This window comes from Paroedura picta, chromosome 1 (assembly GCF_049243985.1).
Source record: "Paroedura picta isolate Pp20150507F chromosome 1, Ppicta_v3.0, whole genome shotgun sequence".
Lineage (NCBI taxonomy): Eukaryota > Metazoa > Chordata > Lepidosauria > Squamata > Gekkonidae > Paroedura > Paroedura picta.
This window is the reverse complement of record NC_135369.1, coordinates 177,594,768-177,666,856: the sequence shown is the minus strand read 5'-3', so window position 1 is coordinate 177,666,856 and position 72,089 is coordinate 177,594,768. Positions and strand designations below refer to the sequence as shown.

The window sequence follows — 72,089 nt, the reverse complement described above, 5'->3', positions numbered from 1 at the left end:
GGAAGAATGTGATCGTGTTTACATCCTATTTTAACAAGCACTCACGATCAGCTCATACCAGATTTTTCTTGTCCTTCTGTCAAACGGACATGCAATTAATTAGCCTTAGTGCTGTAACCCAGTCAGACTTTTGAACCTTCAAGTAGAGAGGTCAGGCACTTAACATCATTTTTTAAAAAATCTTGTTTTGTTATAGGTGGGGTTAAAATGGCTAAGGGCTAAATAGTTCTGGTCAACTTAGTGTTCACCTCTAGTTGGTGTGGGAATTCTGCAAGGGGTTGGGGGGATATGGTGAGGCTTGTTCTCATGTTTCTCACAGTTTTTCTCTCCATAAATGAGTAAATCACACGGTCCAAAGGAGCAAATTAATTTCTGAGAGATATGTGGAAGAGACTCTGAGAAACTCTGCTGTTCTTCACCCAATTACTGGAAAAGTCGATTGTCCATCAATGCTTTTGTATATATTTACTTTGACGAGATTGTCCTTGAATATACAAGGTTTTTGGGTTTTTTTTGTATTGTGGTTGGATTTGGTCAAAGACCACAATCAGTGTTTGACCTGACCACTAACCTTACGGAGAGAGAGCTGTTTGGAAAGTCTACAAATGAATTTCTTTCTCCTTGTGCTTTCAAGATTAATGGTGCAATCTGATGTATACATCCAACCCCATTGACATTCATGAGTTTTACAGTACAATCCCACGCAGAGTTATTCTTGCCGAATCCCATGCAAATGAAAGTCCTTAGACTGGGGTAGCTTTGCAGCAGATTGTGTTGCACGTATGCTTCTTCCGTGGGCAACTTCATGACATTAGAAAATTGTTCAAGTCAGTCCAGGAGGAGAATCTGCTTGTGCTGATGAGAGCATGCCTTCCTGTTTAATTATGGAAATGATACTTTTCATATTGGTAAATATGGAATACATCCATCATACCAATAAACAGAAAGGTTCAGGGTTTCACTATGAAAACCAAACCTTCCCCAGGGCACATGTCTTGACTCTGTCTCCAGATTCAACTCAAGCATGCACCTTCATTTTTTTTTGAGCCCAGGAAAGCTGTTTCAGTGTGCTGTGGGGGTCTGATTCTGGTTGGGGCCACCATGCCACCAGGAGAGGAGGGTCTCCTGTCTCTCCCTGTGCCTTTTTCCTAACCTCAAATGGTGCAAGGGTATATTTGCTGGCACACACCTGTTGCCATTTCAGGTCAGGATAATAGTGTAGAGGAGAAGGCATGAGACCTTCCCCCCATACTATGGTGGTATTGACCAGAATTGGCCCTGAAGTGACTTTCTTGTGCTCTACAAAAAGAGATGAACGTTTGGGGACAGTGTCCCATTTAGTTGTGTGCTGAATATAGGCAAGAAAGGCTTACTGGTATGTATGCCACTACTGCCCCCCAAGAAGCTTATGATCTAGTGGACAAAACTTGCTCAAGATCTCTTGCCCCAAGCTAGCCTCAACCAAGGGCCGGGCTTTCTTGACCCTCGCCCCAACCAGGTGGAATGCTCTGCCTAAAGAGATCAGTGTCCCGTGGGATCTTAGGCAGTTCTGCAGGGGCTGTGAAACAGAGCTGCTCTGCCAGGCCTATGGTTGCAGCCAAGAAAGAGCATCAAAATTCTGGCCTCCTTACCTGAAGTGTCCGATACACTGATTAATACCTATGACCGTTGACTAATGGGTGCACTTCATGGGCCCATCTCTCTCTAAAGAGAAGGAGACAATCTGTCTGAAATGTTGAGGCTGAATTTAAATGCTAATAATTTTAGGATTTTGCATGGTTTTACTGTTTTATGTGGTATTTATAATCTGTTGTATCCCCATATTTTTTCCCCATCTAATTAATCTACAACAGAGCAGAGCTTTTATGTTAGTGAGGTTAAATGTTTTGACTTCAGCATTGCTAACTGGGAGATATCATAACGTTCCTGATTCAAACAGAATCTTCCCCCTTTGGGCAAAACTGTATAGAATCCACTTTACATGTCATTGCATTGCTTGTTTTGTGAGGATATTCAGGTATATTTTTTATCTTCATTTTTAACCAGGAAAATTAGAGCTTCTGACCAGATTGAAGTATTGTTTTTTAATTAATAATCAGAATCCTGCCTTGATTGAGAAGGCAGAAATATTTTTTACAATTTGCCATAAGGTTGCTAGAGCTCAAACTGCAAATCTAATATTGGTCCGCCCTTGATCTTCATAAACTGCATATAATGGTTGTACTAACTGTATTTTCTCTCTTGTGATAAGCCAGCAAAGATGATATTGTTCTTGTGAGCTGCCCTGAACCCCCTGAGGAAGGGCAGCATACAAAAGGATGGATGAATAAATAAATAAATAAAGTAAGAAAAATAAGAAAAAAAAACCATCATATTATACAACATAACAAAGGACATGAATGAGTACAGGGACCAAGGTTGCCTAATTACTTGCTGGTTCAGTCTGGGTCCTGCTCACAGTAGTGATCATTGGCATTCTATTCTTGACATTCTTGACATTCTATTCTGCTGCATCTTAATAACTTGGATGTGTCCAATTGTGGATAAAGGACAACTGCTTCTGCATGATTATGTAGTGGTTTGCTGAGGGTGCCTTCCCCCCACCGTCTACCATATCTGACTCCAATCTGTAAAGGGCGTATTGTTGGAGATATTAAATGAGACTTTCTACTTAGGTGTTTCTATGTGCATTGTGGCAGAGTAACATGATGTCTGACAATGGTTGTGATCTTTATTTTATTTATTTATAATAACATTTCCATCCTGACACTCCCACATAGTGGCTTGTGGTGGGTAACAACAATCCTCATAAAACCCCAACAATCATAAAATCCCTGTTAAAAACCCGTTAAAACCCACTCTTGATGGCGACATAACCTCATCCTTCCCTGCTCACAGACTACAAGAATAACCTTCAGGAAAGCACACCTTGGTAGCTGAAGACCTGGGCAGTGTCTGCACTGTTTATTCCATTGTCAATCCTGTTGAATTCAGGTCGATTTGAACTTGGGTCTTCGTCTCCCCCCCCTCCCCATTGAAACAGGAAAGTGTTCTGCACATGGTTAGGGTAATTCAGAAGGGATGGGGGAGCCAAACCTCTTTCTTTCTTTTCTTGAAGTGGGGAGGACAGGAACCAAGCAGGGAGCCTCTTTCTTTTCTTGGAGGGGGGGGAGAGAGGATCAAAGAAGGCAGAAAAGGGAGAAAGAATCCAAGACCGACAGAACTTGAGAGAAATTAGGGGCTTCTCCTTTAAGGCAAGCTTGTCACATGGCCACCTTTGGCCAGTCAGGGCGTCTCTACCACGGAGGTTCAAAACAGCCTGCTTTCTCAATCCAGATTTGGAAAATATTGAGCATTAAAAGCACTCTAAGATATCGCACAATAAAGGTAGGGTCACTCCGGATCAACCCTTCTTGCTGCAGAAGGAAAATTTAAATCGCCCAAAATCAAAACAGAAATCGCATTCTGTGTAGACAGCAGGGACTGAACCGACCTAGGATTGGAATAAAAGCTCCGTGCAGCTTACACCCTGGTTAGCACAGGGAGGGGCCTTATTCACCCTGGCCTCAAGCAAAGACCTGGAGGAAGAGCATGGCCTCATGGAATTTCTCTTCCCTTCTCTAATTTCTGTGCCCTCCTCCAAAGTCTTTAGAAATTTTCCATTATTGAAAGAGAGCGATCTTGGGGGCTTGTGTTTTGTACTATTTCTCTCATATTACCGATATCAAAAAGGCCTCCACATTACCTTTATTCAGGATACATTCAAGGATATGTGTTCTCTTTTTTGGGGGGGAACCTGTGTTCCCTAAGTGAGTTCTTGCATCACAATGAAGAGCTGCTTCAGTTGGCTGCTTTCATATGCTATTTGCATTCCCCGTAAAAAATAAATGGAGTCCAACAGCAATAAACACCCACAATTCTCCCCTAGTGGATAGTGCAGGGCAGCTCCACTGGAGAGACAGACTGGCCTCACCAGCATTGCCTTCATAGGCCTCTTCCAACAGTGCCAGACACTTGCTGGAATTGCATGTCAGGTTCTGGTGCACAGTAGCACATGTGAGGGTGCTTTGGATATGAAAACATCTTATGCAGCAGCCATGGGGAAAATCTTTAAGATACATAACAAAAAACGCAACGGAAATCCATTACAGAAGTTATTGTCGATCAGTAAAATATAAAGGACATGAGCTGTAGAGGGCTGGACATGAGATGCACACTTTACTTGTGAGCTATAGTCTGTATGGTATGCCCACAGGCAGAAAGCATGATGCTCCAATATCGCATTGTGGCATCTCCATTATTTTGATGTTTTCACATCCATCTTATGCAACAATCTGATTCCTGTAACTTTTTTTCTTTGGGTGTTAACTATAAATTTAAAAAAAAAATTGTCAATTGTAAATAGGTCCCCGACTACAAGGACAGTGAGTAATTTAAAAACAAGTTTGTGGCATGCAAGCCAGGTTGGGTTTCAAAGGCTGTAGCCTAGGAAAGATTGTGATTTTTAAAGCTCCTAGTCTGTTCTTTTTCAAAATCTCTGCTACCATATTGGTGAGCACCATGGGTAGAATATGGGTATTCTTTTATTTATTGGTTTATTTCCTTTTGAATTAGTTGATCAGGGAAGTTATTAAAGCAAAAGTCTGCCCGTGAACCTTTCTGAGTCTTAGTGATTTATGATTTGACAAAACTTTTTCTGACACACACGTGGGAATGTACTCTTTATATAAACCTAAGCAAAAGGATGATCTGGGGCCAAGGGACCAAGCCCTATGAAGATAGGTTGAGGGACTTGGGAATGTTCAGCCTTGAGAAAAGGAGGTTGAGAGGAGACATGATAGTCCTCTTTAAGTATTTGAAAGGTTGTCACTTGGAGGAGGGCAGGATGCTGTTTTCGTTGGCTGCAGAGGAGAGGACACGCAGTAATGGGTTTAAACTACAAGTACAACAATATAGGCTAGATATCAGGGAAAAAATTTCACAGTCAGAGTAGTTCAGCAGTGGAATAGGCTTCCTAAGGAGGTGGTGAGCTCCCCCTCACTGGCAGTCTTCAAGCAAAGGTTGGATACACACTTTTCTTGGATGCTTTAGGATACTTGGGGCTGATCCTGCGTTGAGCAGGGGGTTGGACTAGATGGCCTGTGTGGCCCCTTCCAACTCTATGATTCTATGATTCTATAAAAGCTGAGAGTGGTGGCCTCAGATAGTACATATTTTACAAGGTAGTCTCCAAATCAGATACTCTAGAAAGACTAGTTGGAACAACACCTAAAAGATTTTGCCACCCAACATTCCACGCAATAATTTGACCACTGAGGAAGACCCCCCCCCTGGAACAAAATGCGTTTGGTCCAGTTTGTGAAGTGCAGTTAGAGGTGTTGTTTTTACTATGTTTTTAATATATGGAATCAGTGCACTTTGTTTAATAAATATTTGTAAAGATTTTTTAATATTGTTGTTGCAGCTCAACCTTTGGGCTCCTGACTTTCTGTTCCTTCGTTTTCCTTTTTGCTTTTGCAAGACCCGGACTCTAACCATTGCAGCCACCGTGACAGCCAATCGGTTTGAACTAATCAAGGGGTCTGAGCCAGTGGCTCACCTCCCTGGCCAACCCCATGGTTCTCACAGTGTATATATGTTGGGATCTTGGGGTGGGGTGGGGGGGTTAGAGAGTGAAGCCTTAGTGCTACTTGTATCATGTGTCTTCACAATTAAAGAGCTGCAACGATTCCAGTGCCATGTGGTTCTCGGACCCACGTATTTCACACTGGTGACAAGGATGGGAGTCAACCCCCCCCCCCCACACACAACTCCTTGCTGTTATAACAATGGCATTCTACTTGACCTGGGCCTGTTCTGCACACATAGGATACTGCACTTTCAATGTGCTTTGGCAACTGGATTTTCCTGTGCAGAACGGGAAAATCTACATCTATAGTGGATTGAAAGTGCATTATCTATTGTGTGCAGAATAGGCCCCGGATAGCCCAGCTAAGCCTGATCCTTTCAGATTTTTGAAGCTAAGCAGGGTCAGCACTGGCTAGCACTTGGAAGGGCGATCTCCAAGGAATATCATGGTCATGATGTAGGGGCAGGCAGTGGCAAACTGCCTCCAAATGTTTCTTGTCTGGCAGCCAGACCATCTTAAGATCTTCTGGCTATATTACACACATGCCATGCGATAGGTAAAGGTAAAGGTATCACCGGTGCAAGCACCGAGTCATGTCTGACCCTTGGGGTGATGCCCTCTAGTGTTTTCATGGCAGACTCAGTACGGGGTGGTTTGCCAGTGCCTTCCCCAGTCATTACCGTTTACCCCCCAGCAAGCTGGGTACTCATTTTACCGACCTTGGAAGGATGGAAGGCAGAGTCAACCTTGAGCCAGCTGCTGGGATCGAACTCCCAGCCTCATGGGCAAAGCTTTCAGACGGCTGCCTTACCACTCTGCGCCACAAGAGGCTCTTCACCATGCGATAAGTCAGGCTTTATTATTATTATTATTATTATTATTATTATTATTATTATTATTATTATTATTATTATTATATTTATATTTATATTTATATTTATATTTATATTTATATTTATATTTATATTTATATTTATTTCCCGCCACTCCCTAGATAGGCTCGTGTCGGGTAACAGCAGTCTTAAAAACCCCAATTAAAACCCCCTAAAAGAAATTAAAAATTTGCAACATGGCGGCAACAAATCCCAATCCCCCACCCACCCACCAAGGTGATAGTGATGTCTTCCCCCCCTCCCCTAAAATTTTTTTCATAAAACCCTGAAGATTATTGATAGCCCTGGAGGATTTCCTGAATATAAGTTTTAAAAATTTGTTAAACATTTATCAGGTGATATGACCATATAAGGTCATGTAAAACAAAACCCTTCCCAAAATGGCCAATGATGGGCCTGGAGGGGAGAAGGGGAGGGGCCCTCGGTGGGCGTGTCCACAGCTGTGTTTCCCAACCATATTTTCCATGATTGTGCCACTTCTGGGATTTCTTGAAGCGTGAATGTTTCCAAATGATAGAAAAGTTGAGAAAGGCTGTGATAAATCAATCAATCAATAGGGGCTCCCGTAGAGGGTGCCCCCAGCCCTCCTATGGATATAATGGAGGGATGGGGGCACCTTATTCGGGAGCCCCTAGACATTGACCCCTTGGAGCAATCATTTTGAAATTTGGAGGGGAGTCAGGGAAGAGTCCTCTGGAGCTACCCTGAAAGTTTGGAGGCTGTAACTCAAACCCCCAGGCCCCAGGCCCATGGAAAGGCAGGAACACTGATATTCCCACTATAGTGTATGGCACCATTGACTTCCATGAGCGCCGAAGCTGAAACTGCCGAATCGGGCCCTTCGTGCACAAGCCTACTTGTGATCCCATAAGGGGTGCCATTCAAAAGCACTATGCATCTATAATTCTATGCATAGGCATTGCAATGGAGATATGTGATTTAAAAAAATTAGTGGGCATTGCGGGACCTTTAAAATGCGTCAGAATATGGAGGAAGGGGATTAGTTGCCTGAATTGATTGACAGGCGGAACACATATAAGGCGCGTTGCTTTCTTCCGCCTCTTCCAGCAGCAGGTGAGGAAGGTAAGACGTGCAAAAAGAAGGCAAACAAAGGCGAGACAGCAAAAAGGCAAGGAGGGACGGGGGGGCATGATATAATGTCATGCTTTGCCATTCCGCGGGCGTGACACTATATTAACTAATGTGCGGAAATGCCCCCAAAATTCCACCTGCATTGCTGGTAGAGATGAATTATAGCTGTCACACAATTCTAGCCTGAATTTCTGGCTTCCTTTGAAGAGTATGAAATAAAGGACGGAACATGTGCTGGTAAACATGCAGCAAACAAAAGAAGCGTTAACTCTGAGCCAAACATCTGCCAAGTTTGGGCCGCTTTGCTGTTTATAACTTCAGCAATGTTTTCTCTTAATCATTAGCAGAGTTATTGATTTTAGATGTGTATCTCACAGCACTATAATTCTGTCGGGGAGTTAGACCACATAAGTTGTTCTCCCCCCCCCTCCCTCCCTCCCCCCGGTTCTTTCATTTTGTCTTATTCCAAAAAAAGTCCGTAAATTGATGACCAGGACAAGAAGTATAATTGACATCATCTGTGGGAAATATTTCATAAAACAACAGGCCCGGATGGAAGATTAAAGCCATGTGGTAGTAAAATACCATGCTGAAGAAAAGCCCAGGTTGCATGGTGGAGTTGGTTGGGCTTCCTTGTGGGGATGTGTGTTTTACAAAAACAGATGTGCTATATCCCTGCAGCCTGCTTGTTTTTCAATACTAATTAAAAAAAAAAACGAAGATGGCAAATAATTCCTTCCCCTTGCCCACACAAACACACACACAATTGCAGTGGAAGAGACCATAAATTGGTTGCAGGTGCCCAGCAAGACCTCAACTGTCACACTCTTTGAAATAAAAATAATGAAATATTTTTTTGGGTGAGGGTGGGTAGGAAACAGGCGGAACTTTTACTAAAAGGTAGTGGAGATTGTACAAACAGGTCTGTTCCTTATTTATGTAGGACTTTCAGGCCTATTACATGTCTACGAAGCACAGTTTGGGGTAGTGGTTAAGAGTGGTGGCCTCTAATCTGGAGAACTGGGTTTGATTCCTTACTCCTCCTCCACATGCAGGCAGCTGGGTGACCTTGAGCTTGTCACATTTCTCTCAGAGCTCTCTCAGCCTCACCTACCTCACGGGGTGTTTGTTGTGGGGAGAGGAAGGGAAGGCAATTGTAAGCCACTTTGAGACACATGAGGCCTGCTGGGTGACTTTGGGCCAGTCACAGTTCTCTCAGAGCTTTCTCAGTCCCACCTATCTCACAGGGTGTTTGTTGTGAGGAGAGGAAGGGAAGGTGATTGTAAGCCACTTTGAGACTCCTTCAGGTCGTGAAAATCAGGGGACAAAACCCAACTCTTCTTTTTTCATGTGAGTTTTTTCCCTCATCTCCACATGTGAGCTGGATCAATGTTTTTTGCTTGAGTTTCACAACACAGTTCATAAGAACGCTTGAGCCTTTGAACAACTCTGAAGCAGGAAATGATACATGGAAGCACTTTGGTTTTGAGACAGTCTTCTCTTCTCAGGTATGAGCTTTCGTGTGCATGATCACTTCCTCAGAGACAATGTCATGGAATGGAAGCAATCAGTTCATATTTATAGGTAGAGTGTGAGAGTAAATCAGCATTCAAACAATTCAAAACACTATCCATTCCCCCCAATAAAAATTTCCCCACTCCTCCACATGCAGTCAGTTGGATGACCTTGGGCTAGACACAGTCCTGTTAGAGCTGTTCTCACACAGCAGTTCTGTCAGAGCTCTCTCAGCTCCATCTACCTCACAAGGTGTCTGTTGTGAGGAGAGGAAGGTGTTGGTATGCCACTCTGGAACTCCTCCAGGTAGTGAGAAGTGGGGTATAAAAAAAACAAGACCTGAGCAAGGCTGTTAATAATAGGCTGTTTTGGAGGTCTTTAACTCTTTGGATTGCCATAGGTCTGAAGTGACCGCATTTCACATGCATATACATGGATTTCTTCTCTCGGGCATGCTGAATTGCAGTGGCCTCTATGTCAGTGGTCCCCAACCACCGGGCTGCAGCTCCCTCTCCCCACCCCACCCCCCCGCAGTGAGAAACTTCCCAGGCCGCAAGCAAATTGGCCACCAAAGCGGCTGATTAGCTTGCGTCCTGGCAAGCTTCTTTTTGGAGGGGGTGGGAGAGAAGCGTGGCCGCCGGCGCAAATGTGCATGCGCAGCAGGTCCGTGCATGCGTGTTTGCGCCATGCGCGGCCGCAAACATGCATGTGCGGACCTGCCACGCATGTGCACATGCGCAAAAATGCTGTGCATGCGCATTTGTGGCTGTGCATGGCGCAAGCGCGGGCCTGCTACGCATGCACTGCGCATGCGCAATGTCCGGATCGCCCTCCCCCCCACCGGTCCGCAGCCTGAAAAAGGTTGCGGATCGCTGCTCTACCTGGAAAAACCTTTAGATCAGTTGTTTCTTGGCGCCGTGACTTGCTGCTGGTACGTATATAGGTACAAGATTGTATAATGAAGGCTGTTAACTCAAGCATTTGCACGCGTAAAGTAGCACTAGAATCCTGAAACGGCTGTGCACATTTTTAGTACAGGTGTTGTTGATGGCTGAGTGACATATAAGGATGCCCTGCCAATCACAGTCCATAGTTCTTGGCATCCTAATTATGGCGGAATACGTTAGGGCAGGGGTAGTCAAACTGCGGCCCCCCCAGATGTCCATGGACTACAATTCCCAGGAGCCCCTGCCAGCAAATGCTGGCAGGGGCTTCTGGGAATTGTAGTCCATGGACATCTGGAGGGCCGCAGTTTGACTGCCCCTGCGTTAGGGCATCCTAAACAATTTTAGATTCCTTAAGGTAGAGAAAAGCAGGGTATAAAAACAACTCTTCCTCTCCTTAATACACATGGTCAAGACTGGTGCCTGGATAGGGGAAGATGGCAGCGACGCTGAGACGCGGAGATAAGTCTTTTTCCTCATTTTAAAGTATTGGGTTGTCTTATCTGACTGTTCTGATTGCCAAAAATAGCCTGACACATGGTCAAGAATCTGTTCCACATAATATATTTCTGGTAAGGCCTAGGAGGAGGAGCTGGTCTCATGGCTTAAGTGCCACTCAGTGCTCAACACCCACCCCTGAGTGCCTCCTCCAACTGGCAGGCCTGTCTGTCCAGCAGCCAGCCAATCACATTCTGTCCTCCACCCCTGACCACTCCTCCTCCTTCCACTTCAAGGCTCAGAGGCTGCAGATCCCTGCTTCATGAGAGCTGCCCCTGCCAGTGAAGACCCTGCCTGGGGGCCTCCAGCCGTTCCAGGTCCTGGGGTGGGAGGGAGAGGCCATCCACAGAGTTCTTCCACTCTAGTTTCTTCTATAACGTCCATCAATAAGAAATGAAAAGGCAGATGGTTTGCAGAGCAATTCCCCCAGAGACTTCCTTAGATGCCTACTCTGGTCTGTTTGATGGCACTTACTCCTGGGAAAGTGTTCTTGGGATTCTACTACTAATGCCATCCATTTATGTGCCCCTTGGTTTAATTCACTGGAAAAATAACCACTCTTTCAATAATAGCTGGGTAATTATAGTGTTCAAAGGCCTACACGGTCATGCTGTTCCGTTAATCATGTAAAGATATTTGCAGCCATCTCTAACTTAAAAAAAAAAGAAAACCCTTCATAAATGGAAATTTGTACTGTATGAGTACAACATCGCTGCATCAGTGAAGGGTAAACATTTGCTGTGGTGCGGCACAAATACTTCTGAGTGGCGCATATGCTAAATTTAGGCAGTACCACACTAAAGTCAACACCACAATATAGTGCCTGTTTGCTTTTCCTTGGGGCCCACTCTATCCAATGTCAAACATGTAAAAAATATGAGACGACACAAAAATGGGTGGGTGGGAGTTGTTTTTGTTGCACGCATGACTTTTGGAACCAAGGGCTCACACACGCAAAGCAGGAACGACACACACATTTTGCCAAAGTTGCCATTCTTCAGGGCAGAAAGCAGCTTGGGCTAACCCGAAGCAAACTTATGCATTTCACAATATGTGTCAGGTGAGAACTAGGAGGCCAGTTCCATCCTTCCTCTGGGCACAGTTCCCCGGTCAAAGAAAAGGTGCCTGGAGAAAGTGATCTGCAGGGACGCAAACCAAGTGTTATTTCCTCTGTCTGCCTGCCTAGTACACCTCCAACTGGAATTCCACATCTGCACATGCTTCTAGAATGCATGAGAATGGAAAGGGCTGAGTATCCCATCTGCCAATGCTCTGATTTTCCTCTCCTCTCAACTTCTACTGAATCTTGTGTACAGAGAAGAAAGCAGAGGTGCCCCCTTCTAAACCCATGGACTTCAGCTCTGTTTAGGACAGTACCACCAATGTGGGCACAGTCTCGTTATATTAGGGGAACCCGTTTTGTTTCTAAACCTATGTGCTGACTGCAGAGTAGGGTAAGGGAGTAAGAAACCGTAGAGTTTCGTTTCCACTGCCTTCACTGGGATGGAGGGCTTCCAGAAGGCCAAAGTTGCTATCTGATACCACCCAGCTCTTTTTTAGAGAGTCAGCTTGGTGTAGTGGTTAAGAGCAGCAGCTTCTAAACTGGCGAGCCGGATTTGATTCCCCAGTCTTTCACACGCAGCCAGCTGGGTGTCCTTGGGCTAGTCACAGCCCTCATAGTGCTGTTCTGACTGGGCAGTCCTGTCAGAGCTCTCGAAGCCCCACCCACCTCACAGGGTGTCTGTTGAGGCAATTGCAAGCCACTGTGAGATTCCTTCGGGTGGAGTATATAACCCGACTCTTTATTCTTCCTGGAATTCTGGGGGTGGGGAGTGCAGAAAAGGTCTTTAAGAACCTGAAAAATTGGTGGTGGTTGTTGGTTTTTTCTTCCTCTCCTTTATAATCTTTTTAACAGCCCTCAGTTTGCCAATTCTTAGAATTTTAGGAGAGGGGCTTGTAGAAATTGGAATTTGGGGAGGGAGCTCTGCAGGGGTGTGATGCCATACAATAAATCACAAGATGCCATAGTCCCATTGTATACGGCACTGGTCAGACCACACCAGGAGTACTGTGTGCAGTTCTGGAGGCCTCACTTCAAGAAGGGCGTAGATAAAATTGAAAGGGTACAGGGGAGAGCAACGAGGATGATCTGGGGCCAAGGGACCAAGCCCTATAAAGATAGGTTGAGGGACTTGGGAATGTTCAGCCTGGAGAAAAGGAGGCTGAGAGGGGACATGATAGCCCTCTTTAAGTATTTGAAAGGTTGTCACTTGGAGGAGGGCAGGATGCTGTTCCCGTTGGCTGCAGAGGAAAGGACGCGCAGTAATGGGTTTAAACTTCAAGTACAACGATATAGGCTAGATATCAGGAAAAAAAATTCACAGTCAGAGTAGTTCAGCAGTGGAATAGGCTGCCTAAGGAGGTGGTGAGCTCCCCCTCACTGGAAGTCTTCAAGCAAAGGTTGGATACACACTTTTCTTGGATGCTTCAGGATGCTTAGGGCTGATCCTGCGTTGAGCAGGGGGTTGGACTAGATGGCCTGTATGGCCCTTTCCAACTCTATGATTCTGTGATTCTGTGAAATAAATAATAAATCTTTATTTTCGAAGCCCTTCCCTCCTTAAAAAGCTCAGGGCGGGTAACAGCATAAAAGAGATAAATACAATTGCTCTATATGCTCGTGTATAAGCCTAGTCTTTCAGCACCTTTTTCACACTGAAAAAGCACTCCTCGGCTTATACGCGGGTATACATGGCAATTGAAATAAAAGCCTGCTCCAGCCAGCCAATCATTGCATTGCCTTTTGCATATGTGTACTGCAAGCTGAGCTTGCTCTGGCAGCTTGTAGGACATCAACAGGTTGACCGGGGGACTCTGATCTTTTTTTCCTTTTGCCTTCAATGGCAAGTTTGGTGTAGAGAGCCAGTTTGGTGTAGTGGTTAGGAGTGCAGACTTCTAATCTGGCAAGCCAGGTTCGATTCTGCGCTCCCCCAAATGCAGCCAGCTGGGTGACCTTGGGCTCGCCACAGCACTGATAAATCTATTCTGACCAAGCAGTAATATCAGGGCTCTCTCAGCCTCACCCACCCCACAGGGTGTCTGTTGTGGGGAGAGGAATGGGAAGGCGACTGTAAGCCGCTCTGAGCCTCCTTCGGGTAGGGAAAAGCGGCATATAAGAACCAACTCTTCTTCTTCTTCTTCAAAAGGAATGGCAGTGCTGGATGGGAGAGCCTTTGACGATGGAGCATTTCCCACCCTTGGCTTATATGCAAGTCAATAAATTTGCCCAGATTTTGTGGTAAAATTAGGTGCCTTGGCTTATATGTATATACGGTATATAACAGCCACCAGTGAACTAATTTAAACGGGGGAAGCGAGTCAAATCCTTAGAGGGCAGATCTTCCCTATTTCAGCAGTGAGACCAGCACTTCTGGAAGGGTTTAAACCATAGCCGGGCGGAACAGCTCCATCTTTCAGACCCTGCAGAACTGGTTAATGTCCCCAACGGCCAATCCATTGTCAAGCTATTTCCTCCAGGAGTTACACTAAAAAGAAAAAAATTGGAACACAATGCCATACCACTAGAACAGGGGTAGTCAAACTGCGGTCCTCCAGATGTCCATGGACTACAATTCCCAGGAGCCCTTGCCAGCATTCGCTGGCGAATGCTGGCAAGGGCTTCTGGGAATTGTAGTCCATGGACATCTGGAGGACCGCAGTTTGACTACCCCTGCACTAGAACTTCTTCATTTTCTTTTAATGCTGATAAATACTGGTACAAAAATGACAAGAGTTTCAATAAATGCTAAATAAAAACATGGAAGGTTGTCAATACCGGCCATAGCCTTCTTTTCCGAAAGCTTTTGTCATTTGTGTCCAGGGCAGAATGATTGGTATTAGGACTGTAGCTTCTTTTGAAACCTATCATAGAAAGGATACTTGTCGCTGAAGAAATTCATTCCAGAAAGTGTTTGTAGAACTGGGGTCGTCAACCTGTGGTTCTCCAGATGTCCATGGACTACAATTTCCATGAGCCCCTGCCTGTGCTTGCTGGCAGGGGCTCATGGAAATTGTAGTCCATGAACATCTGGAGGACCACAGGTTGACTACTCCTGATTTATAGAACCGGGGAATGCTCATTCAAGTATTCTGCCTGTTGACCAGCATTAAAAGAAAATGAGGAAATTCTAATGATGCGGTTTTGTCCCAGGGTTTTTTTTTTTATTAGAGTAACTTTTATACTTTGCTTACGTTTCCTCCAAGGGAATTGATCTCTGCAGTCTGGATATCAATTGTAATTTTGGGAGATTTCCAGGCCTCACCTGGAGTTTAACGACCCTACTCTGGAGCTAGCACTGTTTGATAATTTCCTTTCCAACTCCTTTGCCTTGGACATGAGGAACACATGCATGTTGAAAGCATGAGCCCAATTAGAAATGTTCAGGTGCATCCCATTTAACGTCACCTGTTGATTTAATTTGCTGGTTGGTCATCTTGACTATTATGTGATGCATTTGTGACCTGGAACACATGCCGTTCAACCGGGTTGTAAGCTCTAGTGTCGCGTTTGAAGATCGAGCCTGAGGTCCAAGGAAGGATTGTAAGCCTGAGAGCACGAATGGCCAGGGCGTGGGCGGATCCCATCTCCCAGTCAGTTCAAAGTGAAACTCACCAATAGCATGTGCTGGCGGAGAAGATCTATTGTTCTGTATTGTATATAAGTTGGAGTTGTGGGTGGGTTTTCCCCAGTTCAGTTTTGCCTCTTATACCTTTCAGCTGGGGTCGTAACCAAGAGTTGAATGAGCTCCCAGTGTCCTGTAGCATTTCTGCACTGGAGATTTCGTCCCGGGCTGCAGGCTACAGTTTGAGCTGGGGCAGGCTACCACACCTCTTCCTGCTCCTGCATGGTGGTGCATTTGGCCTGGGGCACCTGGTCCTGGATTTCTGCTCCTGCACAGGAATTGAAGCAGTGAAATTCCCAGTGCAGAAATGGTCCTGGTCTCTGGACCCATGGATCTAACATCCAATATAGCAGCGTAGCAAGTAGAAGAAGAGTTGGTTCTTATATGCCACTTTTCTCTACCCAAAGGAGGCTCAAAGCGGCTTACATTTGCCTTCCCTTTCCTCTCCCCACAACAGATCCCCTGTGATGTGGGTGAGGCTGAGAGAGCCCTGTTATCACTGCTCAGACAGAAGAGCCCAAGGTCACCCAGTTGGCTGCATGTGGGGGAGTGCAGAATCGAACCCGGCATGCCAGATTAGAAGTCTGCATTCCTAACCACTACATCAAACTGGCTCTCAAGTATAGCATGAAAGTTGGGTGGGCCAATAAATAAAATTCAAGAGCATCTTAGTTATGTGTACTGCAAAATAGACAGGATTAGATGGGACAGTTTAACATGAGCAAGATTTTCGGACACACACACACATAATGTAAGAATAAAAAATAAAATATTGCCAGGATATGAAAATTCACTACAATGTCTGGTACAAACATCTGTACGGGCAGGGAGTCAAACCATTAAACTCTGGGGCAGGCTTCTGGTCCAGCTGTTATACAAGTTGCAGAGATTTGGTTCCGTTTCAAACAGATAAAAGTTCAATGGCTGGTTCGCATAGCACATGATGAGCCGCTAGATCTTTGGTTCATACTGGGGGAAAAAATAATCTATGATACGCCTTTGCGAAAAAGCATGGCAAGCTACTTGTTCTAATTTTATACAGATTCAGCACTCTTCCAAATCCCATGGCTTCTTGCTGGGATTGAACAGTGGGTAATAAACAGCTGCAAAAGATGGGGGTGGTGTTCCAAAACCCGGAATTGTTGGCGGGGAAAATCATTTCCCTAGCAATCAAGCAACAAAATGGAGTTACTGGTGAAATGGAATCATGTCTATTTATTACCTCCTATTTTGTTTCTTGGATAGTGGCTTTTAATTTTTTTTTTCCCCATGGGTCTAGCAGAAGGGTTTCTAGTCTTCATCAGCATCCAGTTTCAGAGCAATCTGCAGTGGGAATGGCCTCTTTTAGACCTGTTGACTTCTTTAGTAAAGGTAAAGGTATCCCCTGTGCAAGCACCGAGTCATGCCTGACCCTTGGGGTGACGCCCTCTAGCGTTTTCATGGCAGACTCAATACGGGGTGGTTTGCCAGTGCCTTCCCCAGTCATTACCGTTTACCCCCCAGCAAGCTGGGTACTCATTTTACTGACCTCGGAAGGATGGAAGGCTGAGTCAACCTTGAGCCGGCTGCTGGGATCGAACTTCCAGCCTCATGGGCAGAGCTTTCAGATGGCTGCCTTACCACTCTGCGCCACAAGAGGCTCTTGTTGACTTCTTTAGGATTGATTAATCAAGCCATTCCAAATTCAATCTGAAAAGAGGGCCATAAGACTCTTCCCACAGACCATTTTTCGTCAGAACCCGTTCACTTAAATTTGAATGTCGAGTTTCCTGTATAATCCGCTATCTCCTATTGGAAAACCTGGCAGGCCTTCATTAAATGTTTTGTTGATGGTTGAAAATGTGCCCCTTTCTCTCCTTGATTGATTGGAATGTCATCAGAAGGATGGACCAGCCATTCACAAGAATTTGGTATAGAAAAATTTCCTGGGCATCCCTGTTTTGAATGTAATTGTCTACCGTGACTCTTTCTCTCAATGGGCAAAAAGGGAGGCATACTAACCAGTGGAAAATATGAAATGACAATCCATGTGAAATACCTATTTGCATACGAAATGAATATTGGGAGGCTGAGTTTTACATAAAAGAAGATGATGAGCCAGTGCGGTGTAGTGATTAAGAGTGGCAGCCTCTAATCTGGCAAGCCGGGTTTGATACCCCGCTCCTCCACATACAGCCAGCTGGGTGACCTTGGGCTTGCCACAGAACTGATAAAGCAGTGATATCAGGGCTTTCAGGCTCACCTACCTCACAGGGTGTCTGTTGTGGGGAGAGGAAGGGAAGACCTTTGTAAGCTGCTTTGAGATGCCTTCAGGCAGTGAAAATTGGGGTATAAAAACCAACTCTTCTTATTGTACCCCACTTTTCTCTACCCGAAGGAATCTCAGAGCGGTTTACAAATGTCTTTCCTTTCCTTTCCCCACAACAGGCACAACAGGCACCCCACAACAGGCACCCTACTGGTGAGGCTGAGAAAACCCTGAATTACTGCTCAATAAGAACAGCTCTATCTGAACTGTGACGAGCCCAAGGTGACCCAGCTGGCTGCATATGGAGGAGCAGGGAATCAAACCTGACTCGCCAGAATAGAAGCCGCTGCTCTTAACCACTCCACCATGCTGGCTTACTGGCTTCTTCTTTTATGTACAATTCAGCCTCCCAATATTCATTTTGTATGCGAATGGGTATTGACATTCTATATAGTTGGAGCTGAGAGAGTTCTAAGAGAACTGCTCTGTGATAACAACCCTAAGAGAACAGTGACTGGCCCAAGATGACCCTGCTGGCTGCATGTGGTGGAGTGGAGAATCAAACCTGGTTCTCCAGATTAGAGACTGTTGCAATTAAGCACTACCCCACGCTGGCATACACCGGTATGCAAATGAATTCTGCTGAATATTACTTTTTGCCTTTTCTCCCCGGCCTAGCTTACTTCCAGCACTGGATTTAGTTGGGTAACCAAGAATCCAGTTTGGGGAATGAGAGGTATGGTAGAGAAAATGGAAGGTTCAGCTTCCATTCAATGTCAAAAAACAGACCTGTTTGTTTGCTTGTTTGTTTGATTGATTTGTGTACTGCCCTCCCCTAAGGCTCTGGGCAGTTCAGATGGAATGAAAAACAAAGAACAACACATTGAACTCTGTGACTATATCAAATAAATGCAACAGCAATAAACAGCGAAAATAACATCCAACAATAACAGTAACGATGGTTGGTCAATGTATGGGTACGAGGGAGAGAGGTTCAGGGACCCAGTCGCTGTTTGGCTTCGGTCGACCTCAACCAAATGCCTGACGGAGGAGCTCCCTTTTGCAGGCCCTGTGGAACTCAGCCTCTCCTACTGTTTTAGTTCTGTTAGGGCCCTGATCTCCTCTGGGAACTCATTCCACCAGGTGGGGGCCAGGACAAAGAAGGCTCTGGCCCTGGTTGAGGACAAGCAGACTTCCTTGGGGCCAGGGATTACTAGCTGCTTGGTGGTGACAGAGCACAGAAGTCTTTGAGGAGCATAGGCAGAGAGGCAGTCCCTCAGGTACACTGGGCCCAGACCACATATGGCCTCAAAGGTAAACGTTACCTTAAGCCTGATCCGGAATTCAACTAGTAGCCAGTGCAATTGTTGGAGAACAGGCTGGATGTGGGACCTCCATGGTGTTGCTGTGAGGACCATGGCTGCTGCATTCGCTACCGGCTGTAGTTTCTGGGTCAGAGTTAAGGGTTGTCCTGTGTAGAGTTAGTTGGAGAAGTCTAGTCTAGAGGTGACTGTCACGTGGATCACTGTGGTTAGATGTTTCGGGGCCAAGAAGGAGCTCGTAGTTTGGCTTGGCGAAGGTGGTAGAATGCCAGCCATGCTATTCTTGTGACCTGGGCTTCCATTGAGAGGGAAGCATCCAGGATCACGTCCTGGTTCCTGGAGGAGCAAGCTACACACTGTCTAGATTGAGCAAACATGTTTCCTCACTTGGACACTTCCTACCTTGCCATAGGACCTCTGTTTTTGAAGGATTGAGCTTCAGATGAATCTGCTTGAGCCACCTTATCACTGCTTCCAGGCAGCTGGCTAATGTTTCTGGGGGAGGCTCAGGGTTGTCATCCATCATGAAAAACAGCTGGCTGTCATCTGCATATTGGTGACATCCCAGCTCGAACTTCCATACCAGCTGGGCAAGAGGGCGCATGAAGATGTTAAATAAGATTGGAGACAGGACTGCTCCTTGACTCTGCATGTAAGTTGGTGGTAGCTTGAGGATCTCTCTCCTATTGCTACCCTCTGTCTGCAGCCTCGGAGAAAGGAGATTAGCCATTGAAGGGCTGTCCCCCGTATTCTGGCATCAGTAAAGGGGTGAGCTAGAATCTCATGGTCGAACACTGCTGAAAGGTCTAATAGTACAAACAGTGTTGACCTACCTCAGTCCAACTGGTGATGGAGGTCATCCATCAGGGTGACTAGCCCTGTTTCTACCCTATGGCCAGGCAGGAAACCTGACTGGGATGGGTCCAGGAATGAAGCTTCTCCAGGAATGCTCATATTTGGTCCGCAACAGCCCTTTCAACCATTTTCCCCAGGAACGCTAGGTGTGAAACAGGCTGGTTGTTGTCCAGCTCTCGCTGGTCTAGAGATGGTTTTTTCAGCAGTGGGCCAACCACTGCTTTTAGTCCCTCCGGGAATTCTCCCATTGTGAGAGAAAGGTTGACTATCTCCTGGAGGAGGCCCCTTATTCTTATATCTGGTGTTTTTAGCAGTCATGACGGGGTCAACTGACATGATCCATTCCCCTCTTCTTGAAAAGTTCAATCACTTTTTGGAAATCATAAGAAGAACCTACAAGAAGACTCTCATAATGGGTGATGAATTATGGGAACACCATCTATCTTCTATCTCCTCTTTCTATTGATGGTGCACTAGAGCAGGGATAGTCCACCTGTGGTCCTCCAGATGTCCATGGACTACAATTCCCATGAGCCTTTGCCAGCCTTTGCTGGCAGGGGATCATGGGAATTGTAGTCCATGGACATCTGGAGGACCACAGGTTGACTACCCCTGGACTAGAGGTACAGTGAGCAATTTCAGTTTTTTCAATCCCACTCCTCGTTGTTCTGTATGAGAAGGAATGGGATACCGCTGTTTGTTCATGTCATCATTTTAATGAGTATCCTCTAGGGCAGCCTTCAAGAAACCCCCAAAGTGGAGTGAATGTGCAAAATATGGTTGGGAAGCATAGTTGTGAACATGCCCTCCTGCCTCCTCCTTTCCCACCCTCTCCAGGCCCATCACTGACCATTTTGAGAGGGGTGGGTAGATCAACAGGTCCATGTATGGTCATTTCACCCACTAAATGTTGAACAAATGTTAAATATATATAAAAAACTAACTACCACCCATTCAGAAAACCCTTCCAGGGTCATCAAGAAACCACAAGGTTTCACGAAACCCTTGAGATCTCAGCATCTATGTTCGCTATCTGCCTCTTCACTCTCCATTCATATTGTCCTTTTTATACTGAAGTCTTCATGAAGTAGACTAAAGATCAGAAATTCATCCCCAACCCCCCACCCCAATCCAATAACTCTTCCCTAAGGCTTGAAAAAGTGGAAGGCAGAAATGTCCTGAAATATTCCTTCTCAAGGCTTCAAGTCAACTGATGACTAATATGGAAATCTACTGAGTGTCTTTCTTTTGCACTGGTAGAGTAGCTAGTGATTTTCCTCCTTGTATGAGAGAAGTGGCAACTTTATTTTACACCTGTTCCAAATGATGTCATCTTCAGATGGGACAAATGTTGTTTCCTAGAGCTGCTGTGTCAACTATTCCGTTCTGCAGCCTTCCAAATAATCCACCTACAATTTGTGCACCGCTCATGATGGACCTTTGAATGCGTTTTATGCGCCTCCAGAATGTGTTGCAAGCTATTTCCATAATGATGATATGTGCTCTACTCCCCCCAAATCAAAGAAACACCAAAGGAGAATGGGCAGACTAAATATACTCCACGAACGGACAACTCTGGTCTTAAGGGAGTTCTCCAGGGGAAAATCCAATGGCATGGAATCTGGAAGCGTCTTTACTTCAGTAAGCCCAATTGCAACCTCATTTTGGGTTGTCCTCCCCCTTGCTGTTGTTATTCTGTACACTTTTCAGTGCATGCTGATTCCAACACGGCTTTGGGAGGGCTGTATGGTCAAAATGGAAATACATATTAACAAAACATTCATATGAGAGGCAGCCTTTGGTATTCACTGGAAGTAAACTGAGGAACTTTGTGATGGTCACCACCTCTAGTAATAAAGCCTGCCGCGTGTATTGGATGAAGTGATGTTGGTGTCATGGAATGTTCATGAACATTCAGTCTCTTGATGAAGGTGGCCAATCTTACAAGGTTGGTGACGTTCTGAGCTTCATGGGTTGAAGGAAGAACCCTCAATATGGACAGGAAGGGCTACATGGGCAAAGTTTGGAGAATGAAAGGTATGAAGATGTAGGGAAGCTAACGGGCAAAGAGCTAATGGAAAAGGAATGTGCTCAAGTATAGGTTGCTTGCTGTTGGAAGGGGCATCACGGCAGAGATTTGAGGGAAAGGAGGAACCAAAAATTGAGAAAATGACTAATAATGGAGTATGGCTGCTTCAAAGGGCATAAGGGCAAGAATAGGTAGTATTGACAGGAAGTGGGACAGATAGGAGTGCTGGGCAGGCAGGAAGTGAGGTTAACACCCATCGAAACACAAAAGGCTAGGAAACAGGACATGATAGATTAGGGCATTAGGGCAAGAAGTGGGGCTGAATAGCTACTTCATAAGGGGGAACAGATATGAAATGACAGAGGACAAGAATACAAGTAAGAGACTGTAAAATACCAAGGGAAGAGATGAAAATAATATAATATTGTCCAATCTACTCTCTGGGACTTTTCTGTGTGCTTAATTTGCATAGAATGGGAAATTCCACCAGGATCTTTCCCCCGATATTTCAGAAATATGATGCGGAAATGCTAGCCTTCAAAATGTGGACCAAATAGATGACAATGGCATTAAAACAGCTCTTGGGGAGTTGTATAGAAATGGCCAAACTTATTTATAACAGACAGGATCTTTTCTTAGTGCAGTGACTCAAGCACAGTAAACATGAGTATGTACCAAAAGAGAATATACCCAGTGGAAGGAGGCCCAACTGAATAAGTCAGCAATAATTCACTAGTATTTACTGTGCTTGAGTCACTGGGCTAAGTAAAGATTATGTTTACTATAAATACCCCCCCTTTAAAGGGCCATTTTAATATATAGTTGCTGATTTAATAAATTTGTATTTCATAGTTGATTGTACACATATATATCTTTATGTTTTAGTGAGGGAGAACTCCTATGCTTGACTCTTAACTGCTCAAGAGGCACTTGCAAGCACTCAATGGAATGTTCACAAACAGCGCATGTTTCACAAGACAGAAGTGACATCTTCCTGTCTTTGAAAGCCACAGCCCTTTCCCAAGAGTGGGCAGAAACCACTGGGGAATAGCCGCTCCTGCGCATTTAATAGCAACCCACGGTGCAGAAACTCAGGCAGTGGCTGTTTCTTGACAGAGAAGAACAGGAAGGAAAAAGAATCGCTTGCTAAATTTTCATGTGTTTAGCTTTATTAAGGTAATAAGGTGCAAGCACCGAGTCATGTCTGACCCTTGGGGTGACGCCCTCCAGCGTTTTCTTGGCAGACTCAATACAGGGTGGTTTGCCATTCCCTTCCCCAGTCATTACTGTTCCCCCCCCCCCCAGCAAGCTGGGTACTCATTTTACCGACCTCAGAAGGATGGAAAGCTGAGTCAACCTTGAGCCGGCTGCTGGGATTGAACTCCCAGCCTCATGGTCAGAGCTTCAGACAGCATGTTGGCTGCCTTACCACCCTGCGCCACAAGAGGTTCATCTTAGCATTATTAGTTGCTATTAAAGGCACTGAACCCAATCCAGTTGGAAAAGATGTCATTGTTGTATTGAATGAATAGTGGGCAACAGGTTTGGAGGAGAGAGCACCTCTTACATCATGAGCTGGCTCACCTAAATAATTTCCTACCCAATTCTCTCTTTTGACAGCAGCTATATCCTATACTAGATGCCTTTGAATTATGGTGTCGGAGACGAATGCTGCGAATACCATGGACAGCCAACAAGATAGTTTTAGAGGGGAGCAAACCAACTATGTCATTAGAAGGGAAGATATTACGGCTGAAGCTCACTTACTTTGGACACATCATGCGATCGGACTCGTTAGAAAAATCATTAATGCTCAGCATGGTCAGCGGCAAAAGGAAACGTGGTCGCCAAAGGATCTGCTGGCTCGACATGATCAAAGCCAACACAGGGATGACCACGAACCAACTAAAAGAAGCAGTCAGAGACAGGGGCGCATGGTGAAGACTTTCCTATAGAATCGCCGAGGGTCGGACATGACTGAATGGATAACATCATCATCATCATATCCTAGACTGCCCTAACTTGGATAGGCCAAGCTGGCCTAATCCCATCAGACATCGGAAGCTAAGCAGGGTCAGCCCTGGGAGACCTCTGTGATTTACCAGGGCTGCGATGCAGAGGCAGGCAATGGCAAACCACCTATAAATGTCTCTTTTCCTGAAAACCATATGGGGTCTCCTTAAGTTAGCTGTGACGTGGACCTTTTCTGCACCAGAGGCTCCACCGAGTTACAGACCAGAGTTTAAACCAGGGCAGGTTGCCCCGCCTCTTCCTGCTCCTGCAAGGGGGGGGGCATTTGGCCCATGCACCTCGTCTGCCTCCCATTTGTGCTCCCACATGGGAGCCGGGGGAGCAAAGCTCCCAGTGTGGAAATAGTCTTGGTCTTTCCACCACCATCATCAGCGTCTGGGCAGATCCTTATCCTGGATGCATTAGTCTGATCCTACATTGAGCAGGGGGTTGGACTAGAGCAGGGGTAGTCAAACTGCGGCCCTCCAGATGTCCACGGACTACAATTCCCAGAAGCCCCTGCCAGCATTCGCTGGCAGGGGCTCCTGGGAATTGTAGTCCATGGACATCTGGAGGGCCGCAGTTTGACTACCCCTGGACTAGAGGTCCTGCATGGTCCCTTCCAACTCTGTGATTCTGTATCCTACAGCAGGAGTCTGCAGTGAGTGCCCACTCTGAAGTACCTACCTTTGTACTAGGAGGGTGTTTGGCTTGTGACTTTCCAGTGTTTACTCTTTGACCTTTTAATTTTTTTTAATATATAGAAGTTACAGGAAAAGAACAGAAAGTAGTCTTTGGTTTACCATATTTGTTAACTTTGCCGTCACGACAAGTTCTCTTAAGCGTCTCACACCATAGGTCCATCTGCGGTTCATGCTGTTGTTGACATCCGGAAGCTATAATGAGTCTTGCTGCCGGCATAGCATGGAAGTAGAATTCCGCACCTTCTTTAGGAAGACCTGCAGGAAAAACACTCAACAGCATACATTTTGGTTCAAAGGCAAATTTACATTTAAATAAGGTTTGTAGTTCGTCACGTGCTTTTATCCAGAATTTTTAAACTTGCTTACAATTCCACCACATGTGAAAAAAAGATCCATTCGTCTCGTGACATTTCCAACATTTACCATCAGTTTGGTTGGACGTTTTACTTATAAACTTGGGGGTTAGATGCCATCTGAAAAAGAACATTTTATACCAGTTTTCTTGCAAGGCCTGGCATTTGGTTCATCTGACGGTTTTGTACCATAGGTCTTCCCAATCTTCTATCATGATTGGCTCACCAAGGTTTTGCATCTATTTCACCATGCACTTTTTAACTTGTTTGGCCTCAGTTTCATGTGTAAGAAGAAGTTTATATATTCTGCCCCAAAGATGTGGCTTATCTTGCATGATCAGTTTTTCGAATTCAGATTGTTCTCCGAGTTTTCCGTGAGAATCTTTCAGCTCTCCTTTCATCTTCGACACCCATTTCATATATGTGAACCAGTCCACTGTTTTCCCTTCTTGTTAGATTGTTTCCCAGTTTTCATTTCCCGTCCGTCGTCCACTGAACCTTGAATGCGAAAAAATTTCACGGTTCTGTCTTTTAGCCTTCTTTCCAAAATAGCTTTGAGTGGAGATACAGTTGGGCTTATTCTTTTCTTGGACTTATTTGAGATTGTCAAAAAGCTGTTTCTCTATAGTTGCAGTTGACCAGCCCTTTATGGTTGGGAGCTTTGGCGCCCGAAGCGGCCGGTTGCTCCCGACGCAGCCAGTGCCACGCCATGGGGGGGGGGGAGAGGAGGCGCGGATGTCGGAGCAACTGTGGTGTGTGCGCCTAACAGCACACCGACACCCACGCTTTCCCTCTGCCCCCTTGGGGTGGCACTGGCTGAGTCAAGAGTGACCGGCTGCTTTGGGCGCCTAAGCACTCAACCCTACCCTTGACCTTTGTTCTTTTTCGTGTGGCCACATTAGCCCATGCAACTCTTGTGCCGAGCCTTTTTGTACAAATATTGTGCCGAGCCTTTTTTACCATCTTCTTGCCCAGACTTTTGATTCAATCTGTAATCCAAGTCATACATATATACATACAGTTTTATTACGGTCATAGACCAGCATAAGAAACATCCATTAAAACCAGGAATTAAAACATCTTAAAATATAGAGAATACAAAAGGTAGAAAATACAAAAGGTAGATAGACACAGCTGTCCAGATGTCCAGAGTCAGAACTGCCCATTGATAATATAAGTTAATGTTAGGCACGCCCATTCTTCCTCTTGTAGTACTTTAAAGGCAATTTATGGTCTTTTGTTATTCCATATGAATTCATTAATATGGCTTTGCCTCTTATCCAAAATCTTCTCTTTCAGCTCGAATGGAATAGAAAGTTTGGAATAGAAAGTTCAAACGTGGAAGAATGTTCATCTTAACTATGGCTATCCTTGGAGCCGCCATTTTACCAAGGCACCCACTACTCTTAGCATTCCAGTTGTGCCTGCAGACTCATCAAGGTTGAAGGCTTCTTGATCTCATTCACTCAGACACTCCCAATAGAATGGGATGGTGCCGGCAGGGGCTCATGGAAATTGTAGTCCATGGACATCTGGAGAGTCACAATTTGGCCAATCCTACTCTCTTCCTGTAGCTTTCGGGGGGTATTTTACACCCCCCCATTACAACTATGTGATTAAGGCAAGATTCTGTCTTCTTGTCCCAAACTGAAGTCTGGTAATTGGTTACATTAAATAATCACCAATCAAGATCTGTGATTCTACTAGGGTTGCCAACTCTGGGTTGGGAACTACCTGGAGCCATTCAGCACACCATAAATTTAGCATGATACTTACCCTCCAAAGACACTATATCCTGGGTACTCCACATGACGTCGCCAACTCCCCATGTCCGGCCAGCAAACTTCACACCAAATCTGCCATTTTAAAGCACAGATTGGTGAATTCCAAAAAGTGTATTCACCAACCTAAAAAGCGCTTTCCCCCAGCGGACAACCAGCAGACTACACACCAAAGAAATGTATGGAGGCAAAGAAGCACTATCTCTGCCTCCTCAATGTCTCCCACTCGCACCCACCTCCCTCACCCTTCTTCCGGAGACAGGATTATTTTTTTTAAGCAAACTGTCTGGAGCAATGAATAGGTGTACAAGTGTGCAGGCAAAGTCAAAAATAATTTTTCCCAAAGTTGTTACACAAAGCATGCCTCTCTAAAGTCCCCCCTCCAAACTCAGGAATGAGATTAATTTTTTAAAGATTCAGGACTCATGATTCCATAAGGGATGGCATTATAAAAAGCAATGTGCATCTATGACTTGTCCTTGAATCACCATCTATGATTAGATGCATAGGTGTTTCAACAGAGAACTATTAATTTAAAACATTGGCAGGCATCATGGGACCATTAAAAAAGGAGAAAGGGGATTGGCTGCCTGGCTTGATTGACAGGCAAGAGAGTCACAGATAAACCACATTGCTCTCTTCCGCCATTTCCAGCAGCACTTGTGGAGGGTAAGAAATGCAAAAAAGTAATAGACTACAGCGAGATGGCAAGAAGGTGAGGAATGGCCAGAGGCATGATAATATTTAGCACTACAACATTCAGCTGGCATAGCACTATTTTTTGGAATGTGTGAAAATGCCCCTAGAGATGTTGGTGGTGGAACCAGGAGTGGGTGGGATTTGGGGTGGGAGGGACCTCAGTGCTGTATAATGCTATTAAACCCATTCTCCGAAGCCGCCATTTTATCCAGGGGAACTGATCTCTTTAGTCTGGAGATGCCCGGTATTTCCAGGAGATCCCTAGATTTCATTGCTGGACTGGGATCCCTAGATTCCAGCAACAGGTATCTAACAGCTTTACTGAAAGTCTGAGAGCTTGTTTCCAAACATGAATCCAGAGGTAAATATTACGAGCAAGAAAATAGCCCGAGGGTTCTTTTATCAATTGTTTGGAATACTGTGTGGATTAATTACAAGGAATTACGTTCGTTTCTCTCCCCACTTCCCATCCTTGTTAAGTTCTTCAAAATGACACAAGAGATTGTGGAATTCTTCTTGCAATGGGTATGGAAGCTTTTCTTAGAGAGCATAAAAGTTCCCACTGCATGTGGAAAATATCAGACACCAACCGCACGTTTATAGTCTTTATGTAAATAGCTAGTCTCCATTTCCAGCCCTCGTACCATACAAAGTAATATCACTGCAAGTGCAGAGATCTGCAAAAGTCAAGTGATACCTTGGGAATTTGAGCTGAACTTGTAAAACCCGCTTTGGACAAAACCATAAAAGTTTAAAAAGAAATGTTGCATCGTTTTGTTCCTTAAATGTCGCAGTAATTTCAGTAAGTGCATCTTGGCAGAAGAAAGGACACATCATTAGTTTCTTTTCCTGGTTGCTTTGTTCCACACAACTCGCCTTGACAGGACAACAAATAGACCTTCCATCTGTACACATTTATTAGTGAATTTTACCAGCGGAGATCAAGGGGAAAGAGGCTCATCGCAAGATCTGCAAGTCCACATCTGTGAATTTTACTGCCTGCCTTTTATATCCGGAGCATCCAACAAAAGGTTTAGGAAATATCCACATAAGATCTAATTATAATAATTTGACATTTTTGGATGGAGGTCATTTGCTGCCAGCATAAACAGTTGTCAGACATTTATGGAGTACAGCTAGTACACTGCCCAGGACCTTCAGTGGAAGATCTTGTTGAACTATTTAATTTTAGTAATTACAATACAGAAGAAGGAAATTTCTGGGCCACAGCTGTATCCAGAGATGATTAAATCCTAGCCTGCCATGTGACTTTCTAGTGGCAAGACTGGTTCAACTTGAGTTTCCTCCAGCAAGAAACCTGCCCTGCTGGATTATCAGCTCACATTTTTTTTGGTTTTGGGTTTTGCCAGCAGGTTGCAGGGTTTCATGAATCCCTTTGGCTTCTTGACAGCCCTGGAAGGGTTTTCCCAAACAGGTGAGAGTTAAGTTTTAATATATTTTTCAAAATTTGTTAAACATTTCTCAGGTGATATGACCATATATGGTCATGTTGACCCACCCACCCTCCCCAAATGGCCAATGATGGGCCTGGAGAGGGGAGGGAGAGGAGCATGTACACAGCTCTGCTTCATATTCTGCACAATTGAGCCACTTCTGAGGTTTCTCAAAACCTGAAGAATGTTTCGGGGGGATATCAATAGTAAAAAAGTTGAGAAAGGCTGCTGTAGAGTTATCAAGGCAAGAGATGTTCCAAGGGGGTCTGCCATTGCCTAACTCTGTATGACAGCCCTGGACATCTTGGGTGATCTCCCATCCAAGTACTCACCAGAGGTGACCCTGCTTAGTTGCTGAGATCTGACATTGGCTAACATGGGCTATCCAGACCAAGGCCACAGTTTGTCCTACAAAGAGAGTTTGGACTGCTGTCTTAAGAACCATTTACTGGGAGTAAGCTCCACTGAATAACACGAGACTTCCTCTGAACAGGTCTGCTCAGAACCCCTCTGGTGTTCTTGCAGACCCATAGGGTCCCACAGACCCCTGGTTGGGAATTCCTGCTCTACAGGTTTCACCCCCCCATTCTCCAGAAATTTCCTAACTTGAAGCTGTTAGCCCTACACTAGATTTTTAATTATTTTTGCCACATCAGACTAACATGGTGATCCCTTTGCAGTGATTATTTGCTAGGGATGTTAATAGGTTTGTCGTAATCCCCAGGTCTCCTTGTGGAAGCGAAGAACGCCTCCCTTCCCCTTTTGCCTTCAACCTTTCTTGCTTTCACATCAAACAATTGCTCTGACTCCAAGACCTTCCAGCGTGAACGTCCCTTCCCTTGCAGAGCGCTACTTGCATTTGGTGGAAAACGCCCCAGACGATATTGCACCCATATGTGCATTTTTTCCATTCTCATTAAGTTTATAAAACTCTCAAATTTAGACCATCTGTCCAGTAAATGGTTCTGAATGGCACCGAGATGAGAGAAGTTCTCCCCGCCCCCGTTTTGATAAAAGTGGTCAGAAAACCAGAGCAAAGTAAATGTTTTCTTGTCAGACTGACTTCCAACCATGATGGATTAACTGTTATTTCGATGTGTCTTGGGAATCTAATCTTTTTTTAAAAGTGTGTATGTGTGTGTGGGGGGGGGGGGATGCCCCCTCTAGATATGCAGCCTTGAAAACAAGCCAGTATAAATGCAAAGCATTTCTAAGAAAAGAGAAAGGGGAGATTATGCAACATTGTGTCCTGCGTTGATTTTATTTCTTTCATTTATACCCTGCTTTTCTTTCTAGTGGGGGCTCAATACAGCTTTTATCATTTTCCTGTTTTCCACGGAGGACATTTGTCCTTCAACTTTTAAGGGCATGTGGGTGTGGAATGTGTCACAGCTTGGTTTTATGATGTTCATACCCTTGCTGAAAAAATTGTGCAAGATAATTTTATTTGTATTTATTTATTCTTTCGATTTCTATCCCACCACTTCCCATTGACTTGTAGCAAGTTACATAAAACAGATAAAAATCCCAATAAAACTGATCAAAACTCTTTAACAAGCATAAAACGCAAGAAAGCGGCATAGTCTCCATTCCTCCCCCATCTTCAGCCAATCGCCACAGGGTGGGGTTTGCATGATGGCTGGAGGAGGTGAAAAACCATAGACAGCTAAAGGAAAACTCCGAAGAAGCTTCGTGCAGGATTCAACTTAGGCTTGCTCAAACAAGTAAGCAGTGTGCAACATTTTGAAAAATAAGTGTAAGTGATTTGAGACCATACCCCACAAAATTCCAAACCAGGACTGCATGTAACTGATATTTTTTTATAGATTTCATGGAGGACAAGTCTATCAGTGGCTGCTAGATATGGTTATAAAGGGAAACCTCCACATTTGCCTGCCATTCCTCCCTCCCTCCCTCCCCTCCATCCATCCATCCATCCTCCCACCCACCCACCCAACCACCCACCCATCCATCTTTCCATCTTCCATCATCTATTAATCTTATTTCAGAGGCAATCATTATTGGCCTCTATGCCCTGTTGTTGTGGGTAGAGATTATGTTGGCACTTTTGGATTATACTCAGTCCTAGGTTCTTCCAGAAAACTAGAGCTGCAGAGTAACATAGTGTTTTGAAAGTATGTAGTTGTTAGTTCCCATTATGGATGAGGCACAGATTCAGACTCACAGAACTTTGAGTTTTTTTTAAAAAAAAGAATCTTTACTGGATGGTTATTTACAGAAATATATCATATTCATCTGCTTCAGTCTCCTTACTGATGCAGAGTACAAAAGCTTAAAAAGTAGTTACCTAAGCGGCACATTTCAAGCCTCTATGACTAGGCTGCAGGCAGACTACATCACACACATCAGCAGAGGACTTTAATGAAGAATGCTGCTCCTTGCTTCACAGCACACACACTGAGCTCCTCTTCAGCTCATTATGCATGGGGGGAATAGCGCACATTCGGGGTGGAATGGCGGTGACTAAAATCACCGATAACGCACGGTGCTGGCTGCAACCGGCTGCAGATTCGGTGCATACAGCCGAAAAAGCCGCATTAGCGAAACGAGGAAGAAAGTGCAGCTTCCGGGTGACCGGAGCGCAACCAGAAGTGGCGCCGCGCAACCAGAAGTGGCGCCGGGGTCGCCTTGTGCATAATCGGTTACTCTGGGTTTTGCCACCGTTGCGTCCCGTCCCGTGCATAAGCGGTTTGCTTTGCTTCTTCCCCCTCCGCGTTTTTCATGTGACCCGAAATCGCTGTTTTGGCGGCCGTGCATAATGGGCCTTCCAGAAGAAATGGTGGGGAACCCACCTTAAAGAAAGGAATCCCCCGGACATGTACTTGAGGGTTTTCCATTGCAATCTCAGCTGTGACCACTTAATGTCACTAGTGAGCACACAGCTGCTTAAACTGCTTAACAACAGCCCTTAAAGGCTGACTTTACCACATTAGTTGCTGATTGCAATTCCAAAAATATGAATATACCAAGAGGGAGGAGCACCAGGATGCTTAAAGATTACAATAGTTTTATTTGGAAGAGGAAGACAGAGATAAAGACCTAATTAACTTGTTCTCTGCAGTCATTCTGTTCTGCAGCTGTTCTGGAGGCAAGCAGGGAGGAAATGTAGTCAAAAAGCAGTTTCCTGTTGAGCCAGTCAGGACACTGGGTGCAATAATTTGATAATCTCATCATCATGAAGTTTCTATCCTATCAATGATAAATGCACATCTCCTTTGATGACCCCTGCAGGACACCCTTTATATTCTGCTCAATCATGCACACTGCAGGTCTTGCATATTCTAACAGTTGTGCATCTCTCCAGAGGAACTGGTTGGCCTTTATTTATTAATTACATTTTTAGCCCATCACTCTCCAAAGATTTGTGGTTGGTTATCCTTAACCATTATACTCTTAACCATTATATATTTTGGAAGAACCACTGTGGGCGGAGTGGTATCCGGGACCCATCCGGGAGTCTACCCACGGGCCAACCCAGATTGGGCCGGCTGTGGAGCACCCCCCCAGAAGCCACGCCCTCCCCTAGGCTTGTTTTAGCACCTGGGTTGTTTTGCCAGTGAGGGCCCTCCACCTCCCTTCCCCTGTAGTAGGCTACTGGGTTACTGGCACGGGGATAGAGTTGTTTTTATTGCCTTGTTCACTGTGTTTTGCTGTATTTGAACATCCTTTTAATGGGGGTTTTATTGGGTTTTTATCGAGGACTTTGTAACCCGCCACGAGCCATTGTTGGGAGTGGCGGGAAATAAATCACATAGATAAATACATAAATAACAATTGGTTTCTTAGGAATCAGAATTAAGTGTCTATCTATAAAGTCAGGGGCTTTATAAAGTCAGATGTTCACGGTCTTCCTTATTTGTGCTTATATGCTTGCTCATTAGAGTCTGTGTGTGATGGATACTTCTTAAGAGTTTTGGATTTAATTAGAGGGCGTTTAGGAGAATCAAAATTAAGAGGTGTAAATGCTCTCCATGTATGCTGGAATATGAAATGGAACATTTACGAGCAGGAACTGCAAGTGAAAATATAAAGGGGTATAAAATATAAAATTGCTGTGAAATGTGACCACAGTGGCAGTGTTTGCAACTCCTTATAAGAGAATTGGTGACGGAGTCTAAAAAGAACTCAGTGTTTTTCTATGTTTTTATAAAGGAGAACACAAGTACTTTAACTCATTAAAATCTGAACCGTTATATTAATTTTTAACATAATAATTTTGCTAGCTAAAATATACGACAGTTGCTAATACGGATAGTACACTGTGTCGGGTTGAGAAATCCCCCAGTGGAGATGGGGGTTCCATGCTCACAGACCTTGCAATCCAGGCAACAATCAGCTGGACAGCAGGGGGACTTACTTGAAGAAAGAGGAAGGCCCAGGCCTCCCTGCTGGAGTCACACAGAAAGTGATATCAATATACCAGTGACGTCCAGGCGATGCTCTGGTATTTTGGGAAAACTTCTATGGTAGAAATTGGTTCTACCATAAAGGTTTCCCCAAATACCAGAGTATCTCCTGGACATCACTGGTGTGATGACATCACTTCCTTTGTGACACCAGCAATGAGTCATGGGTCTGCCCTTTCTCCAGGTATGTCCCCCATCCCCTGTCAGTTGCCGGAGGGACCTGGCATCCTTTGTTGTTGTTAGGTGCGAAGTCGTGTCCGACCCATCGCGACCCCATGGACAATGATCCTCCAGGCCTTCCTGTCCTCTACCATTCCCCGGAGTCCATTTAAGCTCACACCGACTGCTTCAGTGACTCCATCCAGCCACCTCGTTCTCTGTTGCCCCCTTCTTCTTTTGCCCTCAATCACTCCCAGCATTAGGCTCTTCTCCAGGGAGTCCTTCCTTCTCATGAGGTGGCCAAAGTATTTGAGTTTCATCTTCAGGATCTGGCCTTCTAAGGAGCAGTCAGGGCTGATCTCCTCTAGGATTGACCAGTTTGTTCACCTTGCAGTCCAAGGGACTCGCAAGAGTCTTCTCCAGCACCAGAGTTCAAAAGCCTCAATTCTTTGATGCTCGGCCTTCCTTATCGTCCAACTTTCACAGCCATACATTGCAACTGGGAATACCATAGCCTTGACTAAATGCACTTTAGTTGGCAGGGTGATGTCTAGATTTGCCATAGCTTTCCTCCCCAGGAGCAAGTGTCTTTTAATTTCTTTGCTGCAGTCCCCATCTGCAGTGATCTTGGAGCCCAGGAAAATAAAATCTGTCACTATCTCCATTTCTTCCCCATCTATTTGCCAGGAATTGAGAGGGCCGGATGCCATGATCTTTGTTTTCTTGATGCTGAGTTTCAAGCCAACTTTTGCACTCTCCTCCTTCACCCGCATCAACAGGCTCTTTAGTTCCTCTTCACTTTCTGCCATTAGAGTGGTATCATCTGCATATCTGAGGTTGTTGATATTTCTCCTTGCAATCTTGATCCCAATTTGTGACTCATCTAACCCCGCCTTTCTCATGATGTGCTCCGCATACAAGTTAAATAGGCAAGGCGACAGTATACAGCCTTGCCGAATTCCTTTCTCAATTTTGAACCAATCAGTGGTGATTCCATGGCCGGTTCTTACTGTTGCTTCTTGACCTGCATATAGGTTTCTCAAGAGACAAATAAGATGCTCTGGTATTCCCATCTCTTTAAGAACTTGCCACAATTTGTTGTGCTCCACACAGTCAAAGGCTTGGCATCCTTAGCACTGTAATAAATTAAAATCTGAATCATTGCTTCAATATATGTAGTGTAATTATTCTGCGTGTTAAAATTAGACCCCGAAGCAAACAAAACCAATAGGCAAAGAGTGGTAACTTCTTGAAATGTATTAAATGAAGTCCTACGTTATTTAAATGTTTTTGCGTACAGACCGGGGTCCTAGGTATTCAACCCCGCTTTCTGTTACGTCTTCAGTGGTTGCAATTATACTCTTAATATAAAGATTTAACATCCCCAGTATTCATTTCAATTATAAAGGTAAAGCATATCACTCTGGCAATAGCTCTTCGGTAAAGGGGCCACTTCTTCAATTGTAACAATTGGTGTGTCCCACAGCTCTGCTTCCCAACCATATTCTGCATGAACGGGGTTTCTCCAAGCCTGAAGCATGTTTCTGTGGTTTCTCAGCCATACAAAAGTTGAGAAAGGCTGACCTAGATAAATATAAAAAGATAATATGAAAGGTTTGTACTTCCCGTTTATAATGTAACATTTCTTGACAGTGGCCTGTTACACACATGCTAGCCCCTGGCAGGCTAGCCCCTCTCCCCTAAAAAAAACCCTTCTGAAGGACAGTGCATCTATCTGTCTGTCCGTCTGTCCGTCTGTCTATCTGGATTTTTATGCCGTCCATTCTTTACGGCAGTTTACATGGAACATTACATAAATGTACATGGAACATTATAACAATCTATTCTATAACATTATATAATTTTCAGTAGAACATCACAATTTAACAATAACAATTACAACACAACATGAATAACAACATTGCTGGGGAGATCAAATTGTTTAGTCATGGCAGGGTGTCTGAGGGGGGGACCAGCAGTTGGTCTGAGTCGGTCGGCCTCAAGCGAATGCCTGGTGGGGGAGCTCCCTCTTGCAGGCCCTGCGGAACTGTGGAAGGTCGGGCAGGGCCCTGATCTCCTCAGGGAGCTCGTTCCAACAGGTGGGGGCCAGGACCGAGAAGACTCTGGTCCTTGTTGAGGCCCGACGTGCTTCTCGGGGGCCAAGGATCCGCAGCCAGTTGGAGGTGGCAGAGCGTAAGGCTCTTTTGGGGGCATAAGCACGGAGGCAGTCTCTCAAATACACCAGGCCCAAACCGCGTATAGCCTTAAAGGAATGAACAATGTTCTTCTTAGAAATTGCCTCATGAATATCCTTTTCTGTGGTACGGTGGGAATGGACTGGGTGTATCTGAAGCTCTTGTCAGGCAGTTTTAACTGCGCAGGTTTTGCGCATAAATGGTCAAATACATCTCCCAGTCACCAGCTCTTGATAAATCAGAGTGGACCGGAATATGTTTTGGCACCAAACCCTAAGGGGTAGGGCAAAGGAAGAAATAAGCAAAAAAAAAAAAAAAAGGGTGGGGGAGAGAAACATGTTAGAAGCAAAGGAAACTGTACAGAGAATCTATTTTGCCACGAGCCTCGGAGAACTCTTCAAGTCCACAGGCGCTCTGTTTCAAATGAATACAAATTTGCCAGTGTTGAAATCAGCACATGACGGCTTATCCAGTGACACCCCCCCCCCCCGGTCTTTCATAGGAAAACAGGAAACCTTGCGTTTTCCTCTTCTTTTTAACAAGGGCAACCTGGATGGCTTATTTTTGTGGCTGTTTTCCACTGTGCAGCAAAAGAGAGAGAGAACATTAAAAAAAACAAGTTGGCCCCATTTTAGAAGCTGCAACCAACGGGGCCAAAATCTGGATTTGGAGGGGTCACTTAAAACAACGTCTTAAAAAAGTATTGCCATGCGAATCCGAGCTGAGCGTTTCCAAATGAAATTTTCTTTCAAGCAATTCTACCTAAGGTCAATGTTTGCTTTGGGGAGCTGTGCGGTGTGCTTGGATTATGAAATGGCCTTGGAATGCAGGAGCCGCGCAAAGGCTCCCCATTGGCTGCCGATGATGTCATGTGGGCAACTTAGTGGGTAAAGCCCAGTAGCTGTTTTAAGCAGTTCTGACATTACCTCGTTTATTTTGCCAGTTTAATTCCATTTGAGACCACACTCTTGCCCCCCCCCACCACCACCTTTTTTTTGGAAGCAGTAGTTCATACTGAGACCTTTTTACTAGAAAGTGGAGCAGTATTGCTGTGCCCGAGGTAACGTGAATAGCGCTCTGTTTCCAAACGTTTCCTCACGTCATGTTTTCTTTGCAGGCAGGTAATCTCTGATGTCAGGGCCAATTAAAAGGAAGCCTGAGATAAGTGGCTACTGAAGACCCCCGTATTCTTTTTGGCACGTGAGAAATCGCTGAGGTTTGCAGCTGCCTCAAAGGTCCCTTCTGCACAGCCTCTGTGACCTGTTTGACCCTGAAGTCAGACTCAGTGGCCTGGCCTAGTCTTTTAAGAGAGGAGCTGAAGGCTTCTTAGGAGGAAAAAGACTCCTCTAATCATCCAGCTTGCTTTGAGAACTGTCATATTCGTTCATGTACGTTGGTGGTTCAGCCACAAACTGTGAACTGAACCCAAACTGCAGTTCATGTCCATCCCTAGATGTCTCTTGAATGAAAGAGAGAGGACCTGAGAGGGGAAATGGTCAAGATTCTCTCTTTCTTTAAGTAGTGGCTGGACAGATACTTATAATGGATGCTTTAGGCTGATCCTGCATTGAGCAGGGGGGCTGGACTAGATGGCCCGTATGGCCCCTTCCATTTCTATGATTCTAAGGGTGGCAAATGTGATGTCCTAACCAATGTGTATCCTGAAGCTGAGAGAAAGAGTTACAGAGGGTAGTAGGCACTATGTTTGAATGTAACAGGGAATTACAGCAATATTATAATATACAATAACATACATTGTTTATTTAATAAAATGAACATAAACACATGATGGGCACTGTCACTGAATACAGAAGGGCCATTTAGGTATCATAGCTAACAGCTGTTAATAGATTTATCCTACATGCATTTGACTAATCCCACATGCCCTGTGTGTGGGCAGGTAGTTATGAGTTCCTCCATTGTGCAGGGGGTTGGACTAAATGACCCTGAAGGTCCCTTCCAACTGTATGATTCTATGAAAAGCATCAAAGTCCTTGCATCTCACAGCACCAAATTCCATCTGTTCTTTGCAGTTTCTTTCCCCCTCCTGATCCTAAATCTATTGCCTATCTATTTTATCAGGCAACTCTGAGTCATACTATTAAAGCCAAGAGTAAGCTTGCAGCCTCTTTACTTTTTTTCTCCTCACAATTCATGATTTTATAAATCTCAGCCTCTACCTTCTTATACTGGTGCTTTTGTTCACTTTTAAAAGGCCTCAGATTTAGCCTTTCCTGTCAGCTAAAGTTAAAAAAAATTATTTAAGACGGGTTTCTAGTATTCTGTCATCAAAGGTCCAGTGCTGCTTTACAGACGACCATGGTTGTTGCTTTATTTGAAGCGCTTATATGCTAACAACAACAATAAACAAACAAATAAAACGCCTGTGCGACAGAAGACCAAAGGCAGGTAGAATGAAGGCAGCATAACATTAATACAACTAGGTTTAATAAATTTAAATAAAAAACACAAAAAAGGGCACTTCAGAAAGAGTTGCACGCTAAGCAGAGGAAGAAAAGATGGGGAAGACAAAAATCAGCAAAAGGTATGGGAGCATAAATTTTTTTGACCCATAGAACCATGGAGTTGGAAGGGGCCACAAGAACCAAGCACTGACACAGTCCCTTCTGCCCACCCACTCACAATCTGCCTAAGATCAGAGAATCAGCATTTCTTGACAGATCTAGCCTCTGCTTAAAAAACTTCCAAACAAGGAGAACCCACCACCACCTCCCGAGGAAGCCTGTTCCACTGAGGAACCGCTCCACCCATCAAGAACCTCTTCCAGATGTTAAGCCGAAAATTCTTTTCAACTAATTTCATCCCATTGGTTCTGGTCCCAAAAGGAATGTATTTATAACTTCAGCGACGTATCTGTAACCTTGAGTACTAGAAACTACCTGTTGTTGAAAAATATTTCCCGTGCAGCAGCAGTGTTGAATATTCTCCACCAGTGCAAATCAAATCAAGATAACTGGGTGGAAAAGACATAAAAACGAGAACAGTATCTGACACTTTGCACAGAAAGACCACGGCTGGCTTTTTGATCACGCTTTGTTTGTTCATAGCTGGAACTTCCATATTAGAGAGAGAGAGAGAGAGAGAGAGAGTTGATGAGGAAGCCCTGTTCCTGCCACACAAAGAGCGTTCTGTAATATTCCCAGTAGCTGTTCCTTTCCAGGGTGGCCTCCAGTGCTCCGAAGGCCCATTTCATGGAACAATTCACAGCATCAATGGAACGGCTCAACAGATGGGTGCGAAGTTCATACAACAGGGCCTGCAAGAGGACCGGCATTTGTTTGCACTAAAGGCCTTTTAATCCTGAACCGAGCCTGAGCGGACTGTATTTAGGCTGACCAGGAAGCCTAAATACTCGTAGAGTTGTGCTCAGTGGTCCGTCAAAGCTTGCCAGGTATTATAAGGACTTGTATGAACGCTTTGTTTCGTGCTCTAACATTTGCCGCCGCCAGACGTCCTTCTTTCTCTCCTCTTCAGCATACAGTCTCAGAGATGAACAAGAGATCAGATGCTACCAGATATCTGCAAAACGGATATCCGGTTCCCCCCACCTTCCGTACACATTAAAGCAGCTTTTCTCAATTTATTTACCCGCCAGAAACCCCTGAAACATTCTTCGAGAAACCCCACAAGAGGCACGATTGTGCAGAATATGGTTGGGAGGCACAGCTGTGGACGCGTCTCTCTAGGGGCCCTCCCCGTTCCACCCACTCCAGGCTCATCATTGGCCATTTTGGGAGGGGTGGGCGGGCCAACATGACCATATATGGTCATATCACCTGATAAATGTTTACAAAATTTAAAAACATATATTAAAAATTCATTAACTCCCACCCATTCGGGAAACCCTTCCAGGGCTGTTAAGAACCCCAGGGTTTCACAAAACCTGCTTTAAAGGTTGAAAAGAAAAACTGCTTTAAAGGTTAGCAAAGAGCTTTGATACGCGAATGGATGACGACGCATCATTGGAGGCAGGAGTAACTTGACAGCGGAGGCATCTTAAAACCGACAACTGGTCACCAGGGCTAGGATTCAGGGAACAGCCTTTCAGTAGCTGTGCTCCTTTCCCCAGAACCGGACACGGGGGGGGTAGCAGTAGGGGAGGAATTATCACACCCTTATCGACTCCCTTGTGGGGTCCCTCTTTGGGCAGTCCTCTCCCGTGCATTTTTCAATTTCTTTATGTTTCCTCTGGCACAGCTGGTTCGGAATTACAGGCTGGAGTGTCACCAATATGCAGATGACACCCAGTTCTGTCTCCTTATGGGTGGCCACCTAGACTCCCCCTCCCTGGTGCATTTGCCAGATGTTTGGAAGCCATTGCTGGATGGTTAGAGCAGAATTGCCTGAAACTCAACCCCTCCAAGATGGAGGTCCTCTGGCTGGGCAGAAAGGCGGCAGACTAGGAAGCGTGTTTATCCACCCCGGCCAGGGTGCAGCTTATCATCTTGCCCTCAGCCGGGAAACGGGGTTGCTCTGGATAGCTCCCTTTCTATGGAGGCCCAGGTCACACAAATAGCCCACACGGCATTTAACCACCTTCGGCAGGCAAGGCTACTAGTGCCCTACCTTCCCCCGGACTGCCTAGCCAAAGTGATCCATGCAACATTCACCTCTAAACTGGACTTCTGTAACTCACTCTATGCGGGATTATCCCTGTCCCTGACCTGGAAACTCTAGGTCAGGGGTAGTCAAGCTGCGGCCTTCCAGATGTCCGTGGACTACAATTCCCATGAGCCCTTGCCAGTGCTGGCAGGGGATCATGGGAATTGTAGTCTATGGACATCTGGAGGGCCGCAGTTTGACTACCCCTGCTCTAGGTGGTGCAGAATGCAGCTGCTAGGGTTCTCACTGGTACACCTTGGAGGGCCCACATGCAGACGGTGCAGAGGCAGCTGCATTGGTTGCCAGTATTGGCCAGGATCATGTTCAAGAGTTCCCCAGGGCCTGCAAAACGGAGCACTTCTGCCAGGGCTAGGAACAATGGGACTCCTCCTCGGGCTATGCAATAAAATCTGGCATACTGCAGCTTGGGGGGGGGGGTGGATGGCTGCTGGCATGGGAGGGGGAAATCATGCCGCCAAACTTGTTTTATTTTATCTTAGTTCATTTTCTGTTTTGTTCTCTCTCTGGGGTGGGGTTTTTATGATGTTTTATGACTCTCCAGAGAGCGGCAGGCCAAACATCTAATTAACAAACAAGCAGATAAATTTTGGTAACTGTTGGTAAGAGTTCATAGCTGGGGCTGGAATCTCTGGCTTTGAAAATTTGTGATGATTCAAGGGGCAGAGGCAGGGAAGGATGGCTATTTGGGAGGGGAGGAAGCTGCAGCAGAGATGTGACTCCATAGAGCAGGGGTAGTCAACCTGTGGTCCTCCAGATGTCCATGGACTACCATTCCCGTGAGCCCCTGCCAGTGTTTGCTGGCAGGGGCTCATGGGAATTGTAGTCCATGGACATCTGGAGGACCACAGGTTGACAACCCCTGCCATAGAGTACACTCTGCACTTTTTCTCCAAGGAAATAGATCACTGGAGATCAGTCGTAATTCTGGGAGAGCTATGGGCCCCCTATGAGGATGAGCACCCCTAAGGGCAAGGGATGTTTAGAGGCAATAACAGTGCCCTGCCCACTAAGTCCTGCTTTTAGGCCTCCAAAATAGTCATTGTAGAACTCCACAGCTTTGTGGAAGCTGTAGAAACTTTTAAAATGTTGAGGACGGGGAGTAGAAAAAGGTGGTGATGGATGATGCATCCAATCACACCTTATTGGGAGAATTAGCATCATATTAAGGTTCCAAGCCCCCTACTGTGATAGACATTACAAGTTTCAAATTGACGTTTCCCACAGACATAAAGAGTGATGTCTCCTAGGCTGAAGCGGTTTAAAGACCAGGTTAGCAGTTTACTTTGTGGAAGAATGTTGGGATTTTTGAACTAGACTCAGCCCTAAATCCCTCCAGGAAAACAGAGTTTTTGAAGAGCATTTGCAGTTATATGTTACCTTTTGTGGCTTAGGCAAAGATCCAGACTTAGAGTGCTTTAAGGTTTAAAAGGAATAATCTTTATTAAAAAGAGTATACATGACTATATATAATATTAATCTGCTTCAGTCTTCTTAATGAAGCTGTGCACAAAAGACTGAAAGGCAGTTACAGCAGCAACACATTGCAAGCCCCTATGGTTAGTCTCCAAGCAGGACTACATGCCCACATGTCAGCAGATGGAGACAGCGGAGAGCTTAATGGTGGGAGATCCTTGCTTCTTGCAAGCCAAGATTCTGAAGAAGAAGTAGGCAGTAACCCACTTAAACAAAGGTATCTCCCAATCATGTGGAGTGCAATTTTCCAAGCACATGACTGGGATTCCCTGCCATCTCAGTAGTGACCTTTTGGTGTCACTAGTTAGCACATAAGCTTCTTAACATCTTAACAATAACCCATGTTGGGGATTGAGTTGCTGGGCCTCCCTGGTCACCAGCGGGGAATGGGGAGTAGGGTTGCCAGGTTCAGGTTGGGTGATTTGGGGAAGAAGCATGAAGGCTTCAGGGAATACAATGGTACAGCATTCACCTTTCAAAGCATCCATTTTCTCCAGAAGAACTAATCTCTGCTGTCTGGAGATGAGATGTAATTCTAGATCAGGGGTAGTCAACCTGTGGTCCTCCAGATGTCCATGGACTACAATTACTATGAGCCCCTGCCTGCATTGGTTGGCAGGGGCTCATGGGAATTGTAGTCCATGGACATCTGGAGGACCACAGGTTGACTTACCCCTGTTCTAGAGGATCCCCATGTCCCACCTGGATCGTTTATGCACTGGGAACTTTACTGCCCCAGCTCCCATGCAGGAGCACAAATCGGGGCGGATGAAGTGCACTGGGCCAAATACTCCCCCATATGGGTACAGGAAGAGGTGGGGCAACCTGCCACGACAAACTCCAGCCTGCAGCCTGGCATGAAACCTCCAGTGCATAAATGGTCCTGGTGGCTGGCATCCTCAGTTGGGAATTGCTGTGCAGAACAGGGCATGAAACTAGATGGGCCAAGGGTCTGATTCAGCAAGGCAAGGTTGCACTTATATTTTCACTTTTATACAAATTAGGGCTCTATCCACACATCATTAGATATTGCACTGCAACATTCATTGGCTACTGCATTAACTTGTCCTCACGGGAAAATCCAGTTGTGGACTCCATGGAGGACTTTCATAGTCAGGAAAGGGAGGTTTATTTTTAAACTCTCTGACCGATGACTCTCCCCTCAGGTTGTTCCCAGGGGGATGCTTTCTCCCGTGAGCAGCATTTCAGGGATCATTTTGGGATGTAGCTGGAAATGTCCTGTGGATGGAAGATCTTCTGTGCACAGCATTCTCATGGTGTCCAATCTTCTGTTCCTGGTGGCTGACGTTCACAAAACCCAAGGTCTTTCATACATCTATCATTGCTCAGCATGTTTTATATTTCTGGGATCTTTTTTCTACACCAGGCCTATGCCATCCATTAATCTCACTGTTTCCCCCACTTCTCTTCAATGCATCCCTGCTTTGAAGTTTTGCCTGACAAAATATGATGGAGCATCTTTTATCCCAATACGTTACACTGGCTGGGGCAAAAAAACGTTAAGGCCTAACACAGTCTGGGACCTGCATACCTTATTTATTTATTTATTTATTATTAGATTATATAGATTATTAGATTACCCAATAAATAATTTATTTATTATTCGATTTCTATACCGCCACTCACCGTCGCCTCGCGCCAGCTTACACATACAATTGTAAAACAATAAAACCCCAATAAAATCCCATTAAATTAACAATCACAAACTAAGCAACTATGCAATGGCGACCATACTACCTCAGGTACCACCTCTCTGTGTATGTCCCCCAAACAACAGCAACAAAAACAACTACTACTACTACTACTACTGCTACTACTGCTACTACTATTTACCCGCCACTCCCAGGACTGGCTTGTGGCAGGGTACAATTGTCCGCATGAAACCCCCAATAAAACCCCATTAAAACATGACACGGACATCAAAAAGTTATACAGCAGGAGCCAGAACATGGCGGTGTAACTCAGCCTCACATCCCCCCAATAAAGCATCCAAGAGAGGAAGTGGGAAGAGGGGGCCATTGATGTCACATGGCCTAATCGCTGCCTAGCACCAGGTTAGATGCCTGGCTTAGTGCATTGATGGCTTGATTTGGTACTAGGCAGACTCATAATTTTGGCGTTTCACTGTTATTACCCACATAAATTCTTGGGGGAGGAGACGGGTATAAAATAAGAATTAAATTTATATCTGTAGTTCTTAGAAAACTGGGCGTTGCCTTGGCTGTTTATTGGACTCAGATGTGCAAGAACGATTTGGAAAGAAAGGCAGTACACTGTGCAGGAAATTCGTTTCAGTGAAGGTCTTGCTTGGAGATCTTCCTTTACCCTTGCAAGAAAAGGGTGGCCATAAAGGGAGCAAATGTGTGTTGAGTGTTTTAAACTGCATTTCAATGACTTAGAACATGCATGTACTCACATGGCTACTTCCGTGTGGATCAGGTTTTATGTTAAGTTAAGCAACCCTTTGATTTGCTGTGTATGTCATGCATCATGGACACCTTGTGCCATAATTATCAAGCACATACCTGTTGGAGTGAGCAACTCAGCATGCCTGGACTTGGGGGCATGGGCCCCTACATCTCTAAGAGTGTATAAGTGTTGTCCCCTTAAATGGGATGCCTCTCTTTGTCTTAACCAGGGAGCTGCCCTCTGACCCTCCTCTTGCTTTGTTCTACTCCATTGTGACATGGATCTTCTTGGAGTCACATGTCTCTGCAGTTCTGTCCTGTAGAACCAGTGCCCTGAGACTTCCACATACATGATGCTGGATTCATCTAGCCACTAATTATAGGGAAAGTACTCTTTCGATTAGGCTTCTCTGTCCCCTTTCAACAGGAATGTAAACTTGAATCTACTTGAACGAACGTAAGTTTTACTTTTGCCATAAACTTCTTTGGAGATTTCCTTTAGTGCACACAGTATTATGCTTTCATGATTGGGCAAACACTGTAAACCAAAGAATCACACATTTAAGACTGGGCAAACTCTGGATTAACCAAAGAATCACACATCTGAGATTTGGCAAACTCTGTATTAGCCAAAGAATCGTGCTTATAAGATTGAGGAAAGTCTATACAAACCGAAGAATCACACATCTAAGTTTGGGCAAACTCTGGGGCATTTCCCACGGCTTAAAAATAGCACAATGGTTGCCGATTGAAAACGCTACTAATTTGCCATAACGCACGACGTCGTCAACAATCTGCAACAATCCTGAAACCGATCAGCAATAAGCGCTTCGTTGTGGCGCTTTCAGGGGAATCCAGAAAACTGGATTCACCCTCCGGATAGCGATACACTCCTGCAACCAATCTGCAACACTAGCGCTAAAGACCTGTGCGTTACCATTGTAGCTGGTTCTTCAAAGTCCCTCCCCCTGGATCTCTCCTCCAAACTTCCGGCGAAGCGATCGCCATTTTTTTTTCTCGGAGCGAGCGGGGATAAACGCACCGGCGAGCCTCTTTCTGTTTAGAGGCTTCCCTGGCTTCAGTCCTTCACCTTTAGTCACTAAGCACAAACCACTTAAAAGCCCGTTTGCTGAAATAAAGTCCCTTTATTTTTGACACATAAATTCAGCCGAAAATCGAGCCCGTGAGAAGGGGGGGGGGATTTTTTTTTATCACTCGGGGCAGCGTGCAAACGATCATACAATCAAACGATAGCTCACAATAGGCAGCTGGATGGGTCTCTCCGTAGCAACGAATCTACACAGATTCGTTGCTATGGGTCTGTTTTTTTTTTTAAAAAACCTTCCTTAAAGGGAAAGCGGCTGTTTGGGAGCATGCTAACGGCTGCCCATTGGCTGCTTGACGGCCAGGGGCGGGACGAGCTTGGCAATAGCGCTTCCTTTCTAGCGATTTCTGCCGAGACCGGAAGCCTGTGGGAAACGCTAAAAAACGCAACTGATTCCACTACAAAGCCAGGTGTGCAAAACGACGAATTCCACTATTTTAAATGGCGATTTTTCATTCCGCAAACAATTTGCAACAAAGATCCCCGTGCGAAATGGCCCTCTGTATTAACCAAAGAATCATGTCTAAGATTGGGCAAACTGTATTAACCAAAGAATTACACTTTTAAGATTCAGCAAAGTCTATATTAATCAAAGAATCACACTCTGTATTAACCAAAGAATCATGCTTCTAAGATTGAGCAAAGTCTATATTAACCAAAGAATCACACTCTGTATTAACCAAAGAATCATGCTTCTAAGATTGAGCAAAGTCTATATTAACCAAAGAATCACACTTCTATGATTGGGCAAAGTCTATATTAAATAAAGAATCATTCTTTCATGATTGGGCAAACTCTGTTCTATTAACCAACTATCCAAATAGGCTGCATGCCTGCCTGCCTGATACCATGACAAATGCTTTCTACTGTGCATTCTGTTAAAATAGCATGCTAACGTGAAAGATAGTGAATTTCAAATTGCTAATTTATCCATCTGAGAGTCCAAGTGAGTTTCTTTAGAAACTAATTGGCATTGTGAGCAACATGAGGCAAGTTTCTGAGCAGGTGAACACTGAAGATCACAAGCTCAATTATGCTGTTTTATATGTTCTTAGTCACCTAGATCTGTGGGAGAGATTTGGGGTTTGCTGTTTCATTCTGGTTTTAACTGGAAATGTTTTTTTTTAAGTATTATTTTAAGCCACCCTGAACCACAAGGAAAGGTGGGGTTTAAATGTTTTAATAGATATAGTTGTTTGTTACATATCAGGACGCAGGTATGCTCTTAAATGCAAAGGTGAATGGCAGCCTTTTCACACAGACACCTGAGATGTATCTGTGCCTTGCCTTTAATTTGCCTCTGAAATGTCAAGCTCCTCCTAGGCAGAGGCAGCTGGGCTGAAAGAAAGAAACCAGGAGAGAAGGTGAGCGGGTTTTTATTAGCCTTTCCTGAAGTGGGGAACAATAATTAAGTTTGCTTTGTGAAAGGACAGAGCTTGAGGATGTGTGGGTGTTTGTAGACTTCTGGAGAGTGGTGTTTTTGTCTGGGTCTGGTCTGTTGCTCATTGAGCAAGGTCCATTTGTCTAGGCCTGATTGCAGCTCCCACTCTCTGCTGTTTCTGCTTGGAGGCATAGGCTGTGGGCCCCTGAACTTTAAGGCTTCTCCTAGGCCTCCTAAACTTTAAAGCTCTTAGACTAGGGACAAGGATTGAGGATCCTGCATCTCTCTAGGTACCTTTAAACTACTAACCACTTATGAAGGCAGAAAGTCAGCAGGAACTATCCAGTGTCTTGCAGATAGTGCCATGTACAATTATCAACCCACTGGATGGAAATCGTCGATTTGTGTTTGCTCCATGGAGTTTCTGGCTCTCAGGGAGCAGGATCATTCCCTTAAGGCTATCATAGCCAATTTGCTGGAGACCCTTAGGGATTTACCAGAACAGCTCAACTCCTCTGCTAACATCTCATTCATTCATTCATTCATTCATTCATTCATTCATTCATTCATTCATTCATTCATTCATTCTCTTACTTGCCACTCCAGCAAGCTGGCTCACAGCAGGTTACAAAGAATAAAAACTGCTCAGTAAAACAGTAGAGCCAGTTTGGTGTAGTGGTTAAGAGTGCAGACTTCTAATCTGGCATGCTGGGTTCGATTCTGCACTCCCCCACATGCTGCGTGACCTTGGGCTCGCCACAGCACTGATAAAACTGTTCTGACTGAGTAGTGATATCAGGGCTCTCTTAGCCGCACCCACCTCACGGGGTGTCTGTTGTGGGGAGAGGAAAGGGAAGGTGACTGTAAACTCCGTTGAGATTCCTTTGGGTAGAGAAAAGAGGCATATAAGAACCAACTCTTCTTCAGTAATATCAGGACTCTCTCAGCCTCACCTCCCTCACAGGGTGTCTGTTGTGGGGAGAGGAAGGGAAGGCGACTGTAAGCCGCTTTGAGACTCTTTTGGGTAGATAAAAGCAGCATATAAGAACCAACTCTTCTTCTAGAAACTATCCCTACCTTAAAACCCAACCCTCCCAGAAGGCGAACACTAAAACATTCATTCCCCCCTCCCACTCAGCAGTCTCCCACCAGGTGCCTCAGGGGGAAGTTAATGGGGAGAACTGCCTGCTGTCCAAGCTAGGCTAGGAGGGGGGCCCTGATCTTAGCTTCCCTGGCCTCAACCAAATGCCTGTGGAAAGAGCTCCATCTTGATGTGAAGAGTAAGAGTCTAGAGGTCAAAGGGTGTCAGTCTGAGGAAGAGTGATTTGATCCCCTAGAACAGTGGTCCGCAGTCTTTTTAAGGCTGCGGACCGGCGGCGGTGGGGAGGGCGATCGCCTAGCCGCGCATGCATGTTTGCGCCATGCGCGGCCTCAAACGCGCATGTGCGGCCCTGCTTCCCTCTCCCCCTCCACAAAAAGAAGCTTGCCGGGCCGCAAGCTAATTGGCCGCTATTGTGGCCAATTTGCTTGCGGCCTGGGAAGTTTCTTACTGGGGGGCAGGCGGGGAGAGGGGGCCGCGGCCCGGCAACGGGCTGCAGCCCGGTGGTTGGGGACCACCGCCCTAGAAGGCCAACCACTTTAAAAAATCCAGTTTTAAAAATTAATTGTTTTTAAAATTGAATGCTCAGGCTATTGTTAATGAAGGTGGTTACCAGTTCCATTCCAAGGATCTGGATCCTGACTTACATTTTTTTGTATTTTGTGAAGGTTCAGTAAGTTGTGAAGATATTAAAGCCAGTATGGTTTGTAGTGGTTAGAGTGTTGGACTAGCGTTTGGGAGACTGGTTTGAATTGTCACTCTGTCATGGAAATGTAGAAACATAGATCTGGAAGGGACGTCAAGAGTCGTCTAATCCAACCTCCTTCACAGTGCAGGAAATTCACAGTCCCTTGCCTCCTGCTCTATGCCCAGAGGAAGCTTGCTGGGTGACCTTGGACCAGACGCAGCCTAACTTATCCTCTCAACCTAACTTATCCTCACAAGTACGGTCCAGGAAGAGTTGTCCAAATCCTAGGACGGGGTGACCAAATGGTGGCTCTCCAGATTTCCATGGACTACAATTCCCATGAGCCCCCGTGAACTTATCTGGAGATCTACAGTTTGTCTGCCCCGTCCTAGAGCAGTGGTTCTCAACCTTGGGGTCAGGACCCCTTTGGGGGTCGAATGACCCTTTGACAGGGGTTGCAGCAGGGTGAGCAGCTTGGCTGGGGGGGGGCACCACCACTGTGGCCACTCCTCCTGAAGGCTCCCGCCAATTCATATACAATTTATAACCAATTTATATACAATCATGAACAATAGATCTTCACACCATTAGTCAGTTTTGGTTTAATTCCTGTGAAAGAACCCTTGCATAATTTTATGGTTGGGGGTCATCACAACATGAGGAACTGTATTAAAGGGTCACGGTATTAGGAAGGTTGAGAATAGGGTTGTGTGTGGCGGCGGCACTCTGTCTATCAGATCTAATTCCTTAAATCTATTTGTCACCTCTACTGTATATTCGTTGGGAATATGATTTAGTTCATACCTGAGTGGCCTAGTGCTTTTCCCTACTTTCTTCAATTTAAGCCTAAATTTTGCAACAAGAAGCTCATGATCTGAACCACAATCAGCTCCTGGTCTTGTTTTTATTGCCTGTATAGAACTTCTCCATCTTTGGCTGCAGAGCACATAGTCAATCTGATTTCTGTGTTGACCGTCTGGTGATGTCCATGTGTAGAGTCGTCTCTTGGGTTGTTGGAAAAGAGTGTTTGCTATGACGATTGTATTCTCTTGACAAAATTCTACCAGCCTGTGCCCTGCTTCATTTTGTAGTCCAAGGCCAAACTTACCTGTTATCCAGGTTATCTTTTGGCTTCCTACTTTAGCATTCCAATCCCCCATGATGATAAGCACATCATTTTTTGGTGTTGCTTCTAGAAGGTGTTGTAGGGCTTCATAGAACTGGTCAACTTCATCCTCTTCAGCAGCAGTGGTTGGGGCATAGACCTGGATTACTGTGATGTTGAAAGGTTTGCCTTGGATTCTAACTGAGATCATTCTGTCATTTTGGGGATTGTATCCCAAGACTGCTTTTCCTACTCTCTTATTGATTATGAAGGCTACTCCATTTCTTCTGCAAAATTCTTGTCCACAGTAGTATACCTGATGGTCATCTGAATTAAATTCACCCATTCCTGTCCATTTTAGTTCACTGATTCCTAAAATGTCGATGTTCAGTCTTGTCATCTCTTGTTTAACCACGTCCAGCTTGCCTTGATTCATGGATCTGACGTTCCAGGTTCCTATGGAATAAAAATCTTTACAGCATCGGACTGTCTTTTCGCCACCAGTTACTTCCACAACTGAGCGTCCTTTCGGCTTTGGCCCAGTCGCTTCATTCATTCTGGCGCTACTCGTACTAGCCGTCTGCTCATCCCCAGTAGCATATTGGACACCTTCCGACCTGAGGGGCTCATCTTCCGGCGTCATATCGTTATGCCTTTTGAACTTGTCCATTGGGTTTTCATGGAAAAGATACTGGAGTGGTTTGCCATTTCCTTCTCCAGTGGATCACCTTTTGTCAGAGCTCTCAGTTATGACCTGTCCATCTTGGGTAGCCCTACACGGCATAGCTCATAGCTTCACTGAGCTACGCAAGCCCCCTTGCCACGGCAAGGCAGCAATACTTGATGGGGGCGGGATGACAATAAATAACAATAAATAATAATAACAATAAATAATAATAAATAATAGTTGTTGTTGTTGTTGTTACTATTACAATTGACATGGCAACCACAGTAAGGGGCTTTCAAGACCAGCGTGATACAGAGGTGGCTTGCCACTACCATCCTCTGCAGGGTCTTCCATGGTGGTCTGCCATCCAAGTAGTAACCTGACGAGACCAGGTTATACCACACAGCCTTCCCTCCCACTTTGCAAAGTAGTTTGAACTTAATAAAAATGACTCTTTAAACAGCCTCCTTAGCAGTTCAGAAAGGACAGGCAGGTTGCACTTGGCAACTGTGATTCCATAGCTGTGTGTGTGTGTGTGTGTGTGTGTGGGGGGGGTTATGTGAGGAACCTTTTCCATTCTGTACATCTAAACAGGTCAGTACCATCATATTTGTTCTCTGCAGGCCGTCCAAGTGACTACAAGGAGACTTTGAGTTGCCTTTGAAATGTGTGCTGTCCCCCCTCCATGTGCGTGCACACACGCAATTGTTGCACATGGTTCTAATTTTTTTATTTGCCTGAGTTGACAGGAGGGAAAAAAAACTTTAATAGGTTAATGAACACCCCGGTGCTTATTAGCAGATGCTTTTCCCCCCGATTTATAATGATGAGTTTGTAGAACATTATTGAAGAATAACATTTACCTTATGACAGACCACCCTAACACTTTTGACTTCTGTTGGCGGGTGTGATATGGCAGGTGGTTGAAAACCAGGAAAAACCAGCTACAAAAATCAAAGCAGGCTGCCAAATTTGTTACGCAGGAATCCAGGGATGGAAATAATTTTTTATTCCATAGACTGTAATTCATGCAGTGTAGCTTTTATGAAGCCTACTATGGAACTGAGCAAGTGGCTTTAAATAAACCTTCAGGCTTTTCCATGATGTCATCCCCAAAGATCATTAAGATCATAGGACCAAAATTTGCTGAGGATCCCTGGCCCAAACAGGGCCTTTTTGGACTTGGCCCCGGCACGGTGGAATGCTCTGCCAGGAGAAATCAGGGTTCTGCAGGACCTTAATCATTTCCGCAGACCCTGCAGGACAGAGCTGTTCCACCTGGCATATGGTTGGGACCCTAAACACCCTCCAAGAAATGTGGGCCTCACTGCCATCGACTGAGACTGGACTGGAAAGTCCAGACGCCGCCCTCAATCAAAACCTGAATTTAATTGGGGTCTATATATATCAGAATGTTTTTAACTGTATTTATACTGTTTTAAAGATTTTGTTGCTATTACTAATTGTTTTTACCCACCCTGAGCACAGGAAATGGGGGATATAAAAATAAAGGTTATTGTTATTGTTATTATTAAGCACTAGGTGACTAACAGTCAAGATAAAACCAGCATATCTTCCAGTGGCTGGAAGCACAACAGCTTGTGTCTACACCATAGTTTGGGCTTGCGACAGGAGAGGTGTGTAGAAGGGGAAAAAAGTTACTTATTGCATCTGGCATGAGAAAACATGAACTACTCTTAATAGCGTTCTGGCAAGTTATTTCTGCAGACATGACGTTTGTGGAAAAGTCATTAAGAAAGAAGAAAATATGATTTGGAGATGAAAATATTGCCCCGGCTCTTCCCCCAGTTCCCTGCATGCCTGTCCCGAGGAAACCATCTTGTAAAATGTTTCATGCAAAAATATAAGGGGAAGGTACTTTGATTTAATCCTCCCCTCACACCTCTTCTCACTTAATTAATTGTTGTCAATTGGCTTTTCCAATGGGCAGGTAATATATGGTTTGTGCCAGTTTAGGGTGTGTCAGAATAGTAGGTAAGCTTGTGTCTAATGTCATCATGGCTGTGACACATAGCAATGTTTATGCCTTCCTCCAGGATCCTTGTTTATTATTTTCCTTAGGACATTTTGATCCCCCTCTTTCATCAAGGAGCTCAAGGCAATGAGACTTATTCATTCGGTTTTTGTTGTCGTTCGTTTAACGCCTGTGTGTGTGTTTTTTTATTGCATTGCTACTCTTTAGCATGGCTTTATGTTTTGAAAGGCTCTTTTTCCTTTGGTGTGTTTTTGTGTACTGCCTCTTGGGGCAAAAAGGGCAGAATCTGAATTTGGAAATAAAAATAGTAGCAATATACATTTAACTTGTGAGATATGCATTTAGTATAGTTAGATTAGGAACTTCCTGATGTTTTTTCTAATAGTCGCTTCCCATGTCCTGATTGGCTCAGTTGGACACTTCCTGCTCCTTTGAGCATACTTCCTCCCTGCTTGCCTCCAGAACAGAATGAATGACTGTAGAACAACAGTTAGACAGAACTCTGTCTCCTCTTTTTTCTATACAAAGTTGTTTCTCTTCTAAATAAAGCTATTTTATTATTTTAAGCCAATAGTTGGACATGCAGGTTGGCAGGCCACACTGGAACACCATATTCTGCCGTATAATAACCAGTCTTAAAGCTGAGCATCTAAGTGTTGTAGCAGGCATACCCCAAGTTGTACCGCATAATTTTTGAAGAATGTTGTTTCATGTGCATACTTTCACTGTACATTGTTACAAGAATGTTTACAGCTCAAGGTCCCGTCCAAGGTAGTGCCAAAGTATTTAGGTGTATAACTGTGTGTAAGTCAGGTGCCATTAAGGTTCATATTCAGTTCACGGATGGCAAGATTGTTATTTAGATGGAAACAAGATCATTCTGGTTTTCCTGTACTTGGAACGAGCCACCATTTATGATAGTAGCTGGCACAAATTTTTAGATCCCTAGTCAGTATTTTTCCTCATATACTTATTTATTTAAACAGTCTTTTTGTTGTTGTTATGTGCGAAGTCGTGTCCGACCAATCGCGACCCCATGGACAATGATCCTCCAGGCCTTCCTGTCCTCTACCATTCCCTGGAGTCCATTTAAGTTTGCATAAACAGTCTTAGACCAGAACTATCGTAAAACACAACTATAGAATAAAATGGGAGGGGGAAAGCAATCCCTTACCCATAAGAATAGAATAAAATAGGACAATCCCAATATAATAGGTACAAATGTCACAGAAAAGTCACCCTACCCTGAGGCAACGGATTTTACAGGCAGCACAAAACTTTGCTGTAACAGCTGACCTCAGGATTCTTGTCCTTCAATAACGTTTTTACCAGCACAGAGTCTGAATGGCCAGGAAACCTTCTGAACAAATGAGTTATCAATTTAAAACAGATCTCACTGTAAAAAGAACAGTGCAATAAAGTATGTTCTACAGTTTCAAGTTGTCTAGTTCTGCACAGACAGAATCTCTCAGACAGAGGGATATTTTGGTAACGGCCTTTGAGAATGGCCGATGGCAGTGGAAGCTCATCTAAGGATATTACACTCTAAAGTTAGAAGAATATGCTGCCGGTGACGGAATATATCTGGATTTGTTAGAAGCTAGAAAGGTAGGGGACCTTTCTATATCTGATTGAGATCCAATATCCTTGACTCTCAAATTAACAAGTTGTTTTATTTGGTTCTAATCAGTATTTCTTCAGTCCTTTCAATTGATTTCAGACTTTATGGAAGAAGATGAACCTGAAGAGCTTTGCACACTAGATCTTCAGAAAAGGTTTTGGAATATGCAAGATCTGTAGAGTGCATAATTCAAAAACAGATGAAGAATATCCTACAGGGGACATGGGAGAAGATGTGTATTTAGGATAGTTAGATTAGATTAAGAACTTCCCTGATGCTTTTCAAATAGTCTCCTCCTATGTCCTGATTGGCTTAACTGGAGACTTCCTGCTCCTTTGAACGCACTTCCTCCCTGCTTGCCCTCAGAAGAGATTCAGAACAACAGTTAAAGAGTCAGATAAGTCTCTTCGCTTTCTATACAAAGTTGTCATTCTTCTCCATAACACTACTTTATTCTTTTAAGCACTTAGGTGCTCAACCCTCTTTCCACATTTAAACTCTGACAACAACTTGGATCCCTTTTACAGAAGGACAACTGAAAGAAGGAAGGATAGAATGACTTTACAAAGCCTTGGGGCTGACTAAGGTCTATAACAGACTTTCCCAACTTTTTTATCATTGAGAAACCCCTGAAACATTCTTCAGGCTTTGAGAAACCCCAGAAGTGGAATAAATGTGCAGAACATGAATCCAGATCTTGGCTATATGCACACCCACCAAAGGCCCCTTCACCCACCCACCCCCTCCAGGCCCATCATTAGCCATTTTGGGAAGGGGGGCGGGTCAACATGATCATATATGGTCATATCGCCCAATAAATGTTTAACAACTTTAAAATATATAAAAATTAACTCACCCATTCAGGAAACCTTTCTAGAGCTATCAAGAGTTTCATGAAACTCTGCTTGAGGAAGCCTGGTCCAGAAGGTTTTTTCAGGTGTACCCAAAACCTGCAGACCTCTTAAAATCAGTCCTAAAAAACCTGCTTACAAAACTTCTCTCAAGCTTCAAACCATGATAGCAACAATGTGTTTGCTTGGTAAGGCATTGTACAAAATTGGGACTGCGAGAGCTGGCTAGGCCCATTTATGTTGTATAGAGCTGCTTGCTAGGAAAATACCTGGCAATAATCCTGTTTGTCAACTCTAGTGCCTTCAAAAGGCAGGATAAAGATGCAACAGAGGAAAGTGATGTCATAATGCATGATCCCTTATGTAAATATGAGCAATGGGTCACCTTGACGTAGGATTGCCATCCTAGTAGCAAATTGTGGTCACATCTGGTTCCATCTTTAGCTTACAAATACACAAATATCTTTCAGAGGCTAGAATATGAGTGCTAGTCCTTATCCCCTCTGCCACTGCCACTTGGAATATTGTTTACTTAAAGACTTTCTGCGGTGTGTTCAGACCAGGCATTCACTTACACCCAGATTTCTCTCTCTCTCTCATAGAAGACCGAAATATCTTAAAATATCTCTTCCTGAACTCAGACACGATAAGATAGAGGAAATGGTGGAAAACCAGTAATCAGTTTGAACTGAGACAGGTTGCTTTTAAAATGCACGATGTGAGATGATTGTAAGAGTTTATGCCTTTTTCATACGTTAAATCAGTCTTAACTTTTTTACCATTGAGAAACCACTGAAACATTTTTTCAGGCTCCGAGAAATCCCGGAAGTAGCTCAATCATGCAGAATACTTCAGACCAACACGGCTAATCATTTGAATCCATGCGGAATATGTTTGGGAAGCATAGCTGTGCACTTACTCCTCTGCTACCCATCTTCTCCAGGTCCATCATTGGCTTTTTTGGGAGGAGAAAACAGGTTGATTTGACCATATGGTAGTCACATCACCTGATAAATATATATTTTAAGTATAGTAAAAATTAATTAACTCTCACCCATTCAGGAAAGCCTTCCAGGGCTGTCAAGAAACCCCAGGGTTTCACAGAACCCTGGTTGAGGAAGCCTGGGTTATATCCTCAGACTCCTATGTGCACAAAATTGGTTTTAGCAAACAGTTGTTTAGATCTCTGGGAGGATAAACCTACAGGAAAATAAAATCTGAGGAGGATATTATGTGGAGTATGTTCATAGGCCTGGGGTTGGTGGGGAATGGATAATGTCAAATTGCCCGACAGTGGCGCAGGGTGGTAAGGCAGCCGACATACTGTCTGAAGCTCTGACCATGAGGCTGGGAGTTCTATCCCAGCAGTCGGCTCAAGGTTGACTCAGCCTTCCATCCTTCCAAGGTTGGTAAAATGAGTACCCAGTTTGCTGGGGGGTAAACGGTAATGACTGGGGAAGGCACTGGCAAACCACCCCGTATTGATTCTGCCAAGAAAACACTAGAGGGCGTCACCCCAAGGGTCAGACATGACTCGGTGCTTGCACAGGGGATACCTTTACCTTTACCTTTACCTTTACCTTTACCTTTACCTTTACCTTTACCTTTACCTTTACCTTTACCTTAAGGACTATGGTATGTAAGGACAATCATACTGGGTTTGGATTTCCGCCTATTCCATAGCTGCTCTGCTTCTCTTTTTCTCCCCCGCCAGTAAAAAAAATTGACTCCTTCAGCAGAATCCGGGGGTGAAAAAGGGGCTGGCTGAGGTTTTTTTAAAACAAGAAGTTTAATTCAGACAAGACAAAAAGAAAATGCTGATGGTTAATAATAGCCTATGGCTTAGTTCTCTCTGCACATTTTCAAGTAGTCTTCTGAGATGCCTGTAAAATCCGATTGTGAAACCAGGTGTGAGAATCCATGCTCAGATTCTCCTAATCCCAAAATGTGTCTCTCTAACCATGATTTACAGTGGTAGGCTATTTAATCGTTGCTTTATCATCTGTATTAGGAAATCCTTTCCTATTTTTAAAGGTGATAACCAAACCATATGAGTTTGGGGTTTATTTTCTGAAACAACGGGTGGAAGCAGAGTTTCTTTTCTTTTTTTTAACGAAGGTCTGTCACACTCATTGTCTGTTTAGTTTTTATAGCAGACATGCCGAGAATTGAAGTATTGACTGCCCAGCCTTGTTTTCATCTGCACCTGCACTTCAAGGCTATAGTAAATCCAGAAAGTGCTGGTAACTTGAAGAGGAAGTCGCCAGGGAAAAGTCAGCTAGCTGACTGAAACAAGAGAAATCCTTAGAAAAGCTGTAACTTCCAGGCCAGCAGTACTGTTAAATGTCCCGGATTGTTGCTTGTAGAATAAGCTTCAGTTTATAGAATGACCGTTGCATATTCCCAGTTCTGGCTCAATGCTAAGCTGACGGGAGCCAAATAAAGAAGTCTGGCTCTGTTTCTCATGCCTGCATTTCTCCGCTGGCCGTTCCCGTTTAAATCGGCACATTATTTATTTATTTGATTTATTTGATTTATGCCTTTATTGGCATAATTCAATGACTGTATATGCATATAAGCCGACTCTCGCATATAAGCTGAGGCACCTAATTTTACCACAAAAGCTGGGCAAACTTATTGACTCGCATATAAGCCGAGGGTGGGAAATGCAGCAGCTACTGATAAATTTCCAGGATGTCCTAAGCGCTTAATCCATGCTCCATCAGCATAAGCTCTCCCATCCATCCTTCCCCCACAATAAATAGCTGCCTTTCTTTTCACTAACCAAAGGAGTCTCAAAGTGGCTTACAGTCACCTTCCCTTCCTCTCTTGATGCCAGACACCCTGAGAGAGCTCTGACAGAACTGCTCTGTGAGAACAGCTTTGGCAGGAGAACCAAACAGTGCCCTCCAGGCTAGCAAGCCAGAGCAGAACAACAGTACCCAAAGTTGGCAACCTACTACAACAAGTACAACTGCTACCAAACTGGGAGAATGGACTACTCTAACTACAGCTACAACACTGAAATAAAGAACTCTAAAACTGAAAGAAAGAACTGTAAAAATCAACTTTTAAAAGCAACACAACCCCAAGAGGAAAAGGCAAACAATGCTGCCCCTCAGATAAAAGGAGAAAGAAACACTAGGAGAAAGAAAGAGTATGTAAATCCCAATGCACCCCAAAACCCACCCCAGCCCCAGGAACCAAAAGAATAGTTTGGAAGAAGTGATTAGGAAAAGAAGGGGGAAAAAGTCAAACCTCAGTCAAACCATTGATGTCCTACAAGCTGCCAGCATTCAAGACCTATGATTGGCTGGCTGGGAGCAACAAGCTCAGCTTTCAAGACGTTTGCAGAAGGCAATGCTATGATTGGCTGGCTGGGAGCAACAAGCTTTCAAGACCTTTGCAGAAGGTAATCCTACGTTTGGCTGGCTGGGAGAACAAGCTCAGCTTTCAGGACCTTTGCAGAAGGTAATCCTATGATTGGCTGGCTGAGAGCAACAAGCTCAGCTTTCAAGACCTTTGCAGAAGGCAATGCTATGATTGGCTGGCTGGGAGACTGCTGTTAGTTCAATCACCCGCGTATAAGCCAAGGAGGGCTTTTTCAGTGTTAAAACTGCTGAAAAACTCGGCTTATATGCGAGTATATACGGTATTAGAATATTGACAAATACAGCCCCAATATTATCAACAATTCCAGCACATGTCAGTATAATTATCCTTTTTCGGAGTAAGATGCCATTGTTTAGATGAGCTTTTTTCAACCTTTTGACTGTGGAGGAGCCCCTGAAATAAACTTTCAAGCTTTGAGGGCCCCTGGAAGTGATGTCAGCTGGCCACGCCCCTTGAAAGTCCTGTCCCACTGGAACTGACATCACCACCCGCACCCTTTGTCCTCCTTTCATTCCCTTCTCTTGCCTTTACTGAGTAAGACAGTATCTTTGAAAACAAGGTCTCACCAGCATCTGTTTGGGCTTCTGTCCATGTTTAAGTCAACTTGATCAGCTTTTGCCCAACAAACCTGATAAATGGTGTGTATGCAAGAAAATATTTTTGAACACTATGTTCATTTAAAAAGTCAACCAGCTTTTTTCAATTATTTCTACCATTGAGAAACCCCTACACCAAACAGAGCCAGTTTGGTGTTGTGGTTAGGAGTGCAGACTTCTAATCTGGCGAGCCGGGTTCAATTCCATACTCCCCCACATGCAGCCAGCTGGGTGACCTTGGGCTCACCATGGCGCTGATAAAGCTGTTCTGACCAAGCAATAAAATCAGAGATCTTTCAGCCTCGCCCACCTCACAGGGTGTCTGTTGTGGGGAAAGGAAAGGGAAGGCAAATGTAAGCCTCTTTGAGACTCCTTTGGGTGGACAAAAGTGGCATATAAGAACCAATTCTTCTCCCCTGAAACATTCTTCAGGCTTTGAGAAACCCAAGAAGTGGCGCGATTGTGCAGAATATGGTTGGGAAGCATAGCTGTGTACATGCCCACCTGGGACCACTCACCTTCTGACCACCTCCGGACTTATCATTGGTCATTTTGGGTGGTGGTGGGCATTCAACATGACTATATATGGTCATATCACCTGATACCTATTTAACAAATTTGTAAAATATCTAAAAGATTAACTCCCACCCATTCGGGAAACCCTTGCAGGGCCGTCAAGAAACCCCAGGATTTCCCTGAGCCCCTGGTTGAGAAAGCCTGCGCTTAACAGAGCACCTTCCTGAAATGTTGAAGCATTCCTAATAGAGTTATGTGTAGCCTCACTCTTGGACATTTTGTGGTTTCACTTCCAGCAATAGCCATTTTGTGGTTGTGCCCTCCTCCCATTGCTAGAATTTGAAAGAAGAAGAGTTGGTTCTTATAATCACTTTTCCTCTCCCCACAACAGATACCCTGTGAGGCTGAGAGAGCCCTGATATTACTGCTGGGTCAGAACAGCTTTATCAGTGCTGTGGCGAGCCCAAGGTCACCCAGCTGGCTGCATGTGGGGGAGTGAGGATTCAAACCCAGCTCGCCAGATTAGAAGTCCGCACTCCTAACTACTACACCCTTGTGGCAAGGGGAATTTTTTTAAAAATTGAAGTCCTTTGACCATTTCCCTCCATAGAAGCACCCCTGTAAGGGTTGCTTGGCTATCCATGTATTTAGCGCTTCTGCATTCACTCGAGGATTGCACGCAGATGCCGGATGTTTGTTTAATCTGGAGGTTCTGAGGTTAGGTAACTATCTCAACCACAAGAACGCAGTTCACTTCACTTAAGGGATCATCTCCTCTGCGCTTCAAAACATCAAGACAGTGAACACCGCCTTGTAGGATATTGCTATCCACAGATACTGATCTTGCACCTGTATTTTGGGACACTATGCAGGGTTTTTCTTAAAAGACGAATTTTGCTCTGTATTCCCATTGATATTTGCTGTGGAAATCACCGTCTGCTTTTCCGTGCTTGATTTGCTGGCCAATTGTGCATAGACTTAAAAAAAAAAACACACACACACACAAAGCTGGAGAATAGATTATTACAATCAGAATACTGGCCAATTAAAAGGAAAAAAATATTTTGCTGTTGGGCTGAAGAGTTGAGTGGCACTGCCCCTGGAGAAGAGAGAGAAAAGCATGCATTCATACAAAATTCACTTTTTTGTTTGAATAGCCAAGTCACAGTGGCCGCCACGTCACGAGTGATTCAGAAGATCTTCCTTACTTTGGATTAATCAAATAAAAGGGGTGGGGGAAGAAACATCCTGTTGGAAAGAGTATGCCGTCTGCGTGTAGCAAGTATTGACTTTATTACGGCGTAGTAGCTGGAAGTTCTTAGACATCTGTGCAATGAATCACGGGCCCGTAGAAACAGGAGCAATTAGCTACATTTGGGCCAGAAAAGGTCTTGGAAGGTGTCTAATTGAGTGACTTGCAACCGTGCCAGGAAACAATGTGAATTTGACAAGAATCCCACAATTCATTTGTACATTAGTCCTTGTGGGACATAATTTGTTAGCATGTACTTATTACCCTAGATAACTAATCCAATTCCACCCGTTGGCCACTGAAGCCAGACATGCTTGGCTAACGTTTTTTAAAAGTAAAGGATGTCGTTAAAGGCAAATCACTTTACAGACCATTATTAAAGCTGCGATCATTTAAACATTAAAAGGGTTGTTTTGGCAAGTACAAGGCCACGCATTCCACAAGGGGAGCCGTAAAAGATCTTTAGAGAGAAGAAAACAAAAGGGTAAAAAAAAAAAATCCTGCCTTCGTTAGTGAATTCTAAGAACTGTATGAACTGATCACGTGTTTGTTTTACAATATAGAAATTGTATAAAGAAAAAATGTGAAAAACGTAGATGTGTGGGAAATGTTCCCAGTTTTTCTTTTTCTTTTTTTACAGGAACTTCTGACCCTTTCAAACACTCACATTGTAAGGACAGCACTATTTTTTCTAGATGTGGCTCCCCATTCAAAAGCTTGACTGGTTGATTTGCATCAAGGTGGGATTACGGCTGATCCGTTTACCAGCTGGAACACAGACGGAGATTTTAAATCCATCGGTTCAGAATGGATACGGACACTGGAAGTGATTTGAGCTCTTTATTCGGACCTCAGCGTGTCGCAAGAAGAACTGAAATGAATGAATACACTCCCAGAAACCCCAACATATGCAGAAGAAAACAAGGGATTTTCCTGCCAGTGCACGCTATTGGTCAGCTTCATTTTAAACTGACTGGATTTGGCAGACGGATTTGGCAGAGTCCCCTGCACAAAGCAAGGCGGTCCCCGTAATCCCTTTACCAGTGAGGCAGTGGGCTAACCACTTGTGATCAACAATGTCAAACGCTGATGACAAACATGAGGATAGTCAAACTACCTTGACCCAGCTGGTGCTGGAGATCATCTATCAGGGCGACCAACGCAGTCTTCACCCCGTGGCCAGGATGGAAGCCTGATTGGTATGGACCAAGAGCTGAAGTTTCATCCAAGAAAGCCAGGAGCTGGTTTGTAGCAGCCCTTTCAACCACCTTTCCGAGGAACACAAAATGCAATACCAGGCAGCAGCTGGCAGGGTCCCATGGATCCAATGATGGTGTTTTCAGAAGAGGGAAAACCACTGCCTACTTGAGGCCTTCAGGAAACGCTCCTGATGTCAGGGAGATGTTGACAATGTCCCTCAAGGGTCCTCATATCTGGTGGTCACCCAATTTGATCCAAGTGGCAAGTGGTCACCCTCACTGACTCCAGCAATTTGTCCATTTCAGTTAAAGAGGGCCACCTGAAGCCATCAAGCAATATCCTCCATGACAACATTGGAGCTCCCAGTTCACATTCTGTATCAAACGTAGTAGGAAGGTCTTGGCGGAGCAACAAGACTGTATCTGCAAGAAAACTCGCTAATGCCTCACAGCTCAAGTCCAGTTTACTATTGTTTTGGTGCCCCTGATTGAGCACGGTAAGAGATTGCATTGCCTTAAATAATTGTGCCGGGTGAGACCTAGCAGACGCAATTTTAGCAGCGATAAATTCACATTCCGCCACCTTCACCACCATCCCATATGCCCTCATAAGCGTGTAATAAGATGTTCTTGCCGCTTCATCACTTCCCTCTTCCCTTCACAGAGCTCATGGGAATGCCATGGAGCCAATAAGCTCATTATGTATGTTTTGAAAACGTTTCTGAAAGCCATCCTGAGTCTCCAGCGAAGGGTGGGGTACAAATAAATAAATAAAACAAAATAAAACAAATAAAACAAACGTAATAAGTTATTAGTTAAAATGCAGAACTAGAAGACCTGCCAGAGCATAAAGCACTGAGAAAGTTAAAGGTTCAACTGTATCCAGTCTAAAAGCACTATTCAAACTGTAGCTCTCCAGATGTCCATGGACTACAACTACCATGAACCCCTGCCAGCATGGCCATGGAAAACAATTACAATGGACTACAATTACCATGAGACCCTACTTGCAGGGATTCTTGGTAACTGTAGTTCATAGGAATCTGGAGCGTCGTAGTATAGACACCCCTGAACTATAAAATGGTGTTTTAAAATCAAACCCTTACTTAAGGCTTAGATAAAGATAAATGCTTTGGTCTAATGCCAGCAACATAGTAGAGTAGTTGCCATTTAAGCCTTAGGGGTTAGGGCATTTTTTAAAAGTGAGCTGCTGCTACTGAAAAAGCCCTGCCTCTGGTTGCACCTACCTTCCCTCTCAAGGTAGGAGCATAACTGATGGGCTGATGATGATGATGTCCGTTCAGTCATGTCCGACCCTTGGCGATTCTATAGGAAAGTCTCTGCCATGCGCCCCTATCTCTGACTGCTTCTTTTAGTTGATTCATGGTCATCCCTGAATCGGCCCTGATTATGTCGAGCCAGTGGATCCTTTGGCGACCACGTTTCCTTTTGCCGCTGACCATGCCAAGCATTAATGATTTTTCTAACGAGTTTGATCGCATGATGTGTCCAAAGTAAGTGAGCTTTAGCTGCAATATCTTCCCTTCTAATGACATAGTTGGTTTACTCCTCTCTAAAACTATCTTGTTGGTAACTTTGGCTGTCCACTGATGGGTTAGACCAGCCTTTTTCAACCTTTTGATCAGTTTGAGAAGCCCCGGAAGTGATATTAGCTGACCATGACCTCTTTCCACACTCCCTGAAGTCTGAAACTATAGTAAATAATGCTTCCAAGAGTGCAAAAAATAGTCATTTTTAAAGTATCATTGACAATCATAATAGTCAAATGAAATTGTAAATAAGTGTGTAATAATAACACGGTTCAAGTTTGATACAAAAAATTCAGGCAACAGTTCAACAGGTTAGTTCCAACTGAAGTCCAAAAAACCACCCAGTAGTCCCTGATTTTGCAAGGTGATTTCTACAGTGGACCCAAATAATTGAGGTGAAACAATGTAATAACACAAGGTCTCAAGAATTTGCAATTTATAATTTTGAATTTTAAAATAGTAGTGCAAAAATACAATTATTACCTAACAGAAGTAATAATATTAACAAGTTCCTCGAGGGAATAAGTAAGACAGTGACTATGAAGAATTCTCAAAAAAATGAACTTAATTCTGTAATGAAAAATAACTTGATTAGATGTATGCATTCGTTACAATGATTGTAAAAGACAAAAAGCATTAGAACTTATTCTTATATCAGTGGGACTTTTCCAAGCTGCACATATTTATATTTATATTTATATTTATATTTATATTTATATTTATATTTATATTTATATTTATATTTATATTTATATTTATATTTATATTTATATTTATATTTATATTTATATTTATATTTATATTTATATTTATATTTATATTTATATTTATATTTATATTTATATTTATATTTATATTTATATCCCGCTTCTTCCAGCGAACCTTGTGGGATGTCACACTTAAATCCCAATAAAATATACAATATGGTACTATTAAAATACCCATTAAAAAAACCCTATGGTGGCGACAATTCCAAATCCCATAGTGCTAGCTATCCTCCGGTCTCAGGGGGACCCTGACCATTGCCCCTTCACCCACAGCGATGGTCAGCTGCTGGGGACTTCCAAATTCAAGATTTTTTCTTTTCCTCTGCTCTATGATCCAGGGAAGGTTCCCAAAGGCTATCCATACCTATGAATGATTTTATCTTATGTGTTTCCATTTGCTAATACGCATTAGCCACTTAAATACAATAGGACTGAGATTTTTGCATTATTACTAAGAGGGGAAGCTTATTTCATTCATAAATTAAAATCATTACACCCTGAGGGTTTAAATTCATCTCTGAATTTGCACTTTTTCCTCTGGTTTTTTGTATACGATTTCTTGTTTTCCCTGATTCATGTAAATTGGCATTTTCATGTTGGTCTATGTTTATTGCCCTGTATTTCTCAGTGTGATCTATTCACATGGTGTTTGACCTTTATTAGGAGTTCTTCATTAGGAGTTAAGGTTTTTCTTGTTATGACTAGAGGTTTTCCTGTTGTTTAGAGTGGCCATGAGAAATCATCCACATTTGTGTATAAACACATACAAACAGATTGCCATTATCTGTTTTGAGAACCTGGGCTTCATTATTTAGCCCCTGATAGTTTGCTTAGTTTTTTTACATTTTCGCCATTATAAAATGGAGGTTAGGGATTTCCCTTTAAGTGACTAATGTATAGAGATATCCTCCTTAATACGGTTGACGATGGAATCAGGCATCAAGGTTTGCTGAAATCAGATGTACCTCAACCATAGGCCTGGTGGAAAATCTCTATTTTACAGACCCTGTGGTCCTTCAGGGCCCTGATCTCACCAAACAGAGATTCCACCAGACCTGGTTGGAGCCAATCTGATTTCTTAGGGGATGAACCTGAACAGATTTGTATCATTGGGGGCCATGATGGGAGAGATGGTCCTGCAGATACAATGGTCCCAGAGCATTTAGGTCTTTTAACCTTTAATGACTTATAAACTAAGACCTTGAACCTGATTTGGTCTCCAATCTGAAGCCAGTGCAGCTGGAAGAGCACAAGTCCCACATACCTGTGAGAGCCTGGGTGTCACTCCTTTTATTTTTAAACATCCTAACTTTCTCATAACCAATATGGCTGTTGAGAATTTTGTACACAGACCATACTTTTTATAGAGAGCAATTTCTCCCCTAATATTGCCACTACCCCAATTCAGAACACACAAATGTACAAATATACTTGGGGTATAACTCCTTATTACAGTGTCATTGTCTAGTCTATTCCCACCACACTTGTATAACTAACTATACAGGATTGCAAAAAGCTTATTTCTAGTCAATTTTATTCCTTTCAAAATAAGTATACAAGGAAGAATAATTTTTATTCCAGTGGTGTCACAGGCACTGTCCCATCAGGGTTGATAATAGTGATACATATGTTTATTGCAGTAATATGTTGTCAGCAGTTATTTTTCTCACAGGGTATAAAGTCAGGGTCCGTAAATATGCATCTATATAACTAGTTCATTTTTTTAATCCCTCCCACTTTTCCCCTCTCCTCCATTTTATCCTGACAACAACCTTGTGGTGTAGGTTAGGCTACTGGTCAAACAGTGCATTTTGAAAGAGAGGATTAAAACCTGGGTTTCCCAGATATTTCTCCAACATTTTAACCACTATACCAGCTCTGGGTTGGGAAATACCTGGAAACTATAAAGGTGGAGCCAGGAGTGGGTGGGATCTGAGGCAGGGAGGGACCTCAGTGGAGTATTATGGAGTCCACCCTCCAAAGCCACCATTCCTCCAGGAGAACTTATCTCTGTCACCTGGAGATGAGCTATAATTCTAGAGCAGGGGTAGTCAACATGTGGTCCTCCAGATGTTCAAAGAGTACAATTCCCATGAGCCCCTGCCAGCATTTGTAGTCTATGAACATCTGGAGGACCACAGGTTGACTACCCCTGCTCTAGAGGATCTCCAGGTTCCATCTGGGGACCAGTATCCCTCTATCACCATTCTGGTGAACAGGGGTCCCCAACTTTTTTGAGCCTGCAAGCAGATTTGGAGGACACATCATGGGGGGAACAGAACAAAATGGCCACCTTAGGAGGTAAAGCCAGCCACAAAAAGATTGCCACAGCTTCAGTAGCACAATGTAGATCCTTTTGCAACAGTGGCAGCTGCTGCCGAACCAACATGTTAAAAAATCTGTATAGCCAATCAAATCGTCAATAGTCAGTAGGAAACCTTGCTGGACAAAAGCTACCGTATTTGCCGGCGTATAAGACGACTGGGCGTATAAGACGACCCCCCAACATTTCCACTCAAAATATAGAGTTTGTTTCATTACATTACAGTACCTGTCATTGTCACCATTGTACGGCCACAGCGTGATCGCGGCGCCTCCGGCCCGCCCCTGCATCCCCCTGTGACCGGCACTAGTACGCAAGTGCGCATGTGCGAGCTCTGTGTAGACAAGGGGTGGGCCGGAGCACCGCTGCTTCCCATCGAGCAGAACAGGCCGGTCACGCCAAAAAGGCTGGCACCCCTGTCTCGCTGCTGATGCTCGCCGAAGCCACGCTGATGACCCACTACGGCCGCGCTGGATACCGTGCAATATTGGATGATATGTAGAATGATGTGGGGGGGGGCATCGGGAGCCCACTATGGGCAGCTATGTCTATCCCAACTGAAGTGCACCCGGCGTATAGGACGACCCCCCCCACTTGGAGGCATGTTTTTCAGGGGGAAAAAGTAGTCTTATACGCCAGCAAATACTGTATATCTGGTTCTATCTACTGCCTAAAAACACTTGGTGGGCACTGACGGGAACCATGTTGGGGGCTCCTGCTGTAGAAACTGTACCATTTTCAAGCCTCCACCCAGATTAAATGATCATGTTATCTGTTCAGTCGTGTCCGACCCTCAGCGATTTTATAGGAAAGTCTTTGCCATGCGCCCCTGTCTCTGACTGCTTCTTTCAGTTGGTTCATGGTCATCCCTGTATCGGCTTTGATTGTGTCGAGCCAGCGGATCCTTTGGCGACCACGTTTCCTTTTGCCGCTGACCATGCCGAGTATTAATGCTTTTTCTAGCAAGTTTGATCGCATGATGTGTCCAAAGTAAGTGAGCTTCAGCCGCAATATCTTCCCTTCTAATGACATAGTTGGTTTTCTCCTTTCCAAAACTATCTTTGGCTGTCCATGGTAACTTTGGCAGCATTCATCTCCAACACCATAATTCAAAAGCATCTATATTCCTCCTGTCTTCCTTCTTCAGGGTCCAGCTTTCACATCCGTAGGTTGTTATGGGGAAGACAACGGTGTTGACTAACCGGCACTTTGTATTAAGGCTGATATCCTTACTCTTCCATATTCGGTTCATGCCTAACATTGCGTTCCGGCCCAGTGTTTTGTTGTTTTTTTCCTATGGGATTTTCTTAGCATTGACTACCGATGCTGTGTCTGCAATAAAAACAAGCTCTTTCTTACATTATTTCTTGGATATTGGCAAAATGTACCTGGGAAAACGTTTTGGCCTGCGTAGACGTGTCTGCCTTTTCAGTGATGACATATACATTTGCTTCTGTTGTGGCTCTCGCTGAGTGAACAGTCTCCTCATAAATGTGGCTGAACTGTCATGATCAACCGTTAGTATCTACGCCGAATCACTGGCAGTCATGACTGCAGGCACGCGGTGGGCGTGGAGAATTAATTTCTGAACAATTAAAGCATCTTTATTTCATCTTCCCACAGTTATTCGTGAGCCTCAGCGTTCCCCACATCCTTTTCCTCACAGAAGCCCATCTGCCGCAGGTCTAGGAGACCACTTAGGTTTAGCTTTATGGTTTCTGTGAAATTTCATTGGTCTAATAGTGAATATATTTGTTTCATTTCACAGTTGGACACTGTCTGTTTCCAGATGTCTGTTTAAGTCAGCAATGAGGGCCTATCTGAGGCTGTCATTTCAGTTTTTAAGACACATGTGTATGAAGGGAAGTTCAGTCAGAAGGTGCCAACTTTCAGAAGAATCGAGAGGTCTTTGATGTATCTGTTCACCAATTTTAAAAAATCTGTTTGAAAAATCCACTATAATCACAGATGTTATGTTGTGTTGAGTAGAATATTGTTAAGATAAGACAGGACTAAGGGGTGGGTGGGAAGGAAGGTGTACTGTTCTTCACAGGGAAACTGGCGTACACAGTTAAGGAAAACTGTATTGCTGGAGTAAACCCATGAAATTTAAGCATTAAGAAGCTCTGTGTTTATCATAAATTCTGTCCAGATGTGAAGTTCTTCGGGCCTTGCTTCCAATATACGGCAAATGCCTTGTGGCTGAAGTAGGAGCTGCACAAATGGAATAGAGGGTAATTGCTACAGATTTGAAAAGGCAGGTTTAAGGAAGGGATGCAGTGGAGTTCAGCAGAGGTAGAAGAGGGCATGTTACAGTGCGGAAAATTCCCAACTCGTATCAGATGCAGTCCACAAGATGGCAACCGAATCGTCTCGAATGGCACTGCTAATCATGCAAGAGGGAAAGTCTTCAACCATGAAGGACAAGATAAGCAGAAAGAACTGTAAACGTAGCAAGATGATCCCAATTTGAATCAAGGCTTTGGGAATCTTTTTTTTTTAAGGTTGATGTAATACCTATATTAGGAAAGAGAGTGTGGTTTAAAGCTTTGCAAACAGACAGTTCCTAGTTCAATCCCTGACAGCTCCAGTTTAAAAAAAAAAAAAAACGGATCTGGCTGTCGGTGAGGTGAAAGACTATCTACCTAAGACCCCGGAGAGAAGCTGCCAGTCAGAAAAGAAGGAACTGATCTTGATAGATGAGTGTTTGGACACATAAGCTGCTTCTGCATGGGTGGAAAAGGCCGGAAGGGTGCTCATATGGAAGCAGGGCTAATTCCGACTAGCACATGAAAATGCCACTGGGCTGGACCCCTCCTAAGCATGGCGCAGATTGGGCTCTCACGAAGGGAACATGAAAGAATCTGCATTCCCCTTTTCACCGCAGGGGGCAATGAGGTCTGTCCTGCAGCAGGCCCATATGAATGCGGAAGAGCCAAGCCTTCCTGGCCTGTCTCCTCCCCGGCCTACGGAGGGTCCCCAAAATGCCCCACTTGGCTCCACACTGCTTCACGGAGCCCCTAGGCCGAATGGGGCTTTTTTGTGTGTGTTTTGCAGGATGGCAGGATTGCATTCTCACACAAAATCCGGGTCAGATAGTGTCCACTGCCAAAATGTGTCCCCCATGGGGATGTGTTTGTGTGTGATAATAAAGGTAAAGATATCCCCTGTGCAAGCACCGAGTCATGTCTGACCCTTGGGGTGATGCACTCCAGCGTTATCATAGCAGACTCAATACAGGGTGGCCTTGCCAGTACCTTCCCCAGTCATTACCGTTCCCCCCCCCCCCAGCAAGCTGGGTACTCATTTTACCGACTCGGAAGGATGGAAGGCTGAGTCAACCTTGACCTGGCTGCTGGGATCGAACTCCCAGCCTCACGGTCAGAGCTTCAGACAGCATGTCGGCTGCCTTACCACCCTGCGCCACAAGAGGCTCTGTGTGTGATAACAGAGAAGCTTCAATAAGCTGTAGTGGTTCAATGCTGTGGCTCAGTGGAAGATGCCTTTGCTTCGTATGTCGAACGTCCTGTGTCCAGTCCTGGCATGTCCAGATAAAATGAGCAGGCTACTGGTATTGTGAAAGACATTGCTGGCTGAGACTCTGGAGTACTGACTTTGATGGACTATGAATCCAACTGAGTATAAAACAACTTAATGTGTTCAGAGATGGGGGCAGGGCAAAGCTTCGGGGTGATAAAAGTGTATTAGTTGAAAACACTTTAAAAATGGAAAGCAGGGATCAGTCTCTGAACCCTAAACTAAATTTCCTTTTCTTCCTGCTTGCACGACTACCTCCATTCCCGGGTCACAGAAAAGTCCCTTGCCAAGTGGTTCTTGGTAGGGTTCTACTAGTCTGCTTGGACACGTGCTAAAAAGAAATGATAGAGAGTAGCTATTGCAATCCATCAGGTTTTATTGTTTTTAAGGGGATGATATTGTGGGTTATTTTGTTATTCACCACGAGCCACTGTGTGGGAGTGGTGGGATAGAAGTAAAATTATAAATAAATAAATAGGTTACTTGTGAACAACTGTGTTTAATTTTCTGAATTATCACTGGAAATCATTAAAGCAAGTGGCCCTGGTTCCGTACAAGCTACTTATTAGGGGCTGTCTCTGTTTAGCAGACCAAAATGCCTTTTCCCCCCCAACATAAATTAAAAAATTCCAAAGGGATTACACATAGGAACATTCAGTACAGTCTATACTACATACATTTAAAATTAGAATAAATAAGAATGACAAGCATTTGTCATACAGACCATATGCTCTCACTTACTGAATTATCAGTCTCCAAATGCTAGCCTAATGCTGTCAGGTCTCGGAAGATAAGCAAGGGAAGGCCAGCGTGGAGTGAGTTACAGAAGTCTAGTCTGGAAGTGACCGTTGCGTGGATCATTATGGTCAGGGGGTCCGAGGACAGGTAGGGTGCTAGTAGTCTAGCCTGGCACAGATGGAAAAATGCCGCTTGAGCTACTCTTGTGACCTGAGCCTCCATAGATAAGGAGGTATTAAAGCCCACCGCCAGATCCCTGGCCACAAGCACAGCCATAAGCTGCACCCCACCCAGGGGAAGCGTACTTCCTGCTCCTGTCACCTTCTACCCAGCCAAAGGACCTCCATCTTGGAGGGGTTCAGTTTCAGGTGACTATTCCCGAGCCATCCAGATACAGCTTCCAAACAACTGGCAAATGTTTCCGGGGGAGGGGGGAATCCAGCTGGCCAGGAGATAAGAGTTGGGTGTCATCTGCATACTGATGACAACCCAGTCCAAAACCGCGGATCAGCTGTGCCAAAGGCTGCATGCAGATGTTAAAAAGCATGGGTGAGTATATTGCCCCCTGCGGCACCCTACAATAAGGTGACCAGATTGTCCCACTTTTGGAGGTACATCTGGGGGCACCTGGCAAATTGTACTTACAGTATTTGCTGGGGTATAAGACTAATTTCCCCCCCTGAAAAATATGCCTCCAAGTCGGGTGGGGGGGCTCGTCCTATATGCCGGATGCACTTCAGTTGGGATAGACATAGCTGCCCATAGTGGCCCATAGTACTGTAATGTAATGTAACAAACTCTATATTTTGAGTGGAAATGTTGGGGGGTCGTCTTATGCACCCAGTCGTTTTATATGCCGGCAAATACGGTATGTTGAAATTAAAAATATATGTATTACAATACTATTTTGCGTTCTATGGAAATCTTTGTTGCTCCATATAGACCAAATTTTAAATCAAGAACTCCCCCGGTCAATGGTGTCCCGCTTTACCAATGTTAAAATCTGGTCACCTTACCCTACAAGGGAGCGCAAAGGGGTCCAACAACTCTTTACCCACTGCAACACTCTATGTCTGGTTCCGGAGAAAGGAGATCAGTCATTGTAAGGCTGCCCCTCCAATCCCCATTCTGGTGAGGTGGTAGGCTAACAACTCATTATGGAGAACGTCAAATGCTGCCAACAGGGTGGGAGGTGGGTGGGGGCGGCCAGGAGGGCTGCAAGGGGCCCATTATCATACAATGGGCTTTAGATCTAGTCTCAAATAATGTCCTTCTAATGCCAGTCACCTTCTGTTCTTCAACTTCACCCATTCTTTCATCAAAACTAGACAATAAACCACAAAGTATAATTTCAAATCAGGTAAACTCAATCCACCTCTGGGGTGGGGAGAGAGGGGGAGGGTCTGCTAAGCTCCTGTTCACCTTCCTTTTCATATGTTAATTGACCTGGCCAGGAAGCAGGTACCTGGGATGGGGGGGAGAACTTCTTCTTCCCAGAATTCCTAGCTGAGGGGCTTCCTGTGGGCGGGGACAGGAAAGTATATCTGATTCTGATCACCAGAAGGAGGAGCTTTGGGGCTTTGGCTCTTGGTCTTTTGCCTGCTGAACATCAGAGAAGGTGGTTGCTCTTGGGAGAAGAGGTGAGCAGCCATTTTGGACATGTGAGCAAT

At 44.4% G+C, this 72,089-nt stretch overlaps 1 long non-coding RNA gene across 1 annotated transcript; it reads right to left on the bottom strand.

The window, feature by feature from the left end:
* Nucleotides 1–24,526: 24,526 nt before the first annotated feature.
* LOC143821257 (uncharacterized) lies at nt 24,527–54,851 on the bottom strand. Its single transcript, XR_013225755.1, has 3 exons — nt 54,818–54,851; nt 26,551–26,630; nt 24,527–24,676 (listed from the first exon to the last, which is right to left on the bottom strand). It is a non-coding gene; the product is annotated as an uncharacterized LOC143821257 (long non-coding RNA).
* Nucleotides 54,852–72,089: the final 17,238 nt, after the last annotated feature.